The sequence below is a fragment of the Musa acuminata genome, chromosome BXJ2-6 (assembly GCF_036884655.1).
Source record: "Musa acuminata AAA Group cultivar baxijiao chromosome BXJ2-6, Cavendish_Baxijiao_AAA, whole genome shotgun sequence".
Taxonomy (NCBI): Eukaryota; Viridiplantae; Streptophyta; class Magnoliopsida; order Zingiberales; family Musaceae; genus Musa; species Musa acuminata.
In genome coordinates, this window is record NC_088343.1 from 15,923,768 (window position 1) to 15,994,967 (window position 71,200).

Genomic DNA, 71,200 nt, shown 5'->3' on the forward strand with positions numbered 1-71,200 from the left:
TATCAAATACTACTGATACAACCGATGTTATTATGGAGGATCGATTATTCTAATATATAATTAGTTTATTCTCCGACATTGTAGTTGTATCGTATCGTTACATTATGGATCCTGATGTGAAAAAGTGGCACATATTAATTATCAACTATATTTTATATTAATTATTTATTATATAAATAAAGTTTTATTTATATATTTTTACAATTGAGTGGTGACTACAATTTGGAGGGGACACACCAAATTTAAAGAAGGTTGTCATTTGTATACATTCACAAACGACAACATCTAGTGGTTGTGAATGTAATTGGTCAACATTCGTATTAATTCCACGAAGGTCTACAATAGTTTATCTATAAATGGTTGGAGAAACTGGTATATGTCTACTATAACATGCGATTAAGATTGCGATGTGTCGAGCCAAACAAGGAGCTAAAGGAACCAAAGATTGATCTCATTGACCTCCATTTCTATAATGAAAATTCAAAGTCGATGTTAGAGTAGGTCGAAGCGATGGAGAACTAAGAGAATCCTCTACTTCATGAGGAGAAAGATCCTTAATATCCTTTGCATTTTATCACTAAGGTAATAGAAGAATAGGAAGCACATCTCCAGCAAGAGAAAATTTTCCTTCGGTTAGAAGGTGATAGAAGGAGCCATATAAGATCAAGTCAAACTACTCTAGGAACTAAAGACACCCAACCATCATAGTCATCTGCCCAGCATACAAAGATAAAAGCAAAAGGGAAAGTAGTAGCATCAATTATATTATTGGAAAGAATTGAGTCGGACGACGAGATTATTAGGAAATCTAGGGGTAACATCACATGTGCAATAGAAGAACAGAAAATAAAAACCCAAAATTTTCCAAAAAAATATTCATCGTTGTGCGAAGATTGGTACGCTAAAACCCATAAAACTTAAATCCACATGTAAGATTGTATTTTTACTTGGGAAGATCGTATTGCTAGTCATAGGTGCCCAACAAGCCAATCACGTGAGTGATGGCACGTGTGACTTGATACAGAATCTTTTTGCTTATTATATTTTGGCGTATATCACTTTATAACTATTGCATAAATGCATATATATATTGTGATGTCCTTGGATTTGTGCAATGGGAATCGGATCGTGATGAGATCACGATAATGAGATCGATTCACCTTTAAACACATATCCTAAATAATCCCGGTCATAGGTTACTCGAGAGGGACATCGTGATAACCGGATAGACTGGTGTGCTGTATACCCGTCCATATGATGGATGCAGCTGGTCTCATAGCTGCTCGTGTAGGGACACTAGGGATACAGTACAGGTGCTCATTGGAGAATGAGTTCACTGATTGATCCGCTTACGGAATGCTGGATGGTTGATGATGCCTTATTGTCAGACAGCGATTCCGTAGTCCTAGTGGTGTATCTGGTCCTTAGACTTGAGACACCAAGGATGTCCTGTATGAGTGCTCCACTCTTTGATACCAGACTTATAGGTTTGGCTGTTCCCAGATCTAGTACAGCTGGTCATTGGGAGTGGTAGTCGACCTTACGAGGACTATTGAGTGTCGACAGAGGATCATCCACTCTCGGCGTCATGAGAGGAATATCCTATGTGTTCTTCCTCAAACAAATCATTGGCCAGGGTCATTCGGGTTGAGAGAGAAAGAGTTCTCCGGGAGAATCCGATTAGAGCGAGACTCGAGTAGAAATCGTATGGGTCTGATAGCACTATGCTCGATATACGGTCTCTGGGATATTAGATGGATGAGGGACTATAGGTACATGGTAACTAAGGACAGACAGGTCCAATGGATTGGATTCCCCTGTATCGTCTAGGGACTACGGCGTAGTGGCCTAGTACGTCCGTAGTCGATGAGTCGAGTGAATTATTACAGAGATAATAATTCACTGAGTTAGAAGGAGTTCTGATAGGTATGACTCACGGCCAGCTCGATATTGGGCCTAGAGGGTCACACACGTATGGTAGGCATTGCGATGAGTAGAGGTTCGGATATGAGATATCCGACGGAGCCCTTGTCTTATTGGATGCAGATCCAATACCCACTAGGGAAGGACCCATTAGGGTTTGACACGGGATCTCTATAAATAGGAGGGATTCACAGCCTCATAGGCTAGAGTCTTTGCTTGCCTTTCCTATTCTCCTCTCCCTCTCCACCTCAGAGTAGGCCTGGAGTTTTGAGGAGCGTCGTCGCAACCCTGCTGTGTGGATCACCGCTAGAGAGGAGGACACTTGACCTCCTTCACCCTCTCCTAAGGATCTGCAAGGAAACAGGGATATACGATCTCCCTAGGTAACACAATCTCTATACGCAGTTTTGTGTTTTGCGGATTTTTGCGCACCAATCTTCGCACGACGACGAACATCTTTTTGGGAATCGGGGATTTTGTTTTCTTGTTCTTCCGCTGCGCATATGATGTCGCCCCCAATGATTTCCCAATAGTGGTATCAGAGCCAGGTTGTTCGTGCGAATGATTGGTTTTGAACTGGGAAATCATGGGGGGGGGCATCATATGCGCAGCGGAAGAACAAGAAAACAAAAATCCCTGATTCCCAAAAAGATGTTCATCGTCGTGCGAAGATTGGTGCGCAAAATCCGCAAAAACACAAAACTGCGGATAGAGATTGTGTTACCTAGGGAGATCGTATATCCCTGTTTCCTTGCAGATCCTTAGGAGAGGGTGAAGGAGGTCAAGCGTCCTCCTCTCTAGCGGTGATCCACACAGCAGGGTTGCGACGACGCTCCTCAAAACTCCAGGCCTACTCTGAGGTGGAGAGGGAGAGGAGAATAGGAAGGGCAAGCAAAGACTCTAGCCTATGAGGCTGTGAATCCCTCCTATTTATAGAGATCCCGTGTCAAAACCCTAATGGGTCCTTTCCCTAGTGGGTATTGGATCTGCATCCAATAAGACAAGGGCTCCGTCGGATATCTCATATCCGAACCTCTACTCATCGCAATGCCTACCATATGTGTGTGACCCTCTAGGCCCAATATCGAGCTGGCCGTGAGTCATACCTGTCAGAACTCCTTCTAACTCAGTGAATTATTATCTCTGTAATAATTCACTCGACTCATCGACTACGGAAGTACTAGGCCACTACGCCGTAGTCCCCAGACGATACAGGGGAATCCAATCCATTGGACCTGTCTGTCCTCAGTTACCATGTACCTATAGTCCCTCATCAATCTAATATCCCAGAGACCGTATATCGAGCATGGTGCTGTCAGACCCATACGGTTTCTACTCGAGTCTCGCTCTAATCGGATTCTCCCGGAGAACTCTTTCTCTCTCAACCCGAATGACCCTGGCCAGGGATTTGTCTGAGCAAGAACACATGGGATATTCCTCTCATGATACCGAGAGTGGATGATCCTCTATCGACACTCAATAGCCCTCGTAAGGTCGACTACCACTCCCAATGACCAGCTGTACTAGATCTGGGAATAGCCAAACCTATAAGTCTGGTATCAAAGAGTGGAGCACTCATACAGGACATCCTTGGTGTCTCAAGTCTAAGAACCAGATACACCACTAGGACTACGGAATCGTTGTCTGACAATAAGGCATCATCAACCATCCAGCATTCCGTAAGCGGATCAATCAGTGAACTCATTCTCCAATGAGCACCTGTACTGTATCCCTAGTGTCCCTACACGAGCAGCTATGAGACCAGCTGCATCCATCATATGGACGGGTATACAGCACACCAGTCTATCCGGTTATCACGATGTCCCTCTCGAGTAACCTATGACCGGGATTATTTAGGATATGTGTTTAAAGGTGAATCGATCTCATTATCGTGATCTCATCACGATCCGATTCCCATTGCACAAATCCAAGGACATCACAATATATATGCATTTATGCAATAGTTATAAAGTGATATACGCCAAAATATAATAAGCAAAAAGATTCTGTATCAAGTCACACGTGCCATCACTCACGTGATTGGCTTGCTGGGCACTTATGACTAGTAATCTCCCACTTGACCTAAAGCCAATCACCTATGTGTCTGATCCCCATCAGACCCCTGTGACGCTCAAAGACAATCTGAGACAATGGCTTTGTTAGTGGATCTGCAATGTTATCTTCGGATGGAACTCTTTCCACTGCTACATCTCCTCGGGTCACGATCTCTCTGATAAGGTGGAACCTCCTCAGAACATGCTTAGATTTCTGATGAGACCTAGGTTCCATCGCTTGAGCAATTGCCCCGTTGTTGTCGCAATATAGGGAAATCGGCTCCTCACTATCCGGCACGACTCCCAAATCTGTGATGAACTTCTTCAACCAGACTCCCTCCTTTGCTGCATCCGATGCAACAATGTACTTCGCCTCTGTGGTCGAGTCAGCAGTGGTATCTTGCTTGGAACTCTTCCAGCACACTGCTCCTCCATTCAAGGTGTACACATACCCTGAATTCGACTTGCTATCATTGACATCAGACTGAAAACTTGAGTCAGTGAAGCCTTCAACCTTAAGGCTATTACCTCCATATACTAGTAAAAGATCCTTAGTCCTTCTCAAGTACTTAAGGATACACTTTACTGCTTTCCAGTGCTCCAAGCCTGGATCCGCCTGATACCTGCATAAGGTATCATATTCATGTTTGCCCTTTGAAATTTTTCATGCCAAACCTTTTGACAATAGTTTCTATGTACCTGGACTGGGACAAGCCAAGCATCCTTTTGGATCTATCTCTATAGATTCTAATCCCCAAGATATAGGATGCTTCCCCTAAGTCCTTTATGGAGAAGTGTCTAGATAACCAAGTCTTTACTATTGATAGCATTCCTATGTCATTCCCAATGATGAGGATGTCATCCACATATAACACCAAAAAGCTAATAGCGCTCCCACTTACCTTTCTGTATACACAAGGCTCATCTTCGTTCTTAACGAAGTCATAAGATCTGATTGCCTCATCAAATCTTATGTTCCAACTTCGGGAAGCTTGCTTTAGTCCATAAATGGATCTAAGCAACCTACACACCTTATCTGGGCAGTTCTTGGACACGAATCCCTCAGGTTGCATCATATACACCTCCTCCTCCAGGTTCCCGTTGAGGAATGCGATTTTCACATCCATCTGCCAGATCTCATAATCATAGTGTGCTGCAATAGCCAATAGAATTCTGATGGATTTTAGCATTGCTACGGGTGAGAAAGTTTCGTCGTAGTCAACACCTTGCCTTTGACGATACCCCTTAGCCACTAGCCTTGCTTTATAGGTCTCTACCTTTCCATCTACTCCGATCTTTTTCTTAAAGATCCACTTGCAACCGATGGGTACAATACCTTCGGGTGCATCAACTAGGTTCCAAACCTTATTGGAGTACATAGAATCCATCTCAGAATTCATGGCTTCTTTCCACTTCCCGGAGTCTATACTCATAATAGCCTCCTCGTAGGTCTGAGGATCAATATCATCTACATCCTCTGCTCTAATATGTCCCACATATCTCTCAGGAGGATGGGATACTCTATCAGACCTGCGTAAAGTTGAAACTTGTGTATTAGATACCTGAACAGACTCGGGCTGTAGAGTGGTGCTTGAGCTTGGTTCTCCAACCTCGCTCAACTCTATCATTCTCCCACTGTCTCCGCCAAGAATGTGTTCCTTCTCAAGGAACACTGCTCTCTTAGCTACAAAGACCTTTTGGTCCTCGAGATGATAGAAATAATACCCACTAGTTTCCTTGGGGTATCCCACAAATTTGCATCGCTCTATCCTTGATTCTAACTTATCGGGGTTGTGTCTTTTAATGTGGGTAGGGCAGCCTCAAATCTTAACAACCTTAAGATCAGGCTTCTTCCCTTTCCATATCTCATATGGTGTAGACACTACCGACTTAGTTAGAACTCTGTTCAGAAGGTAAGCTGCGGTTTCTAGGTCATATCCCTAGAATAAGATGGGTAGGTCAGCGAAACTCATCATGGACCGTACCATATCTAATAATGTACGATTTCTCCTTTCAGAGACACCATTGAGCTGAGGTGTATAAGGAGGTGTCCATTGGGATAATATCCCATGGTCCTTGAGGAAGTGAGTAAACTCTGTACTTAAGTACTCACCTCCTCGATCTGATCGAAGAGTTTTAATACTCTTTCCAGTCTGGTTCTCCACCTTATTCTTATACTCTCTGAATTTCTCAAAGGCCTCGGACTTGTACTTCATTAAGTACACATATCCATACCTTGAGAAATCATCAGTAAATGTAATGAAGTAGGAGTAACCTCCAATGGCATGAGTTGACATGGGTCCATATACATCACTATGTATGAGTTCCAACAACTCAGTGGCTCTCTCTCCAGTTCCACTAAATGGAGAGTTGGTCAGTTTTCCACGAATGCAAGGCTCACAAGTTGCATATGACACATAGTCGAATGGATCTAGATATCCATCATTTAGCAACTTTTGAATCCTTCTTTCATGGATGTGACCTAGCCTACAATGCCACAGGTATGCACTGTTCAACTCATCTCGTTTCCTTTTGGACACATTTATATTCATGATATGTGGAGTGGTGTCTAACATAAATAAACCATTATGCAATGTTCCTTTCGTGATGATCTTATCATTTAATAATATCGAACAACCATTGTTCTCAAAAACAAATTTATATCCACTAACTGTTAAACATGAAATGGAGATAATGTTTTTGATAATAGAAGGAACAAAATAACATGCATCTAATGCAATACAAGCTCCACTAGGCAGATGTAAGGCGACCTCGCTAACAGCTAATACAGCAACTTTTGCTCCATTACCCATCTTGAGGTCCATCTCGCCTCTCTCTAGTCTCCTAGGCCTTGCCAGAACCTGCAACGAATTACATATATGATAAGCACTACCGGTATCTAATACCCATGTGTTATCATAAGAGTCTGACAAATGGAGACTGATCATGAATGTACCTGAAGCTTCATCAAGCTTTTGTTTCGCCCTTTCTGCAAGGTACTCTTTGCAGTTTCTCTTCCAGTGCCCATCTTTACCACAGTGGAAGCACTGGCCTTTGTCCTTTGTTGGGTCTTTCTTAGCAACCTTTGCTTTACCTTGTTTGCCCTTGCCCTTTCCCTTCTTAAGGGACCTTTCTGCTTTCCTTTTCTTTCTGGTCTCACCAGTGTAGAGAACTGGCTTCTCTTTCTTAATAGTACTCTCTGCCTCCCTCAACATATTGAGGAGCTCTGGGAGAGTCACCTCAAGCTTGTTCATATTAAAATTCATTATGAACTGTGAAAAGGAATCTGGTAGGGATTGAAGCACAATGTCCACACACAAGTTATCCTCTAGGACCATTCCTAGGCCTGTGAGTTTCTCTATCCACTCAATCATCTTTAGGACATGGTTCTGAACCGGTGTCCCCTCAGTCATCCTAGCGCGAAAAAGGCTCTTGGATATCTCATATCGTTGAGTCCTTCCCTGTTCCTCAAACAATTTACGGACATGTAGGAGAATGGATCTGGCATCCATCTTTTCATGTTGTCTCTGTAACTCTGGAGTCATAGAGCCCAACATATAGCACTGAGCAAGAGTGGAGTCATCAATGTACTTCACGTAGCGAGCGATCTCATCCTCGCTTGCCCCTTCTTCGGGCGTAGGCATCACTGTATCAAGGACGTACACGATTTTCTCCGCTGTGAGAACAATTCTCAAGTTACGGAGCCAATCCGTATAATTTGGACCAGTGAGGCGGTTGACATCAAGTATGCCACGTAAGGGATTTGAAAGCGACATTTTCTGAAAATAAAGATGTAGCAAAAATGAATAACATGCAGATTTTGCAAGAAATAAACTATCAAGATATGGACTTCTATCTTAATATGCTCCCACTATTTTACTAACGAGTCACGCGACACCCTCAGCACGTGAAACGGAAGTCTCCGGCAGACTTCTAGTGGGGATCAGGATCCAATCAGCGTCTTAGTGTAACCTCGAGGGACTCGACCAATCACACTAAGCCTAAAAGGTAGACAACTCTTGCCGATCACAACTCCTTGTGATTCCCGTCCTGTTCGGCCTCCGAATCACCATGGCCTCGAGGGACTCGACCAACCATGATGCTCGGTTAAGTCAACACCTTCGTTACAAGATGAGTCTGATTTGATGATATACCCTCGAGGGACTCGACCAAGCATATCATGCCCTCAGGTCACCGGTGACATCTCTATGTCGTAAGCAAGATAGCGAATCGCGATATAGGTGAGTCTCGAGGGACTCGACCAACTCAACCTACACCGGGATTCGGTTCCTACTCATAACGATGGAAGGCCACGTGGGTCAATCTAATTGCCTCACGTTTACCGACTTAATATTATCGAGAGATGTTTCTATGATTTGGTCTCCTAATATGACATGTCACACATATACATATTTAATATATATCTACATCGCATGCAAATATATATACATATCTAGTATGTGTATAAGCAATCACACCAGATGATCATGGACCACAACCTAATATGATTAGGCCCGAGCCAGTAGGCCTAATCACTCACATCAAGATCTATGTGTGCAACGGTGCATCTCCATGCCTTGTGATCGTCCATCTCGTCCTCGTCGGTTCCGTCGACATCTTGATGCATCTCCATGCATCACGATCGTCCGTCTCGTGGGTCCCGCTATGGCTTCCACGCTCCCGCTGCGCCTCCTCATGTGATTACAACTTAATCATAGGCACGCAGGCCCGACAATAAACGAGAAATATAATGAAGGTTCGCAGACCTCAATAATTATAATCACAAGTACACACATCACACGGTCCATGATCATCCGTCCACTCATCATACATCACATGTATAAATAATCATCATCATTTAGGACTACTAGATAATAATAAAAATAATAATCAACTAAACCTTTTAATTAATTAATATTTTCTGAAATCAGGGATATATAGGGAATTTCTCAATTCCTAAGGGTATTTTCGTAATTTGGACAAAAGACAGAAACTGGAATTTATCAAATTCATAGGGGTAAAACTGTCTTTTTGCCCAAAACCCTAATTCCCCCTCTGCCGCTGCCGCCGCCGCCACCCTGCCGGCGGCGCCTGTGCGGCGGGGCGAGGGCACTGCCCTCGCCTGCAGGCGGCACGCCCGCTGGCGGCGACGCCGCTGCGGGTGGGCGCCCCCTTCGGGCGCCGCTGCCTCCGCAGGCGGTGCTGTCCCGCCAGGCGGCCGCCCCTGTGAGGGGGGTTTCGCCCGCGGGAGTAGCGGCGGCAGGCGTCGCTGCAGGTGGGCTCCCCCTTCGGGCGTCGCTGCCTCCGCAGGCGGTGCTGTCCCGCCGGGCGGCCGCCCCTGTGGGGGGGGGTTTCGCCCGCGGGAGTAGCGGCGGCAGGCGTCGCTCGTCGCTGCCCTGCGGCGGCAGGCGCCGCTTCCTTTCGGCGGCAGGCGCCGCTGCCCTGCGGCGCCTCTGCCCGTGGGTTGCCAGCCCCGCCGGCAGCAAGCCTGCTGCAAGCAGGCCGCCGGCCGGCTGCTGCAGGCACAGCGCTTGCGCATGCGCCGGCGCTGTGCTGCCTGGCTGCGGCTGCGGCTGCCGCTGCAGGTGGCTGCAGGCATGCAGATCGAGGGCAGCAACTGTTGTTGCCCTTCCTTGCTTTTGCGTCAACGATTTTGACGTCAAAATTCTTCCTAAACACAATACATGCAGTTCAAAACCAATCATTCGCACGAACAACCTGGCTCTGATACCACTGTTGGGAAATCATGGGGGGGGGCATCATATGCGCAGCGGAAGAACAAGAAAACAAAAATCCCTGATTCCCAAAAAGATGTTCATCGTCGTGCGAAGATTGGTGCGCAAAATCCGCAAAAACACAAAACTGCGTATAGAGATTGTGTTACCTAGGGAGATCGTATATCCCTGTTTCCTTGCAGATCCTTAGGAGAGGGTGAAGGAGGTCAAGCGTCCTCCTCTCTAGCGGTGATCCACACAGCAGGGTTGCGACGACGCTCCTCAAAACTCCAGGCCTACTCTGAGGTGGAGAGGGAGAGGAGAATAGGAAGGGCAAGCAAAGACTCTAGCCTATGAGGCTGTGAATCCCTCCTATTTATAGAGATCCCGTGTCAAAACCCTAATGGGTCCTTTCCCTAGTGGGTATTGGATCTGCATCCAATAAGACAAGGGCTCCGTCGGATATCTCATATCCGAACCTCTACTCATCGCAATGCCTACCATATGTGTGTGACCCTCTAGGCCCAATATCGAGCTGGCCGTGAGTCATACCTGTCAGAACTCCTTCTAACTCAGTGAATTATTATCTCTGTAATAATTCACTCGACTCATCGACTACGGAAGTACTAGGCCACTACGCCGTAGTCCCCAGACGATACAGGGGAATCCAATCCATTGGACCTGTCTGTCCTCAGTTACCATGTACCTATAGTCCCTCATCCATCTAATATCCCAGAGACCGTATATCGAGCATGGTGCTGTCAGACCCATACGGTTTCTACTCGAGTCTCGCTCTAATCGGATTCTCCCGGAGAACTCTTTCTCTCTCAACCCGAATGACCCTGGCCAGGGATTTGTCTGAGCAAGAACACATGGGATATTCCTCTCATGATACCGAGAGTGGATGATCCTCTATCGACACTCAATAGCCCTCGTAAGGTCGACTACCACTCCCAATGACCAGCTGTACTAGATCTGGGAACAGCCAAACCTATAAGTCTGGTATCAAAGAGTGGAGCACTCATACAGGACATCCTTGGTGTCTCAAGTCTAAGAACCAGATACACCACTAGGACTACGGAATCGTTGTCTGACAATAAGGCATCATCAACCATCCAGCATTCCGTAAGCGGATCAATCAGTGAACTCATTCTCCAATGAGCACCTGTACTGTATCCCTAGTGTCCCTACACGAGCAGCTATGAGACCAGCTGCATCCATCATATGGACGGGTATACAGCACACCAGTCTATCCGGTTATCACGATGTCCCTCTCGAGTAACCTATGACCGGGATTATTTAGGATATGTGTTTAAAGGTGAATCGATCTCATTATCGTGATCTCATCACGATCCGATTCCCATTGCACAAATCCAAGGACATCACAATATATATGCATTTATGCAATAGTTATAAAGTGATATACGCCAAAATATAATAAGCAAAAAGATTCTGTATCAAGTCACACGTGCCATCACTCACGTGATTGGCTTGCTGGGCACTTATGACTAGCACCTTATGCCTCAGTAATAGGGTCTATCATGTATGTCATGCTATGTACTAGGCCTGATATAGCGCATGCTCTGAGTGTCACGAGCAGGTATCAGGCGGATCCAGGCTTGGAGCACTGGAAAACAGTAAAGTGTATCCTTAAGTACTTGAGAAGGACTAAGGATCTTTTACTAGTATATGGAGGTAATAACCTTAAGGTTGAAGGCTTCACTGACTCAAGTTTTCAGTCTGATGTCGATGATAGCAAGTCGAATTCAGGGTATGTATACACCTTGAATGGAGGAGCAGTGTGCTGGAAGAGTTCCAAACAAAATACCACTGTTGACTCGACCACAGAGGCGGAGTACATTGCTGCATTAGATGCAGCAAAGGAGGGAGTTTGGGTGAAGAAGTTCATCACAGATTTGGGAGTCGATACAGATAGCGACAAGCCGACTTCCTTATATTGCGACAACTATGGGGTGATTACTCAAATAAGGGAACCTGGGTCTCATTAGAAGTGTTCTGAGGAGGTTCCAGCTTATAAGAGAGATCGTAACCCGAGGAGATGTAGTAGTGGAAAGAGTTCCATCCGAAGATAACATTGCAGATCCACTGACAAAGCCGTTGTCTCAGATTGTCTTTGAGCGTCACAGGAGTCTGATGGGGATCAGACACATAGGTGATTGGCTTTAGGTCAAGTGGGAGATTGCTAGTCATAGGTGCCCAACAAGCCAATCACGTGAGTGATGGCACGTGTGACTTGATACAGAATCTTTTTGCTTATTATATTTTGGCGTATATCACTTTATAACTATTGCATAAATGCATATATATATTGTGATGTCCTTGGATTTGTGCAATGGGAATCGGATCGTGATGAGATCACGATAATGAGATCGATTCACCTTTAAACACATATCCTAAATAATCCCGGTCATAGGTTACTCGAGAGGGACATCGTGATAACCGGATAGACTGGTGTGCTGTATACCCGTCCATATGATGGATGCAGCTGGTCTCATAGCTGCTCGTGTAGGGACACTAGGGATACAGTACAGGTGCTCATTGGAGAATGAGTTCACTGATTGATCCGCTTACGGAATGCTGGATGGTTGATGATGCCTTATTGTCAGACAGCGATTCCGTAGTCCTAGTGGTGTATCTGGTCCTTAGACTTGAGACACCAAGGATGTCCTGTATGAGTGCTCCACTCTTTGATACCAGACTTACAGGTTTGGCTGTTCCCAGATCTAGTACAGCTGGTCATTGGGAGTGGTAGTCGACCTTACGAGGGCTATTGAGTGTCGACAGAGGATCATCCACTCTCGGCGTCATGAGAGGAATATCCTATGTGTTCTTGCTCAGACAAATCCCTGGCCAGGGTGGGTCATTCGGGTTGAGAGAGAAAGAGTTCTCCGGGAGAATCCGATTAGAGCGAGACTCGAGTAGAAATCGTATGGGTCTGATAGCACCATGCTCGATATACGGTCTCTGGGATATTAGATGGATGAGGGACTATAGGTACATGGTAACTAAGGACAGACAGGTCCAATGGATTGGATTCCCCTGTATCGTCTGGGGACTACGGCGTAGTGGCTTAGTACGTCCGTAGTCGATGAGTCGAGTGAATTATTACAGAGATAATAATTCACTGAGTTAGAAGGAGTTCTGACAGGTATGACTCACGGCCAGCTCGATATTGGGCCTAGAGGGTCACACACGTATGGTAGGCATTGCGATGAGTAGAGGTTCAGATATGAGATATCCGACGGAGCCCTTGTCTTATTGGATGCAGATCCAATACCCACTAGGGAAGGACCCATTAGGGTTTGACACGGGATCTCTATAAATAGGAGGGATTCACAGCCTCATAGGCTAGAGTCTTTGCTTGCCTTTCCTATTCTCCTCTCCCTCTCCACCTCAGAGTAGGCCTGGAGTTTTGAGGAGCGTCGTCGCAACCCTGCTGTGTGGATCACCGCTAGAGAGGAGGACGCTTGACCTCCTTCACCCTCTCCTAAGGATCTGTAAGGAAACAGGGATATACGATCTCCCTAGGTAACACAATCTTTATACGCAGTTTTGTGTTTTGCGGATTTTTGCGCACCAATCTTCGCACGACGACGAACATCTTTTTGGGAATCGGGGATTTTGTTTTCTTGTTCTTCCGCTGCGCATATGATGTCGCCCCCAATGATTTCCCAACACGTATATCCCTGAATTTTTGTAGATCTATGATATTGAATGAAGGAGTTCAGGTGCCCTCCTCTCTAACGGTGATCCACATAGCAGAGCTACAATGATGCTCCTCAAATCATGTCATAAATCTCTACACCTACTATTTGAGGAAGAGGAAGAGAGAGGAGAATAGGAGGTGGTAACCAAGAAGCCCCGACCTATGGGCCTTTGGTTTTCTCCTATTTATAAAGGCCCCCTAGTTAACTTAACCCCAATGGATTCTACCATATTGGGTGTTGGATCTTTTTTCAATTACCAAAGTCTTTTATATTAGTGGGTCTCTACCCAATAATCTCTTATTAGCTCTTATTGGATCTCATCCATAGGATCTGATAATTCATTAGCTTATTGGATATCCAATAAGATAGGGGCTCCGACAGAGATCTCATATCACAGCCTCTACTCGTCGCAACGCCTACCATATGTATATGACCCTCTAAGCCTAATATATAATTGGTCATGAGTCATACCTATCAAAACTTCTTTTGACTTAGTGAATTATTATCTCCATAATAATTTACTCGACTCGTCAATTACGAATGTACTAAGCCACTATGCCACAATCCCCAAACGATACAGGGAAATCAAATCCTTTTGACCTATATGTCCTCAGCTATCATATATCTATAGTCCCTCATCCATTTAATATCCCAAAGATTGTATACCGGGCATGGTGCTATCAAGCTCATACAGTTTCTCCTTGAGTCTCGCTCTAATCGGATTCTCTTGGAGAACTCTTTCTCTCTTAATCTAAATGACCTTGGCCAAGGATTTGTCTGAGCAAGAATACACATGATATTTCTGTCATGATATTAAGAGCGGATGATCCTCTATCGACACTCAATATCCCTCGTAAGATTGGCTGTCATGCCCAATGACTAGCTGTACTAGATTTGGAACTTTCAAACATATAAGTCTGGTATCAAAGAGTGGAGTACTCATACAAAATATCATTTATATTTTAAGTCTAAGGACCATGTATACTATTGGGATGATGGAATCACTGTCTAACAATGAGGTATCATCAACTATCCAATATTCCGTAAGTGGATCAATCAATAAACTAATTCTCAAATGAGCACCTGCACTATAACCTTTGTGTCCTCACATGAGACCAGCCGCCTCCATCATATGGACAAGTATATGATATACAAGTCTATCCAATTATCTTGATGTCTCTCTTGAGTAACATATGATTATGATTATTTAGTATCTATGTTTAAAGGTGAATCGGTCTCATTATCGTGATCTCATCATTATTCGATTCATATTACATATATACATGGACATCATAATATATATGTAACAAATAATATAAAGTGAGAGAATATTATAATAATAAGCAAAACGATTACGTATCATGTCACACGTGCTATCACTCACATATTTGGTTTGTAGAGCACCTATGACTAGCAGAGACACCTTTACAATCACATTCAGTAACTTGCTCGATTCAAAGACATAGTAGCGATGTGGACAGTAGTGCCTCGATCAATGATGGTGGTGATGCTGAGGAGTCGTTAGTCCTGTCTATACAATATAAGGGTGGTGCATGAATTAAGGAGTAATATTTTATATATACCACCCAAGATTCAGATCATAGAGCTCAATGAGGTATTAGTCAAGTTTATGCATGGAAGAGGAAGGGGAAGCCAATAGATGATTTTCAACAGATACGACAGAGCCTATATAACATAGACACAGAACAAAGCTTATCATATTCATAGTCATCGTATTATGGAGAATCTTACGATCAATAATAGTACAGTGATGGTTATACTTCTTCGAGCAACAATATTATATTGAGTAGTAGATCAATAACAAAAGCAGAAGTTCTGACATTCACCAATACATACCTTATGAGCCACCTTTGATACATATGATTCATGAAGATCAACCTATAACTACCACCATATTGATACACAAATGGCATATGATGTATGAATATACTATATCGTCAGATCAATTTCAAGATTAGGTTCGACAAATATATCATATTGATATACATATACATAAGAATGAAGACCCCAATCTATCACCCACAGAGGCTCGTCATTTATTTTAGTGGTAAAATCAAGTATATTTACACATGTGATTACTTAATTTATTTAAATCTTAAAGTTTACATTATATATAAAATAATCTAATAATTTAAATATTTTTTTATAAATAATTCAATATTAACGTAAGGACTATCTAGAACAGATCAAAATTACGTACCTTATACAAGGCTACTCCTTAAAGCTCGAAAAAATATCTGATACTATTCTTACCTAATTTATATTAGTTTTACTATATATATATATATATATATATATTTCTAAATTAAAAACCTATTTATTTTAAGTATTTTTAGAAAATTTTATGCCTATTTTAAGTGTACCATAAGTACACCTCGATACATATCGTATTTAGTATGTCGATATGGACTACAATTATGAATCTTTTATATAATAAGAAATATTTTAAAAAATATTCTCCTCTCCAACTCATACTAATTGGGTTTGCATGTTGAGTTTTTATTGCTCCCAAATATTGGTTATATTATTTATCCTTTTGTTGTGCTTCAAGAAGACTTGTTCTTGTCAAGTGTAATATATGTTTTGGGAACTCAACAATTATAGATTGCATTAGAAATTGATCAAGAGTGTCTCAAGAGCTTTTGTTTCGAGAACTATAAGGGCCATGTTAGGCACATTATTAGTTGTGTTCATCAAGGACACGTTGAGGGTGGAGAAATGTTTTAAAGCGTCGGAGCAAGTTGACATGGCTTATCTCATTAGGGAGCATAGGAAGCAAGAGATGTGTGATGGCATCTGGATATGTCTACTAGGCATTAGGCCATATAGACTTGAAATATATAAGAGACATTAGAGATAAACATATGAGAGTATCACGGCATGTCGAGGTGAACCGCTAGCATAAGGGGCATTGGATGCAAGAATTGTGCAAGTGCATCAAATAATCTAACCCTTGACACATTTTTAAAGTAATATTGACAAATCATTAATGTCATAATTGTTTACTGATCCAAAGTTATATGGAGTCCTAAAATTGATTGCATCTTGAGAATAAGATATTCACATAGATACTCCTTCGAGATCACTTCCCTCGAGACTAGTTCTACTCATTGTACAAGTCTTCGATAAAATAACCATTGGGACTATGCCCCATGGGGCTACGAGATTTTATGTAAGGGTGAAAACAATAATATTCAATTCTTGAAACACACTTGAGATGCTTCTATTTATAGAGTAGATAGAATATTCATGAAATAAGAAATATTTTAAAGAATATTCTTCTCTTCAACATATGGTAATGCGGTTGGTTTGGTTGATTGGGCTTTGCTTGTCAGACTCAATTGATCCAAAATATTAGTCTTACTATTTGCTGCCGGAAGACTTGTTTGTATTGAAGTGTAATGTATATTTTAAGAAATCAAGAGATATGGCTTGCATTAAAATTTGATTGAACAGCATATTAAGAGCTTTTTCTTTAAGCGGATGCATTAGAGGCTGGAGATGCTTCGTTATAATGGTCACATTAGGTAAGTTCCTTGATTTATCCTTTTATAATACATCAAAAGGAAGAGAACACCAGAGTATGCCCATATGGTTTTCCTAGTTATGGAGCATGGGAAATAAGAGATGTGTGAGGATGTTGGGACACATAAGGTACATCATACATAGGAGATTTGTACGAATGTCGAGGTATCTCAACTTGAACTAGTGACATAAAAGCGTCAAACATAGGAGATGTAAGTAGGTATCAGGGCCCACTAATTTAAACCATTCATATATGGGGCATTGAACACAGGAGACGTGCATGGGTATCGAGGAGTGCTAACTTAAATTGTCATGTAGGTGGCATCAAACGCAAAAGATATGTAAAGATATCGAGACATACTGACTTGAACTACTTAAGTAGTAGGTGTCAAACATAAGAGACACACAAGAATATTGGGGTATACTGACTTTAATTACTTGCTTAGGGGAGATCAGATGTAGAAGACATGTGATGACATTCGGACACATCAATCTCAACCTCTCATATAGGGAGCATCAAGAGTAGGAAATCGACATGAGTATTGGGACATGGTGACTTGAATTGCTAGCGGAGATGACATTGAACATGTAGTGAGAGTATTGAGCCATGGTAACTTGATCCATTGTGCAAGCGACATTAGATGCAAGAAACACTTGAGGGCATCGAGACTTATAGACTTGTATAGCCTAATAAATGTGTCAAACAATTAAAACATGTTAGAGCGTCATGGCATATTGATTTGAACTGCTTATATAAGAGGTTATCGGATGCACAAAGATGAAATGAGGGTGACGTTAAATTCAAGAGACATGCATGGGGTGTTATGACATGTAGACTTGAATCACTTGCATCGGGAGCAATAGACATAGGAGTGCAAAGGCATCAAACATGTTGACTTGATTCCCTCACACAAGAGAGGTGTGAGAGAATCAAGATGCCTCAACTTAAATTACCCAAGTAGAGAGTGACATATGTCTAAGAGATATTAATGTATGCCGACTTGAAACACTCACATAAAAAGTGTCAAATGCATAAGATGTATTAGGAAATTAGGGCATGTTGACTTTAAACACTTACATAAAAGGCATTAGAAATAGGATATGTATAAGAATATTAGCTTAAACTACTCAAATAAAGATGTCAAAAGTAGAAAACACCCTAAGGCATTAGAATATGTCAACTTCAATATTTCACACATAAGTGAGCCTCCTATACGATCAATTAAACTTAATGTACCTTAATTTTATTCAAATATTTAGAAAGGTGTTAAGATATCTCCACTAAACATCTACTTGTATGTGTCATATATATGATGCCTCTTAGATAGGTAGTTTAAATCGAGACCCTCAAAATATTTAAGTTTTCAAATTAATATTTATACATAATTAAATTTTTAATTTTTATTAACGCGGGGACTAACATAAGATATTACACCTAAAGTTTAACATCCATTTGGTTGTATCCAATGGTCCAAAAACATCCATCACCATCATGCGCAGCTCTTTCCTCCACCTCACTCTTTCACGCCGACAAGGTGGAGGAAAGGACTCATCGTCGGACAAATGAATGCTCCACCATTCCCAAAGACGACTCTCGTGCTCACCGTGCATCCTGTTCTCATCAAAAGCGATGGCACTTCATAAAGGGTAAAGGAAAAGGAAAAGAAAGCTAGTTAATGTGCTTGCTTGCTTGACGAATCCGGTTCTTCTCTTCACGTTGGAAGTGGCATCGCATGTCTATTTGAAGCCAATAAGCCACATGTTTGCCCTCTCACAAAGCTAACACATAAAGTCACTTCTTTTATATTTTCTTTTTCTTGAACTGCAGCAGGAGTTATGTTGATGATAAAAGAGCTACCTACAGCGAACTGAGATGCCAATCCCTGTTGGTCACAGTTGGATTGGAGTTGATTGCACATTTATTGAAAGATGCTCGTACCATAAATTGGGGTACTCGGAACCTTTAAATTGATAGAATAAATTTTATTGAGGAATCATAGGTTTGGACAATATCGAGGAATGTAGTGTTAGGACTCTACGAGAATCCTAATTGAGAGGAGCATTCATATTAATCTACCTAGTCGATCCCTATTAAAGAGATGAAGAGATCGACTAGGGATATAAGGTTATTTTTTAAAGAAACATTAGGAGTTGTAAAAGAATATGAGTCGTGAGTATGAGTCATATTATGAGTTATTCTTAAAGAAGAATTAGGAGTTGTAAAGGAATAGGAGTCTTGAGTATGAGTCCTATTAAGAGTTAGGGTTTAGAAGTCCTATAAATAGTCATGTATTTGTTGAATCTCGTATTTTGATGATGAAACCACTTGATATATGTTTATGATTTAATTTATATTTTGAGTGACGCAAGATGCTTCGATCAGGATGAGATAATTAAAGTAGAAAAAATTATGTTGGGTCGAAGGAACATGTCAGAAGATTGGACGTCGGGCCGATGGATCGATCGACGTATTGACAGAAGGCTTCGGGCCGTGGACTCGGGCATCGGGCCAAGAAAAGCGGGTATTGTGCCAAGGATATCGGAGTTGCATAGTCAACTGACCGATTGGGCAATAGACCGCAGGAGAGGACGATGCGCCGAAGAATCGGACGAAGCGTCGAGGGACCAATGACATGCCGGACAACTTGGTTAATTGCTTAGGATTAATTGTCTCGATCGAAGTTTTATTTTACATGTGCAGGATTAACTACGATGGAAGTAAGATATACAGCAGGAGTTACGTTGGAGTCAAGACTATGATCACATTGGGGGTTCGAGAGTTCGATGGAAGTCCGGATGATCGTCGGAGGTTCTACGAGAACAAATCTGAGAAGTCCAAGAGATTGTCGAAGAAGCTCATCAAAACTCGCCAAGTGGATCATAGCAAGTCCAGGAGTTTACCGGAAGTCCACCGGAGCATCGCCGAAGGTTCGTCGGATGTTTGTCAGAAGCTTGCTGGAAGAAGCGATTGACGCACCGAAGCAAGTTGCAGTAAATGTCTTAAGAAATATCATAGTTAGCATGTATATTAAGTTAGGAATGGGAGGTGATCCCATTAACTTAATCTAGGGGCAATTAAGCCCTTGATAGACCCAAATTGGGTTGAATGGATCAACCTATTCGGACTATAATTCCTGCTAAGCGGTGGCACCGCCAGGGTCGACGGTGGCACCGCCCAGGAGATGGTCTCCCAGGAAAGCTGGGCGGTGCAACCGCCCAGGTCAGGTGGTGGCACCGCTTGGGCTCAGTCTCCGAGCGAGATTGGGCGGTGCAACCACCCCTGTCAGGCAGTGGCACCGCCAGAGCTTGGTCTCCGAGCTCTGTCAGGCGGTGGCACCGCCAGAGCTTGGTCTCCGAGCTCTGTCAAGCGATTGTATCGCCCCAGTCAGGAGGTAGTACGGCCAGGACCCTGAAAATCCGGGAAAAGATATTTTTGAGCTCCAAATTCAAACCAGTTTGGGGCCTATATATACCCCACCCTTTCCTGAAAGGGTACCGAAAATCCAATCTTACTTTGTGATTTTTAGAGCTCAAAAGTGTTGTAAAGGCTAGAAGTTCTCCTCCCTCTTTTCTTCTAAGTTTTGATCTTTCAAGAGAGGAGAGAAAAGTTTGTAAGAGTTGTCTCCTAAGCCCGTCAAAAGGAGTGAAACTGTAAAAGGGTGATTGGCCTTCGTCTATTGAAAGAAGGCCTCTAGTGGACGTCGGTGACCTCATCGGAGGAGGACGCCAAAAGTGGATGTAGGTCAAGATTGACCGAACCACTCTAAATCTCGGTTTGCATTTACTTTCTATTCTCTATCTTAACTGCAAACTACCTCCATAGCTTTACTTTAACTACACTTCGCCTAATCTAAGTTAAAGCAACTTCCGAATCGGCTTTTATACTGAAATCGCTTTTATCATACGAACGTTGTATTTCGGTTTGTAATTACATTATGTTCTCTATCTTAACTGCAAACTGCCTCTATATCTTTATTTTAATTGCATCTCGCTTGATCACAAGTTAAAGTGATTTCTGAATCGGCTTTCTTACCGAAATCGTTTTTATAGTATGAACGTCGTTTTAAATCATCGAAAGTTTTTCGCTGCACTAATTCACCCCCCCCCCCTTCTTAGTGCTCTTGATCCTAACAGTATTCATCATCTTTTCTTAAATAATAGATAAATTTTTTTTGTAGCCTTTGAGCAGTAATTTGGAGGAAGGAACCCTTGTAGAGTTAGTTCGAAGGAGGCTGATCCCCTAAAGAGATCAACCTCAGGCTTAGAATCTACAAGAGTTTTATCATATAGGTAAATAAAGATTTAGGTATATTAAAAGAGCGAATATCAAAATTACTTAATTGATAAAAAAAGAAAAAAAATTTATTTTTTATAATTTTTAATAAATATTTCATAAATTACTTAGATCTAAAGGTAATCATATATTTCCATGTTACCAATGTATAAAAATAAGAGTGAAATCTAAAATTATTTAAATTATATAATAATTAAGATTATGGGTGAAACTTGGAAAAGAATGATTGAAATTTGAATAAGATGTGAAAAAAAAAAACTTGACAATTAATTTAGTTTTATCTCTAAAGATCAACGATCAAAGATATTTATTTATTAAGACATTTCATAGATGAGTAGAAAGAGAAGAAGAAAGATCCCTATGTATGTGGTGGTTTTTATTGATTTTGGTAAGATTTATGATAAAGTTTCCAATAATTATATTGATGTAATAAAGGATATATATATATATATATATATATATATATATATATATAATTGTCTAATTACTAACATGTTAAAACTACTCGAAATTGAAATGTATCTAATGAGATTCCTATTAATATTGGCCTATATAAGGATCGATAATATTTGAATCTAAATCGAACAATCGATATAAAACTAGATATGTCAAAATTCAACTCATCATTTATTTATAAAATGATAATATTTTGAAAGCCTATGAATTATTCCTTGTTTGAATTCAAATATGACTATATGAAAATCTGTATCAGACTCAGGCTTTTTATTTATTTTTTTCTAATTATATTAATTTAACGTTTAATTTTAAGGAGCCGCTCTCATTCCAAATCTGTCGAAGCTTCGCACTTTGCCTCTACTACTACTATATTCACGTTTCCACGAGTCCCAAAATCTGAAGAACAACACATTAAAATCACAAGTGTTCGATTGGAGGTGTACATTTCACAGCCAATTCGTGGCCGGTTTGGGCTAACTTCGGTGAAGCTTCCAACTCCGTCATTTTCCATGTCGCATGGAATTTGTTTGAATGTGAAAACCAACTGACGTTACGCGGATCCAGTTCTGATTCGTAGCACTGTTCTTGATGGACGGATACGTCCACGTGATCCAACGGGAGGAAGCAGAACGGCGACGACCCCAATCCTATCAGCGTGATCCCCATGGGCTTCGAGCGAGCCAACGGTCGTGACCCGCCGCCGTGGACCCACCACCGTCACCTTCTGTTCTTTCCTGGTCCTTTTCCTTTTTCTTTCCTTCCCTCCGCCCTCTTCTCCTCCTCTCTTCCTCCACCCTCCTCCTCCTCCTCCTCCTCGGCCCTCCTCTTATAGCCCATCCGAGGCCTCCAAGCAAAGAATTTTTTTGTCACTTCTCTGTCCCCTTCATCGTCACAACCGCAATGTCTTCGTCTCCTCCCCTTCTCTTGCTCTCCCTTTCGTTCCTCCTCCTCCTCCTCCTCCCATTCTCTGCCATCTCTGCTCCCGTTACCCTCCAACTCAGCCGACATCCCCTGCCGTCCCACGCCGACCCCCTGCACCGCCTCGCCTCACTCGCTTCCGCCTCCGCCCTCCGCGCATCCCTCCTCAAGAACCGCCACCGCCACGCCTCTCCGCGTCCTTCTCGCTCCCCTCTCTTCCCCCACTCCTACGGCGGCTACTCACTCACCCTCGCCTTCGGCACCCCGCCGCAGCAAATTCCTCTCCTCCTCGACACCGGGAGCCACCTCACCTGGGTCCCTTGCACCTCCTCCTATCAGTGCCGTCGCTGCTCCTCCCCCTCCGCCACCCCCATCACCCCCTTCCTTCCCAAGTCTTCTGCCTCCACCCGCCTCGTCGGCTGCCGCAACCCCCGCTGTCTGTGGATCCACTCACCCGACCTCCTCCTTTCCCGTTGTCCTGCCTGCAACTCCACCTCAGCCGACGGCTGCCCGGCTACCGCTTGCCCGCCTTATGCCATCATCTATGGTTCTGGCTCCACCGCTGGGCTCCTCATGCTGGAGACACTCGCCTTGCCCGGCCGCACCGTCCCCGACGTCACCGTCGGCTGCTCCGTCTTTTCCGAACGCCAGCCAGCTGGCGTCGCCGGATTCGGCCGCGGCGCCCCCTCCCTCCCCTCCCAGCTCGGGTTGAAGCGCTTCTCTTACTGCCTAATTTCTCGGCGCTACGACGACGATGCCGCCGAGAGCGGCTCCGTCGTCCTCGACCCCGCCAAGGAGGATTCCTCCGACGGCCTTAGATTCATGACCTTCCTCAACAATCCCGCGGCCGGTGCCGACGAAGGGTCGCCCTTCTCCGTGTACTATTACATCGGGCTGCGCGAGATCGCCGTCGGCGGAAAGAAGGTCAGAGTCCCCCGCTCCGCCCTCGTCCCCAGCCCCAGCGGCGACGGCGGCGCCATCGTCGACTCCGGCACCACGTTCACGTACATGGCCCCGCCGGTGTTCGAGCCTGTGCTTGCCGCATTCGTGGACCGCGTGGCGCACCGGTACAACCGGTCCGCAGACATGGAGGCCCGAACAGGGTTGCGCCCGTGCTTCGCTCTGCCGCCGGATGCGACGGAGGTGGACCTGCCGGAGCTAACCTTCCGCTTCAAGGGCGGCGCCGAGATGCGGCTACCGCTGGAGAATTACTTCGTGTTCGCAGGGGCGGACAGGGCCGCGGTGTGCCTCACCATCGTCTCCGACGGCGATGGCGCCGCCTCCTCGGATGTGGCCGGAGGGCCAGCGATCATACTGGGCAACTTCCAGCAGCAGGACTACTACATGGTCTACGACTTGGAGAAGGGGCGGTTGGGGTTCCGGCGGCAGTCGTGCCTCGGGTCGTAACCAACGGTGTGAACCAATTAGTTTTCATTAACCGCCAAAACGTTTCTTAATCAAATAATTATCGTGTGCTTTTTTGCACGGGAAAAAGGTGGTAATTGACTTGATAAAGTTTAATAAAGCTGCCGTAGCTTTAAACTCAACTCACCGTGAGATCACAACCGTTGGACGCCAATCGCACGGCTGTGATGGGGTAAATCGGCCTTTGGTGTTACTTCGATGCCGCTCTTGTTCAAAAAGAAGGTGGCCTTTTGGAACGGCAATCAGATTCCAGCTCATGAAGAGTAAAGGCGATCGATTCAACTTAATGCTGCAGCTACCACGAGGTTCTCATCCTTTTTCATTCCTTTTTATCTTTCCCCGGTTTTGGTGCTATCTTTCTGATCATGGAGTCATGAGGGGGAAGGATCGCAGAGATGGGGTCTTGTTTGTCATCTTGTTCCGTCCATGTCGGTGTGCTTATCTCATGCCAAGCACAGACTTTTGTCTCGAGGTTGATGACAACTCAATAACGCAGTAGAGAGCAAAATACATCCGTTAGGGCATGTGCGTTCCGCGTAGTCGTGTGCCATTTTGTGGTGCCGGTGTTCTGGTGGGTTGTGCATCACAATTGCTTGTGGTTGTGTGTCAATGCTTGCATTGGCGCAAGAGATGAGAAGAAGCCACCATGGGAACGGTGTAAAGGTACAGCTGCACCTACAAGGACTTGTGGTCGCTGCCGTTGCAGTTGGGTCGACAACGGGACCATCTTACATTTAACTACGATTCTTTTGCTCGATCCATAACAAAAGAGTCTGCAGGCCATAGATTCTTTCGCAGCACTTTGAGAAAAGGAGGCTTGATGAAGGGGTTTTCTTTTTTTGCTCATCCCACTTTGAGAGATTCATATGTGATAGCAGATAAGATTTTTTAATTGCAAAATCTTAGTATCAGAGCCTCTTGCTTAGAGTAAGCTCCCTTCTCGTTGGCCGACGACAGTAATCGCTCCTCGCCGAGCTCTGCCACCTCCCGAGAAAGAACCTGCGTGACATCTTCATCTCCTCACTACGACATCATCGGCTGCTCGCTGTTCTTCCTCAATAGAGCTTCCTTAGCCACATCTCGTCGGGCTGTTCCTGTACCTCTCCGGTCACGCCCGTCGTTGCTCTACGACCTTTTATCTTCGTCACTCGTGCCAACCTGGTCAACGAGACGCCCGTCAACAACTCCCGTGCAATCGAGAGCTAAGCTGATCTATACATCACAACTTCCTCATCTCACCTACTGCTATTATTGTTGCTGCAGCAATGACAATGCAGCTTCCTTGTTGATTTACAACAATAGTCGTCGTTGAAGCAGCAACATCACCACCACCTCACATTGTTGTGGATGCTTTTGATGACTGATTTGCTCTCGATCTGATCCCGTGCTTGTGCTTGCACCGAAAACGAAGATCGTCTTTTCTACTCGACGAACAGCAAATACTCTTGGCAACGATCTTCTGATCAAATCCAAATTGTGCTCGGCGACTGCTTCTCCCTCTCTCTCTTTTGGGAACTCGAGCAGCCCAACGATGGTGTATCTGAACTCCTTCTCCGCCTCGTCCAGCAGTATCCGTAATAGCGGGTCAACTGGTTAACGCACTTAGTGCTAACCCTCCTCACTGACTCCCTGAAGCCGCAGCCACAATACTCTCCTCACTGCAAGAACTGCAGATTTCTCACAGATCTATGACAAGAATTGTATATCTCTGACAGATCTATAGCAAGAACTGCAGATCTCTCACAAATCTGTGGCAAGGACTACAGATCTGCGGTAAAAACTACAGGACTGCGGCCAAACACTTCCACTGTCAAAGGATCCTCTCCACTTCCCCTCAGTGGAACATTCCTCTTGGGCCCTATCTGCACGGCAACAATGCCCCAAGCGTGGCCTTTGGCGAAGTTGCACCGAGGCGAATGTAGCTTTGAAGAATGAAATTATAAGGATAAAACAAAAGGCACACTTCAAGTAGTATCATGTGAAGTCTATTTATACATAGTGAAAGAAGATATTTCTTTAACTGATAACAGAGAGATTTCCTCATGCAGTTGAGGAAATCTCATCTGCTATGCAGTTGAGAATATCTCTCTCTTATCAGAGAAAATCTCTCTGTTATCATGCCCCCGCAAGATCGAGCTCCTATCAAGGATACCGATCTTGGATCGATGAAACAAAAATAGTTTGCGTGCTAGAGGCTTCGTGAGTGAGTCTGCAAGTTGATCAGCCGTATGGACATGAGAGACACGAAGTTGATGTCTGACAACTTGATCTCGCACGAAGTGAAAGTCGATGGCGATGTGTTTCATGCGCGAGTGGAACACTAGATTGACACATAAGTAGGTAGCTCCAACATTATCACAATATATTGTGGGAGTATGAGTAAAGCTGACTTTGAGTTCCTTGAGGAGATTTGTGATCCAGTTGAGTTCAGCAGCAGTGGTAGCAATAGCACGATATTCAGCTTCAGTTGTAGACCGGGCCACTGTCTTTTGCTTCTTAGAACTCCAGCTGATTGGATTAGACCCAAGAAAGATGACATATCCTGACGTGGAGGTTCTATCATCAAAGTTTCCCGCCCAATCAGCATCAGCAAAGGCATGGAGATGAAGTTGAGTGGTTTTGCGGAGAAAGAGACCATGATCAAGGGTCCCTTTAAGATATCGCAAAATTCGTTTAACCGCAGACCAATGTATAGCAGAAGGTTGGTGCATATATTGAGATAATTTATTGACTGCAAATAAGATATCTGGACGGGTGAGAGCCAAGTATTGTAAGGAGCCAAGTACTTGCCGGTATTGAGTTGAGTCCGTGGTAGGGCTGCCATCACATAATTTGAGTGATTCACCAGTAGAGAGAGGAGTAGCAACTACTTTCGCATCCTGCATATTTGTCTTTGATAATAAGTCTTGAATATACTTTCTTTGAGAGAGAAAGAGACTGGAGGATGTAAATGTTGCTTCCATTCCTAGAAAGTAGCTCAATGGTCCTAAGTCTTTGAGGGAGAATCGATCAGCCAATTGATTTAAAAATGTCTAAACCTCCAAGGGATCATTGCCTGTAACAATAATATCATCTACATAAACTAGAAGATATATTGTATTGCCATGATGTTGTCGGAGGAATAAAGAGGTGTCAGACTTGGAGTTGATGAAGCCAATTGATATCAGAAACGATCCAAGTTCAGTATACCAAGCTCTGGGAGCTTGACGAAGACCATAAATGGCTTTTTGTAATTTGCAAACATGTCTCGGATACTGGTGATGAACAAAGCCAGGGGGTTGCTGCATAAAGACATCTTCAGTTAGAGTCCCCTGTAAAAAGGCATTGTTAACGTCCAGTTGTCGTAAGTTCCAACCTCTGGAGATGGCCAAACTTAGAATAAGCCGAATTGTTGTGGGTTTAACTACAGGACTAAAAGTCTTTGTAAAATCAACTCCAGGTCGTTGATGAAACCCTTTGGCTACTAATCGTGCTTTATATCGAGCAACGGACCCGTCGGGGTTTCGCTTAATTCGGAATACCCATTTACACCCGATGATATTTTGTGTAGGATGAGAGGGTACAAGAGTCCATGTGGAGTTATGTAGAAGAGCATCATATTCTTCACACATAGCTTGACGCCAATGTGAAGATTTTTGTGCTTGAGTAATTGTGGTGGGTTCACTGGTCTCAAGAGAAGAATTGGTGATAGTATGGAGGTCGAGAACCTGACGTGGTTTAAAGATACCACTTTTTGAGCGTGTTGTCATTGGATGGCTAGGAACTGCAGGTTGTGTTATTGGTAAGAGTGGTGGAGAGGCATCGACAGGATGCAAGAGAGGTTGAGATACATCGATGGCACTAGGTAAAGAAAGTTGTTGTGTTTCTGAGGATACGACTTCAGTGGTAGGGGATACTTGTGAAGAAGGGAGGGGAGAAGGAATGGGGGGAGTGGAGAGTTGTTGAACCGGGAGAACAAAAGAGTGTGGATCTTCAACAATAGGACTGGATGGTGTGGGAGGAGGTTCGTTTGAGAGGATCGAATGTATACTCCAGGAATTAATATTTGTCGGAGTGGTATGAATGATAGGAGATTCATGGTTTTGAAATGGAAAGGCAGATTCAACAAAAACAACATGCCGTGAAATAAAGACTTTTTGAGATTGTGGTTCGTAGCACCGAAAGGCATTATGCTCAAGAGAATATCCTATGAAGATGCAAGCTTTAGATCTTGGCGCTAACTTGTGTGGGGCATAGGGACGTAGCCACGGATAACATAAACAACCAAATATTCTGAGTTTTTGAATGTTTGGGGATTTGGAAAATAGTTTTTCAAATGGAGACTGGTATTGAAGAACTGGAGTGAGCAAATGATTAATAAGGTAGACAGCAGTTTGAAAGGCGGCAGACTAAAAAGTTGGTGGCATGGAGGCTTGATGTAGAAGTGTGAGACCAGTTTCTACGATATGTTGATGTTTACGTTCAGCAGAGCCAACTAGTTGAGGAGTGTGTGGGGGTGACTTAAGGTGTTGGATGCCACAAGTTGAGAGGTAGGATGTGAGGGCTTGAAATTCACCTCCACCATCAGAGTAGATTGTTTTAATTGTAGACTGAAAGAAGTTTTCAACCAGCTTTTTAAAGTTGGTAAAGACTTTTGAAACTTCTGATTTATGACGAAGAGGATATAGCCATGTGTATTTAGTAAAATAGTCGACAAAAATAACATAAAAGCTAAACTTGTCAAAAGAAGTGACAGGAGCAGGGCCCCAAACATCAGTATAAATAATTTCAAATGGTTTAGAACATGATATAGAGGAAACACTGAAAGGAAGTCTATGACTTTTATTATGAAGACAAGCATCACAATAAGTGACAACCCTATTATTTGTAAGAGTAGGAAGAGAATAACGAGAAAGTAATTTATTTTGGATAGGGAGAGAGGGATGACCGAGACGACGATGCCACACATCGATTGAAGCTGCAACGGAGGAGTAAGCAGTGGGCTGTTTTATTTGTGGAAGTGACGGCCATTCATAAACATTGTCCTTACTCTGGCCTTGGACCAATGATGCCCCCGTGCTCAAATCCTTAACAAGAAAAGAGTTAGGAAAGAATTCAATGGAGGTATTATTTTGTTTGCAAAATTGAGAAACGGAAATGAGATTTCGTTTAATGTAAGGTGCACATAAAACATCATCGAGTGTAAAGGTTGTGGTAGGTGAATTAAGCAGTGTAGAACCCGTATGAGTAATAGGAATTCCTTTACTGTCACCGACGATGATGTCCTCAGTGCCACCATAGTTGTTGTGGATGGACAAGTTCTGGAGATCTGAGGTGATGTGGTGGGATGCGCCAGAGTCCACAATCCAATTATGATCACTGATCGTTGGAGTAGTCGTGAGATTTGCTTGAGGCCAATGTGATTGAGCAGGAAGTCTGGGTCGAGATCGACAGACCTTTGCAGAGTGACCGACTTTATCACATAGTTGGCAAACAATTCTTTGTTGGTTTGTGTAGTGAGGGCGCCAGGACTGCGGATGATTGAAGAAGCCACCTTGGTTGTTGTGATTGGAATGTTGAGGATGAGGAGGAGGAATAGTTGGTTTGGAGCTCATAGGTTCAGAAGGTGTCTTGGTCAAACCTTTGTTGACAATCTTGTTATACGAATTGCCCCTCCTTTTTTGAGTTACTTGAGCTGTGATGGATGGTCCTGGCGGTTTGTCCTCGCGCTTGAGATATATCTCAAAGTCAATCAGCTTGTCGAAAAGTTCTTCGAATGTGATTGGTGAATCACGCGCCCGTATTGCTGCTGCCAATTCCTTGTACTCGTCTCCGAGGCCATTGAGGATATGAACAGTAACTTCTTCATCACTGAGGGAATGACCTACCAAGGCCAAGTTATCGATGATAACCTTTATGTTATGTAGATAATCAGCAATATTACTTCCCTCTTGTTTTATCTTCATGAGGCTGGATAGAAGACTAAGCATGCGAGTGCGAGAACGATTGGCCAAGGTGGTTTGCAACTTGCACCAAGCTTCGGCAGCAGTGTCACATGAAGAAATGAGTGGGGCAAGGGATCCAGCGACCGAGGCTTGAATTGCTTGAAGAATGAGGCGATCCTGGCGTAACCATAGTTTGTGATCCGGATTTGGTACTGGATCGGATGCGCCTGGGATGTTGAGCATCGCCGGTGGACAACGAAGAGAGCCATTGACATAGCCTAGAAGATCATAGCCAAATAGTATATTAGAGAATTGAGCACGCCATGATGCGTAGTTACCACCGTTGGATAATTTGAAGGGGATGAGGGTTGCTGCATTTATGGAGATAAGGTTTGTATGTGGGAAGATACTATGGTTCCCTGCGGGAACAGTAATGGGAGCATCAGAGGTAGATGATGATGACATATGGAAGATATGATCAGGGAGAAAGAAGTGTTAGTATAGATCAATGTCACCTAAGGTGGTGGCAAATAAGATCTGTGAAAGAATAAGGTCTTCGTTGAAGGAAAAGACCTATGCAAGATGGTGTAAAGCTGTAGATTTCTATGCAGTAGTTCTATAGGAGGGACTCTGGGCAGTGATGCAGCCAGTGGCGTGATCAGCTTTGTGCAAGACAACTGCAGATCTGTGTGCAATAGATCAGCAGTGAGGAATCTTGGCAATGAGGCAGCAGCGTGGAAAGTTACCGAAGGCTGCTTGTCTCTGCGAAGGCAGAGCAGGATGCTGGCTGCTGGGAGGCCTGCACCTAGAAGGTCCTCTCGGAAGCAGTGAGGATAATGTTGCCGGAGTCGAGGACAGCGGTGGCGGAGGCGTTGGAGGGAGAAGGCCAGGAGCTGGTCGATGGACCAGCACGCGGAAGCAGAGCAGATCTGATAGATCTGGAGCAGAGGGTCAGTGACGAGGCGCTGGCGGCGATGAAAGGTGGGAAGATGATGATGCAGCAGCAGCTTCCATGGCCTGACGTGAAGTTGATGGGTGAGGTTGAAAGACTCAAAGAGGAGAACGATGCTCTGATACCATGATAGAATGAGAGAATGAAGAATGAAATTATAAGGATAAAGCAAAAGGCACACTTCAAGTAGTATCATGTGAAGTCTATTTATACATAGTGAAAGAAGATATTTCTTTAACTGATAACAGAGAGATTTCCTCATGCAGTTGAGGAAATCTCATCTGCTATGCAGTTGAGAATATCTCTCTCTTATCAGAGAAAATCTCTCTGTTATCAGCACCCTTTGGAAGAGATTGAGTAGTCAGGTGGGCGGTGTCCTCGAACTCCTTCTCTGCCTCGCCCGCCCCACCCCCCCGAACTGACTGCCACATCTTTCCTCGTCGCCTGTTCTGCACCAAGTGGCTGGCTCTCCTCCTCCTGCGATCATTCCGTACTACAGCGGAGTAGTAGCGGTTCCCTAACCGGCCTTGCGGCGGAGACTCTTCACAAGCACGTGTTGGGCTGGCAGCCCATAGATTCAGTATGGGCTTGAACAGCCCACAGCTCACCTCTTTACTTTATTTAATCTTAATTCATATTAAGGAGATATGAGAATATGAATGATTGTGTTTTAAAGATAGAAAGAGGTATAAATAGGGCAGAAATGAGGGCAGCAGTCTAGATCCTTACAGTAGCAAAAATGACGAGAAAAAGGATAGAAATCCAAGGAGAAAGAAAGGAAAGAAAACAAGAACAATGCATTCTCAATCATCCAGCAATGTTCTCATCTCAGGTTAGATCAAATCTACAGTAATTCTTACTATGATTACTTAGGAAGAATTAGGGAGGATTTAGATATTAAGCACAGTGACGTGATTCTTGTATCTCAGTTATTCTCTTGTGATTGTTACTAAGGTTTTGGGCAAGAGATTGAGATTTGTATATTTATTATTCTTACAGTGGATTATCTCTAGTTTGTCCCGTGATTTTTACCCTTCACATTGAAGGGGTTTTCTATGTATATCTCGGTGTTCTATTTGATTGTGGTTCCATTTAATTCCACTATGTGTTATGACCTGCTAGTATTTATTCATATACAAAAGTTATTTCTCTTTATATCCCATCATACTACTCGCAACAAAAGCCACCCTCCAGGATGCACCTTCATCCCCTCGCAAGAAGGCTTCACTACAACCAGCAACATGATACACACAGAAGGCTTCACTTCTTTCTTTCATTTCTTCAGTCGCCAACAGAACAAACCTACTCCTCCAGGTCACATGCTCAACAGAATAGATCTGCTTGCCCAAACACCCTCTTGAGATCGTGACCTATATGGCGGCTTCAATAATAGCATCAAAACCTACAGCAACAAACTTCCTTCAACTTCTTCCTTCGTCAGCAGAACTGCTTCTCCATGCCTCCCATTCAAGACCTGCTCCTTTGATAAAGATCTCGACTCTAAGGATTTGAGATCTCCTAAAGGGGCAAAGACGAAGATACCTCGTCCGACAGCGATGACACCTGCTACAGCCACCTCGTCGCATGCAGTGACCACCCACACCAAAGCACATTAAGGTGTCACAACTCCAAGAGAGAGCTACTTCGACCTCATGCGACGTTGATCTACGTCGATGCCTTCTTTCGCCCTGATCGCTATAGTAATTGTGCCCAAGAAGAAGCACGGTCCATTGCATCTCGTCGTAGCCATATCTTCTGACTCTCTTTTCTACAACTGATGACTCTCGTGCTCCCGTAGATATATATCCTCTAAATGTCTTCAATGTCTACCTCTGATGCTCTAGTTATTGTTTTCATAGGACATTATAATATTTTTCAATATACAAACCTTATCACTATCAATGTAGTAGCACTCATCCCCTTCTGATTATTCAAAAGTGATAACTATGCATCTTGACGTGTATAATTTTCTAATCTCTTATTTGGCTATGATTTACTAAGCTACATCGATGACTCTCGCAATTGTCTACTAGCAATGAACAACATCTCAGGAGACCTTAGTCCGATACCAAATCCAGCCTGCAAACTATGGTTACGCTAAGATCATCTCATACTCCAAGCTATTCAAGCCTCTATCGTTGAGTCCATCGCCCCATTGTTATCTTCGTATACGACTACTACAGAAGCTTGGCACAAGTTGTAAATTACCTTAACAAATCACTAACATACTCGTATGCTCGGTCTTCTATCCAATCTAATGAAAATGAAATAAGAGAAAAGTACTGTTGCTAATTATCTATAACATATTAAAGTTATCATCAATGACTTGGCTTTGATATGTCATTCGCTTAGTGATGAAGAAGTCCTAGTTCATATTCTAAATGGTCTAGGAGACAAGTACAAGGAACTGACAACAATAATTCGGGCACATAACTCACTAATATTATTTGAAGAACTCTATGACAAGTTGACTAACTATGAGATATATTTAAAGCGCGAGGATAAGTTGCCCGGACCAACCATCACAGCTCAAGTCAGTCAAAAATATAAGAGGAAGAGCAACCAATATAATAAGAATGCCAACAAAGATCTAGTTAAATTGTCTCCTGACCCTATGGGTCTCCAACATACCCACCCTCATCCATGTCATTAATATTTCAACTATGAAAGTGGCAATTTCAACTATCATCACACCTAGCATCCTGACCTCACAAGCCAACAAATACTCATTTGCCAACTACGTGATAAAGTTGGACACTTCGTAAAAGTCTATCGGTCTCAACCTTGACTCTCTGTGCCATCCCGGTAGCCTCAAGTGAATCTCATGACTATTACGACTACTAGCCAACCAAATTGGATTGTGGACTTTGACGCCTCTCATCCAATTACCTTCGATCTTCAAAACTTATCTTTCCATAATAATTATAGTGGAAATAAAGATATCATCATCGGTGACGATAAAAGAATTCTCATTATTCATACTGGTTCCACAATGCTTAATTCACTTACCACAACCTTTACACTCGATGATGTTTTATGTGCATCTCACATTAAACGAAATCTCATTTTTATTTTTCAAATAACCTAGCCTACTGTTCACTCTTGTATCTCCAATTGATGTGTGACATCAATGTCTTAGTCACCCATCGTACTTTATCAAACAAAAATTATTTTTCGTTATTCTCTTCCTATATTTAATATTTTGAAATTATTTTCACTAAGTTCTTATGTTATATCATCTCTACTATTGTTACAATTCGAACTTATCAATATGCACTGTGATGTCTATATTTGTTCTCTTTCCTCATAGAGTCATTAGTGTTAATGTTAGTCAACCGTCGGCACAAGGCTGATAAGATAGGCAATTCTTAGGAGTCACGTATATGTATGTATTGTAAAGGAAATTGCAATACCGGTGTTCAATATATGTTGAAACTTACGAGAGATTTTCAAGCGAAAATATTTTTTGCGCTTTTGCTGATTGAGATTTTTTTTTTCTTTTTGTCTACCATATGTTTCCTTGTCATTCAAAGATGACAGTAAAATATCAATTGATCTTGGTAACCATAACATCAAAACTATAGACTTCCAATTAGTATATAAATCTTTACCATTATTGGAATTTGTAAAAATTCATATCGTTAGCTAAAGAATATGTAGAATGACAAATTTCCTCCAAAACCCCTTTATTTTGAGTTTTTTTTGCACAGTATTTTTTATTAAAAAAATAGAAATAACTCTAAAAAGTGTAGGGCACTTTCCTTTCTCCTATTCCTCCAATTGAGCCACTTCAATCAACCCATCAATTTCATTGAAGGAAAAAAAAAAAGGAAAAGTGCCCCTTTCTTTTTTGTTTCTAAGAGAGTGCTCTGCATGAAAATTTCAAAATGGAGGTTCTTTTGGAGAAAAAAATTAGAAATGGAGTGGTTTATAGGGAATTCATGCAATTTAGATCTTTATTTATATTTTTTATTAAAATTCTAATCCCCTCACATTATTAATAATGATTATTTTTTTAATATAATATTTTTTACTAATATATATAATATTAAATAATTATTATGACAAGTGATTCAACATATGGGTAACCCGACAACATGTCACATTTACTCAAATATATTGTTAACTCAATGCATATGATGAGTAATCGATATAATGATACTAATTACAATGCTCGATGATGACGATTTTAAAAAACTCCTCATATTCGAGTAATGCTCAAATATCGTAAAAATCATATATTATCGGTCTTTTTAGTTACTAACTTAAGCACTATAGGTATATTATCGAGTAATATATTTTTATATAATTTTTTATTAAACTCACTTATCTTTTGACAATAAATGTATTATAACATAGACTTAAAGTAAGGTTGATTTTAAAGTCTCAACATCTTAAACAATTAGGATATGCTTTAACAATTTACAAATGAAAGGATTTTTAAATATATTTGTTATTAACTCAACATATTCATCACAATATTTTTATTTTAATAATATATTATATATATTACTTATTCTTTATACAATACTCAAATATTATAAAGTATTACTGATTTAAGAAGTATTTTATATAAATTTTCTTTTAGTCTGAAAGAAGATATAGGATGATCACACAGTTGAATGCTGCTTATTGTTTTAACTACCTCACTTTTATTATATAAATAATATTTTTATCAATCTTTTCAGCTTATTAAATAATTAATTATCAGTTATTTTACATAAATTAGATGTTTTAACTAATAATTAATTCGCAATTGCAACGTTAATATCTATATGTATAAAACGTCAAATGTGCGATCCCGAACCATTGTAAGAATTCAACGGTGAAGTTGGAGACACGAAGCAACATTTAACGGTGAATGATGAGCCAACTCAGAAGGACGTTTTAGGATGCCAAATTCCTCATACTCACGACTCTCTCTCGCACACACACACGTGCAACTCATCAGTATATTATATATATAGAGTTCGTAGGATTAAATCCCTAAGTGGACCCGTCTTCCCTCCGCGCTTGCCGATATGATTTCGTGCCCCCTTCCGACCTCGCTGGAAACCCTAGCGCCCACGGCCGCAGCCATGGAGAATCCACTGGCTGTCGCAAGCAACGTCAGGCACCTCCCCCGTCATAAGCTCTTTATGTCATTTGCAGCCCATTCCAAGAGATCCGGCAAGGTCCGATTTCCTTTCGCCTTTCCCGTATCCATTAAAATATGCAAGGATCCTGTGTTTTCCCGTTCGCATGCTATTTTGGGATCCGATTATGTGTTTTTCGGGGTTTCTTGTGCATCTTGTTGGTTCTTTGCGTAGGTCGTATTCCTTTTTCATTCTCTAGAAGTGAGGATAAGCCGTTTTAAGCGCTTTATGTTGATGTTTGTCCGATAGTGGGATTGATAGTGCTGACAATTTTTGTGAAGATTGTATTTTGGTTCTGTTGATCCAGAAGTTGATATGTTGAAGTTCATCTCCCTTTCCGGTATAATTAGGTGCAGTGCCACTCTGACTGTTGTATAACCATTTGAAGGATTGGTATCAGCTGAATTTTCCAAGTTGCTTGTGGATGCCACCTTTCACAGGCCTTTATTAGGACGCATGCAAATCTGGATTCCATCACATTAGCTATACGTCACTCCTGGCATTTTTGTTTGATATGATTCAATGCACCTAAATTTCATTTACCGTTTACCTTTTGACTGTTTAATCAAACTACCGCCCTGGCCAAGTAACTCTTGAGATGTTTAAAAGAAGCATGTGACAGCCGTATATGATACCTGCTATAATGTTCTTTAATGTTCTACATTTTAATTTCCTCTGGTATTTTTTCTCTCGCCTATTCCTTCCGTTGTTATTCTCATGTTGAATCCATGTTGCCCCTAGAGCCCCTTGTTTCCCAATAGATCGCATCTATTTTTTTGTAGATTCTCTCCAAAATCCTACCCATCATTGGTTCTGATCTGCTGTGGGAGGTGTCGTTGGTGACATATATATGATATTTTCATCTTTCTTCAGTTAAAGATGGCATCTTGATCATCCCATTTCCTTGTTTTGGTTTGTTGGATGTGCAAGAGGGTCAGTCTTGGCATGATGGTAATGTTGCCGTACAACTTAGATTGTTGGGGATAAGCTCATGGATATACCCTCTCTACTTACAGGGTTACGGTTGTTTAATCCCTGCACTGATGGGAGCCTCACGCACTAGGTCACCCATTTTTTTCCCTTTGTTGCCTAGCGCCATTCATGTCTTTCGCTGTTGCAATCACTTATGTTTTACTTTGGTTTTTCACTTCTATGCTAGGGTTTTTACTTGGTTTAGATGCACTAAGTTTTGACTTCATGTTAAGTTTATCACTTAGTTTAGATCCACTTGTCTGTGTTTATATAGTTCTCTATTACAGAAAGTGAAAATTTAGAGGTTTTGTCTTTGGGTTTTAATTCGTTTTGCTTCAAAAATGATAAATATTGCTTTCTTATTTTTGTCAGCTACAAGTTGTTAGTGTCCATCAAAGGGTGAAGGCAGCTAGCTCGCTGTATTCAGATTGTGATGTAGATGGTAAGTAGTGTTTTATCAATGTAGTTGTTGCCATTGATGGTTTAGCAGCCTAAAGCTTTTCATCGATGGAAATTAAAATAGGAATTGAGTCTCTCTGCATACCTTTTCTTGGATGCTAGTTAGAGAGAAGATGTGTTAAATTAGTTAACATGTTTGTATCCAAAAAGTTTGGTGATATGGATTTGTAGGAAATGACTTCTTGTAAAGGAGATCTTACTATCTATCAGAGCTGGCAGAATATTAACATTGATATTAATGAAGCCAAATAGATAAAGGCCATTTGCTGATCTTGGCAGAATATGATGATACCTATGTTGCCCATCTTATGATTGTGGATCTAATTTTTGAAGAAAATTGTGTGAAATTGATTGTCTGGAACCGGATCTTCAGAACAAATACAAAAACCTGTTATAAATGTCATAAATGGACAACATCCAGAACTCTGAAGATCCAGTTACTTTCTAATGCATATAATGGACAACACCCACAACTTTCACGACTTGTTATGAAGGTTGTAGATATCAGTCCTCTCTTTTAATTTAATTTCATTGATATTTTCTGTTATTGTGATGGTTGTTTTAGTTGGATACAATGGAAAATAATACAGGATAGCGACCGTTTTTTACTAAGTAATTTTGCAACAATAAAATAGTAATATCATGAATAGTACGGATGCTGTAATGATTAGAAATTCGAAAGGTATCATTCTATTGTATGAGTTATGATGAAATTCAATAATTTTGATGTTCCTCGTTTATAGCAATCTTCATAATTATAATGGCTTAATGACCATTATTATCCAATTTTTGAAATACCTTGCTATGTCATTGTGCTGACAGTCTTATTTGTGTAATTTTCTTGTATTAAATTTTTAATCTCGGTGGTCCATTTTGACGTAGTATGGTGCATTTCTGGTACTTCTGTTGTGAAATCCAATCCAGTACGTTGCAAGTTCTTGCATATACTTTTCCTTACTTATAATTGACTGATTTTCTACATTTAAGCTTTTTCTACTTTTTAGAAGTTTTTGTGCTCAAATGGTCCAGCTTATAAATCTTTTGCTACCTCAAATTTGTTTGATGATTAGTTGTGAAAGTATTTTGCTTGTTACCTTTGATAGGAATTCAAGAGACCCAAATAATTGATAGATGAGATACTAAGGTCACTATCTTTTATTGATGGATGTGGAGCCATTATTATTCTTTAACATATTCACATATATGATGTAGCAATCTTTAATTGAGGGAAGTGGTTCCGTTATTATTCTTTAACATAATCACACATATGATGTCAAACTTGGTCTTTTTCTATGTTTGGACAGATGGAAATGATTGTAAATTGCATTAAGTTTTTTCTTGGCTTCCCCACATTATTTGTTAGGTAGTGTTCAAAGATCTTGCTAGACAAAGTTATTGGTTTTTGTTCAGGGAGCAATTAGGTTTGTGAGCTTAAGAAATATCTCGCAGTTCAATCAATGAGATGTTTTCTAATTCAGCTACCCAACACATTCAGTCTGAAAAATAATTCCATCATTTTTGCATGCTTGACTTATTTTCAAGTGACCTAATAATTTTCAGTTATTGACATACTATACAGTACAAAAACCATGGAAGACAGCTGATGCTAGGCTTGTGCTTGAAGATGGCTCTATATGGAAAGCTAAGTCTTTTGGCGCTTCCGGAACACAAGTTGGCGAAGTCGTGTTCAATACATCTTTAACAGGGTAACTATGTTTCTTCCTTCTGCTGTATTTATGCAATGGTTGCAGTCTTATATCCAATTATAGAACTAGAAGATACCTGCTTTAATGGGTTCTTTTTTGCAGTTTCTTTTTTCATTTGTTTTTTTAATCTTCTTGACCATGACGCTCTCAAATTAATGTCACATGCTGTAAAGCAGTAATATTTAATTAAACAAAAAGTGGTGTGTGCCATTTTGTTTGACCTTTTGATGCTGAGCCCTGCTTGGAGCCAATTTCATGCACATGGCTCGCACATGAAACTTAACAACTTTCGACCAGAACTGGTTGGATTTTGACCAGTTTGATCTTTGGCTGAAACTGGTGGACCACTAATGATAGGTTACCAGTATGTACCACTTGGTACGGTTGAAACACCCACAACAAGAAAAAAAAATTATTTGAATTTTCTGGTTCAAAATTATAGCATATGTACAATGTATTGGGTTGAAAAAATACCACAACAAAGAAATCCATGGGATTATCTGGATCAAATTATGACAAATATCCAGCATATTTGAGTTGGAAAACATCACAACAAGAAAATCTATCAGACTATCAAGAATTATGACAAATATGCAACATAACTGAGTTGTTAACGAGATTAAGATCCAAGTTATTCACAGATCTGGACTTGACTATCATATGGTTCACATTAGTTGCATTTCCTTAGTAATAAAAATGGCAGTCTTGAGGCAGATTCAATGTGTTAACTATGTGGCAGTATGTGAGAAGGATATATTTTGAAATATTTTTTCAAATTATAGAAATAGTAGAAACTATAATTGATGTCTGGTGTATAAGTTAATGAAATGCAACTTGAGAATTATTTTTGAGTTCTCTGGTTAAGGTTATTTGATAGGTTACTGTATGATATACTTTGCAATTTCTATATATGCACTTATCTAGATGGACATTTTTTAATGAACGTGAAGGTTGAAACCTTTTTTTCCTCTAAAGCATGCGTAGCTGGATTACTCTGTAGTCTGTTCATGATTTGCTTGTATATTATGAGCAAATAAGATTAAAGGATAAGATTTTGGTATAATGGTAAGTTTGCTTGTTGTTTTTTATTCTAGATGACTCGGGGTCAAGTCATGGAAACTGCCTCTCTTCTTGTAGTTCATAAGTGTGTACATTAGTGAAGGCCTTATGCATTGGATTATCAACTTTTGTGATAAGCAAATAAGATAATACAAGATCTTGATCTTTTTTACTGAAGGTGGTCACCATTAATACAAGAACATGATGAGTTAAGAAGGCTATTTGTATCATTTGAAATTTTATCAGGGTTCATCCTTCCTGAGGATTCTCTAATATGAGGAAGATAAGACCTCTAAAAAGTTAATCCATGGAGTACTTTACTGCTCGAACAATAAAGAAAATAACCGAGTATCCTTAAGAAGCCTACAATGTCATTCTTACAGGCTAGTAATTCTCATTTTGTAGCTGAAACAGTCTATTAAAAAAATAGATTCTGCCCTTTCTGTTATTGTTTTTGCCGAGTATCTTGATTAGGATATATAGACTTCACTGAGGCTTCAAACCAAAGGAGGGAGTTGGGACTCCTTTCCAGTTCTTATCAGAGGTCATGAACGGTCGTGAGAACCCTGACTGACAAAGGGCTTCCAAGTCCTGGCTGAATAGGAAGTGGTCTGATTGATCTTGCTGCCAGTATTGTCCAGCTGAACTAGTTGTGGCATTGTCAGTTGAACTAATGGGTTTTTTAACTAGCGAAGGTGGGTGCTCAGAGCAGGTGGATTAGTCTCATGAGAAACTTCAGTACCAAATTAGTTAGAACTCTGATTTATGGTAATTTCAGCTGAAATAATTTCAGGCATTTGCGTGATTCAAGGTGAATTCGTACATAAATTAGCTCAGCTCTTAACTCAGTTTTACAATTCCGGAGTAAATATTTCAGATGTTCACATGGTTTTCATCTATGGAAGTTTGCTTGTAAATGTTCATTTGCTGGGAAAGACAGGATATAGTGAAGTACTTCTTGGATTTTTTTACTTTTATTTGCTTGGGAATGCTCTATGTTTCCTAGTTGCTTGTTTTGGTCATTTCAATTTGGAACCTGATACTTTTAGAACCTAAAATGCTTCTTACCTTTGCAAAGTTCCAGTGTTTTTAACTCATCAAGTATCATACTTGTGATGTAAACAAAAAAAGTTACCTGGACACAGGATGAACCTTGTTTTCTGCTGCATATATTGTTGTTCAAGTGATTTGACATTTTTAGCTACTCTGATGCTTTCGTAGTACAAGAATTTTTTACATTTCAAATTTTGAATAGGTATCAGGAGATTCTAACAGATCCCAGCTATGCTGGACAGTTTGTTTTGATGACAAATCCTCATATCGGGAATACTGGTGTTAATCCTGGTGAGTGAACCGATGTTCTAACAGTGTTGTCCCAGTTTTAGCAGATATTTCATGTGAAATTTTTCTAAAATTTAAATTGGTTGATCTATCATCCTACAGATGATGAGGAATCGAGTCAATGCTTCCTTGCTGGTCTGGTGATCAGAAGTTTAAGCATCTGGTACAATCCACTATAATCAATTTGTACGTATGAATGATAATATAAGAATTTTTTTTCTGTTACCTAACTACATACTCCTATGTGCCTCCATTAGCACTTCAAATTGGCGTTGCACGGAATCTCTTGGTGATTACTTAGCAAAGAGGAACATCATGGGCATATGTGAGACATGCCCTACAATTACTTCTTTATTTTAATTTAGTCTTAGTTCAATTCATATGTCTTTCTCATTTTCTTGTGGGGTCATGGTGCAGATGATGTGGACACTCGTGCAATAACACGAAGATTGAGACAAGATGGAAGCCTTATTGGTGTCTTAAGTACTGAAGAATCTCAAACAGATGAAGACTTGCTTGAAATTGCTCATAAATGGAAAATTGTTGGTAGGATTTAGGTTCATAAACTATAATTTCTTCTACTTTGTAAAATTCTTTTTCGTATCTGAAACTGGTGTTAAACTAATCCAGTAAAGGCTTTTTTTTTTACAATAGTTTTTGTATTAGCCCTAGTGCTTTTTTTTCTTATGAATCGTGATTTTTCAATAACCTGGTAATATAGTGATAGCTTAAGTTGGAGCCTCTATTTGCTTTGATCTCATTTATGCAGTTTTTGTATCCGAAATGCTGTTTGTAGTATGATAGTAATAGGAAAAATGATCTTGTTGAATCCTTACTACCATATAGAGAATCGACAACGAGGACCTTAGCTTTCTGATTGGCAACTCTCCCAAGCTATGGTTTTTCACTAATCTTGATTTATGTTGGGACACATTGAAATTCTGCAGGCTTTTTAAGATCTTTCCAACTGAAGACTCATCTAATTGCAATATTGGTTTGATCGTCAGAGTATTACTATGATCCATCATATTGCTGTGGTCTGCTAAACTTGATACTTGATTTAAATCAAACTACTTATAACTTGCCTTCAACTGCTAACTTGATGTGTATATTGCAGTATATATTTTGGAAACAAAGTGGGGCTTCAATTACAGAAAGCAAACATTCGGTTTCTTAGAATCTAGAAAAGTACAACCAACACCAGAGCAACTTTGATGATTTCCCTTAACCCATAAGGTTAACTAGAAGATAATGTTAATACAGGAAACTAAGAAGCATGGAGTTATGTGTAAACACCAACCTCTGTCTTGTAATTATTTTTTTCACTTATTGATTTGATCAGTTGCGATGTTAGCTGATTGCAGTAAGAACAATGTTCTGGGGTTACTTTTTGTTCATATATGATGGTTGGTTACTTGATAAAAATCACATGAGATTGGTTAGTTCTATAATTTGGTATCATGATGAGAAAACATATTCTTTTCTTTTGCAGGTGTTGATTTGATCAGTGGTGTTTCATGTAAAGCCCCATTTGTTTGGTCTCAGAAAACACATTCAGAATGGGAATTCCACAAAGATCAGAACCAAGTTGAGAATTTTCATGTTAGTATAACTATATCCATGACAAGCTACTGGTTTAGATGTGTTATTCTGAAAATTCATTTTCTTTTTTTCATTTCGTGTTGGTGGTAGGTTGTTGCATATGACTTTGGCATCAAGCATAACATTTTGAGGCGCCTGGCATCCTATGGATGCAAAGTCACAGTTGTGCCTTCAACTTGGCCTGCCACAGAGACATTAAAAATGAAACCTGATGGTGTTCTGTTTAGCAATGGTCCTGGAGACCCAGCTGCAGTTCCTTATGCAGTGGAAACAGTAAAGGAAATAATTGGTAAGGTTCCAGTTTTTGGAATTTGCATGGGCCACCAGTTGCTTGGCCAGGCTTTGGGTGGCAAGACGTTCAAGATGAAGTTTGGTCATCACGGTGGTAACCATCCAGTTGGCAACCTGCGGAATGGACGTGTTGAGATAAGTGCTCAGGTTTGTGTATTATCTTATTTAGTTAAGGTTAATACTGTTTCTTTGCTATTTCCTCTTGGTTTCCACCACTCTGATTTGAATGATTAGCTATCATATTTCCAAATCATCAATCTGCCTGATGATCTTAAGGCCAGAAAGCCACTCCTTGGATCTAGCTTCTAGATAATTAATAATTTTTCTTGGGAGAAACTTATCTGAGAGAGCCAAAGTAGAGCACAACTTTTAACATCAAATATTATGTGATGCCTCTACTTTAGAACTTTTTTTATATAATAAACCCCATCAATAATTTTATTCCTTTCATGCTTTCAAGTCGTTTGGTTTTTCAAAAATTTAGATTCTTTAATTTGTCGACCTGCAAGTTCTTTTCCGGGTTTCCCCCCCTTTTCTGATATCTATTGTATTGTTCTGGCAGAACCATAATTATGCAGTTGACCCTGCATCCCTTCCTGCTGGGGTTGAAGTAACACATATAAATTTGAATGATAAAAGTTGTGCTGGCCTTGCTTGTGCGGAGTTAAACCTCATGTCCCTCCAGTACCATCCAGAGTCCTCTCCTGGGCCCCATGACTCTGATCCTGGTAAGAATTATTTATTGTCTGTTATCATTTTCTTTAGTCGATAGAAATATCAGTTGAATGATTCTTTGGTGTGTATATCTGACACAAAATTGAGATTATAATTGAATCAACAAAACTCTATTAACCATCAAACTATACAAAAAAACCATATTTTATTCACATTTGTTAAGTAATTAGGTCAAGTGAAGGGTCCAGCTTGATTGTTGAAGCGCAAAATCACAGGGAATCCATGTGATTATATGCCAATTAGCACATAGTGTATAAAAATATTAGCATATTCAGCATACTCTGTTGGAACTTAGGACCATCTATGGTAGAGAGCTACGTGGCCCGTACTTGACAGTTATAGTCTTGGGTTTAAGCTGAAATTTGGCTGAACATTAAGGTGGATGTGTTTGAGCTAGTTAAACCCATTTAACTTGGGTCTTCTTGTTGGGTTAGAGAAGCATAAGGCTAGATGAATACTTCTATTGTCACTATTAGGTCACTTTTTGGACACGCTTAACTTAGGAAGGTTGTGCCTGCCAATAGTTTTCACATGTAAGGTTCTTGAGGTCTAGTTCTGCAAAAGACTGGATGATTTTGTTACAATTGGATTCGTGGTATGGTTGCAATAAGCAAAGTGGACTCATCTCATAGGTATGAACACCATGAATCATGGCATTATTATCCTATCAAGTTTTCAGTACAAGTTCTAATTGCACATGTGGTTGTAACATCAGCTTCATTATGTGGTACATATGGGTAGACTTGGCAACCACTAAATTGATATGAGCTGAAAGAGTTCTTTTAAGTTGGCCTTTGACAAAACTTTCGAATATTGGTGCAGAAAATTTTGTTTGTAGCTATATGCTCGGACATTGGTGTTGGGTTCTTATTGTATCATATGGCCTGGATCCAGAGTTTTAAATGGCCGTAAACAATCTTGGTCACATCCTCGGGTTGGGTTTGAATAGGATAGCAACATGTGTTCTATGCTATGGAAGATATAAAACATGATGCAAGATCCCAGTACATTTAGTTTTATATCAAGCTTTAACTAATTTCTCTTGTAGTTTCACAAGGCATTGAAATGCCCACTTTGACATTTAATTATTAGGAATAAAGATAAGATTCAGTACCTTTGATGTTTAAAGGTAGTGGTGGATTCTATACAGCTAGGACATTCTAAAATCTTGAAGATAATATGTATGATATTTGCTGAATCAACATTCCAATCATGATGTTCGACTTAAGCGTAATTAGGTCAAGTGGAATTTGATCACTCTTTGTGCGATCATCATGTTCTTGTGTTGCAGCTTTTAGGGAATTCATGGAGTTGATGAAGGCAAGCAAGAAATGACGATGGTTCTTGTAAAGTCGAGTCCTGGATTGGGGCATCTTGCAAGGAAAACACCTCTGAATTAGAAAGCAGACAAGAGGTGACTTAAGCTGATGCAGTCAGTATAGTCTCTTTGCGAGTGTGTTAGTCTTGCAGCTAAAAAATGCCTCTGGATTATCTTCGCTGCTGCAAGCTATTAATTATGTCGGAAAAGCCAGCAAGTTGTTTGTGTCAGCTTCATATTCTGATGGTGAGTGTCTTTTTTTACCGAAATGCTATTTTTCCTTCTGCAGAATTATGTTTACTGAATTCGCCACATGCTTTAATATATTGTGGTAACCATTGGGGATTTAGTGTTTGTGTCATGCTGCAAGTGTTCTGGTTTCTACCTAGTTGATCAGTGATTGGTAATTTCTCAAGTTAACAAGATTGAATGGCCATGTGTATCTTGCTTTTCTTCCTAGAACTAGTTTTGACCAAAACCATCCTTAGTTTCTTGTCACCCACACAGTTCAGAAATTATGAATCTGATATAAATAATTTATATGCAAAACCTAAATTTTTGTAGGCATATATATGCATGCAATGCCTCATATGTTGTATATCGAATCTATGAAAGGATAGATATGCAAAACCTCTTACCCTTTTTACAGAATGTTCATTATAATTATAATTATAATTATACATATATATATGAATTATATATTTATATAAAAATATTGTTTCAAAAGATGTCATCTAACGTAGCTGATTAAACTTTTTACCCTTTAATAATAAGGTTTAAGGATTTAAATTATAAGCTTGCATGTTATTAATGTGATTGCGCACAAATACTGAATGGACTGACATTAAACACCATTCCAATTTCTAACAAAAACCTTAACCTTAAAATATCTTGACATGTTTTTTTTATGAAGATATATGTTCCGATACACCAAAATTTTTTCTTATAATAGGATCTGATTCCGATACACCAAAATTTTTTCTTATAATAGGATCTGACGAACTCTCGACTAACCTTTCCCTTCTTCTAAACCACTTCTTCTATCCTACACTTTAACCATGAACCGTGATCACAATAAATAAATCGTATGCCGTTTCACGACTCGCATTGATCACAATCATAGAAGACCAACAAGGAGGTGCCCGAATTATGGCATTTATACTTCCCTTTTCTTGTAAATTTCCCAACCTGAATCACACACACACACACATATATATATATATATAACAATTATTAAAAACGCAATTACTGTTTCTTTATTTCTGCGTCAAAAGATTATATATTACCTATTTAATACTATACTATATACCATACCAGGAAGAGAAGTAAGAAAGAAAACAGACCAGCCACGGTCACTAAAACGTCGTCAAAACGGAAACGTGAAAGAAGACGACGGAGGTAGAAGCACGTCACCGTCACCGCCACAGTCGATGGTCGTCACGGTCGTCAATGGCCTCGTCACACAACGACGCTGCAGGCGGTGTTCTGCTGGAAGCGGACGATTGGCGCCGGGGCGTCGCTTTGTGACTTGCCGCTGTCGACGATGAGGAAAGCAGGGCAGTTGGCCTGGAGGCGGTAGTGGCCGGAGATCCAGGTGCCGACCTTCCACCGGAGGCGGCCGTCGACGCGGACGTAGAGGAGGAGGTAACCGGCGCTCTCGTCTTGGGAGATGGAGTCGGCGAGGTAAGGGGCGAGGGGTACGGCGGTGCCGTAGAGGTAAGGGGACCAGATGGCGACGTCGTTGTGGCCGAGGTAGCCGGGCGGGAGGAAAGTGGCGGCGGTGAACTGCTGGCCTTTGTAGGCGGCGTAGGCGTCAAGGCGGTCGTAGTAGATGCCGATGCGACCGTTGGGGTTGCGGGAGGAGAGGGTGACCTGGAGGACGGAGGTGAGGAGGGCGGCGTCGCCGTGCGTGAAGTTGAACTGGAGGAGGGAGAAGTCCTGGAGATAGAACATGGGCTTGGTGGGGCGGAGGACGAGCCAGACGATGAGGACGGCGAGGAGAAGGACGACCACCAGCGACAGGAAGGCCGCCAACAGCCGGAGAAACAGCTTGTGCCGCTTGTGCTTACCGTGGATGCCGCAGTCCTTCGCCATGATCGATCCAACAGAGAGAGAGAGAGAGAGAGAGAGTGGTTGAAGGAGCGGAGTAGCGAGTGTGACTTATAAACGCACAGGTGCGGCTTGTTGTCACAGTCGAAGCTTACAAGTTTTCTCCCTAAAAACATAATAATGAGACCTGCAGTATATATTTACTTTGTTTCCTCTTATCTTCTCTTTTTTCTTGTGTGTTTTCTCAAACATTTCTTCTTCCTTAATCATAATTAAATTCTAAAAACTAACTAAAGAGTAATCTTGATTTTATTTTTGGTTACTAAACTTGTGAGCCGATGAAGATCTCAAAATCATAATTAGGCGTATTTATAAAATTATATTTTAACTTAATTAAATAATGGATAATTCCTTTGTAGTAATGATAACTCGGAAAATAGTAAGTACATAAGTACTAATGCCGCTAGTTTGATCTAATTTCGATGGACATCTCATGCCATCTCATGAACCGTATATAAAAGAAAATGCTGTTCTACGACCAATAATAAAACCAATTACCAAAAGCATAAATATGATATCTCTTCTTTTAACACGTTAGAATAAAGTTTGAGATCCTAATTATATATATATATATATATATATATATATATATATATATATATATATATATATATATATATATATATATATATATATATATATATATATATATATATATATATATATATATCTCAAGGAGACAACCACAGCTAACATATATATCAGAGAACCTTTCAAGTTATTCAGCAAAAGATGTAGGGGAACATGAGAACATCATGCACCAACGGTTAGCGGCCCACGAATGATTCCAATGGGCTTGGATGGCTAAATGTCACGAGCCGCCTGATAGGCTTAATTGCTCTTCAATTTTGTTGATCCAAATAGTTAATAATAATATAATTATTAAATTTTTATAAGTCAATCTTAGTCTTATCAATTTTCAACGTGAAACTAATCAGGATGTTACAATTTTAAGCTTGATGTCCTTGTCAAGATCCAACATAACTTAGATCAAATCTGGGTACGATGCACGTGAGGTGTAGCCCAATGGTAGCTCAACGTTGTGACTCTTTGACTCCATCTATAAATAGATCTTTCATATTAGTCATAATACCAAATATCATAACTCGAGTTTAATGGGCTAATTAACTTGTCAACTTCATTTGACTTAAACCATTAGTCATAATATTTAAGCTAAAGTTGATAGTAGTATGATATTTGAAAGTCAATCTTAATCTTGTTACTTTCGATATGAAACTAATCAAGATATTAAATTTTTTTTTACTCAAGGGTTTGACATTCTTGTGAAGGCCCAGCATAGCTTGGATCACTCTAGTATGATGCATGTAAGGTATAGCTGAATGATAGCTTCACGTCATAATGAGTCCTCTAACTCTATCTACGGACAGACAGTGCTTTTCTACTTAAACCTCCTCCTTTGTTTGACCTAAATTATTAATTAAAATACTTAAAATTAATTATAGTATACTTATTATATTATTATAAATCAATATTAGACTTGCTCGCTTGCAAATGATTTAGGTAGCTAATGAACTTTGTTTTTAACTCGATTGTTCCATGTTCATCAACAATTTATGGTCACTGAACAAAGTATAGTATGCACCGCTACTCCAAATAAAGCCCGATTGTTTAAACACCGTCTTAGTTTATGGTCACAGAATCCTCATTAGGGAATAATTCTGCCATGACAAGTCTAAAGTAATAACGAGGAATCCAGTAGCAGTCACATATGATGAGATCAGATCTTCAATGCATTTTAAATATTCTATCCTATAGACTTGAGCATGGCAAGTAAAGAAGCTTTTCAAAAACAGCATTTTTCCCAATATAAATCATAAGACTTTTTTTTATTCTAGCCTTGCTTTCAGTTCAATCCTCGTAAAAATTTTATCCTCCGGCCTCTTCCAAATTCTATTCAAAAGTGGAGAAAAGCTACTGCCACCCTTTGTTAAGATACGAATAGACTAGATGATTGTTCCAGTATGAGTAAGACAGAGTCCTCACACAGAGTAGAGTATAATATACCATGTATCATCTTTTTCCAGCTCTTGCATTTGACTAAATATCTTGTATACAAAGCAACTAAACAGGACAGCATTAAATGGAAATGTGGATACTACAGAAACATCGAAGCTGATTTCGAGTGTAGGTTCTGCTCACTTGTATACATTAAGATAAATAAAGAACCAATAAAATACGATATAACACTTGCCACAACATGCATCTATGGTTTCTTGCTACTAGGCATTCTAATGAAAGAAGAAAACAAAGGGCCTATCTATCAGTTTCACATGTCAACTATATACACCATCTCAACCACGAATATGGAGAAAAATTTGGCGAAGAATAAGGGTAAACATGGGAGTTACGTACCTCTTTAGCTAAGACAGAAAATGATAGAATCCTCATGCTGCATGGCTGGCGTCATCACTCATCATTCCCTTGAAGCTCTTCACTAACCATATTGCAGTTTCTCGTGGGGAAACCTTATCCTTCCCAAAGGGCTTTAGAACTACCGCAAGTTCTTCCAGCCTGTTGTGCTGCAGAAGACCTGCCGAAAGTTCTAACAACCCTTCGAGGGCTTCTGCCCTCTGTCTAAAAGAGTTCACATCCAAAGTTTCTTTAGCTGGAGTTTCCTCTTCCTTCGACACAATGGTTTGTTCTGATGAAGCTGATCTAGTCTCTGTGGAACTTGATCTCACTGTTTCTGAGCTATCTGGCTTATCATTAACGCTGCTTTCTGAGGCATTCGTCTTGAGGGTCACCGTTTCAACAAATCCAGTGGGCTTTAGAACATTTGATATGCTTCTCATTTCAACCTCATCTTGCACCACGTTCAATAACTTCCCCAAACCAATGTTTTGAACGCTTTCCTCCTTGTTATCTGAGATAGGCTGTTCAACACCAACCCGAAAGCTGCTGTGCCTTATGACATGTATGACATCATCAAAAACAGGGTTTAAATGTGATGCTGCTGGCTTTTCCAGGGTCTGATTCGTAGCTGGTAGACTTCCCAGGGAAGCGTTCTTAGGAGCTGATGAAACAAAACTCCCAATATCTGTCATGGAAGAGAGGAGCTCTCTGACAGTGAACTTGTCAACTCCAGTCCGCATGACAATTGGATTATGTTCGAGCTTGTTCAAAGAAACATCATCTTTGTAAACAACATCTTTTTCAGAGATAGAAAAGTTTCGCTCTAGAAGTGAACTCGAACTCATATCGTTACTTGAGGTACTATTCTGCAAGTCCACTGTGCTGACCTCCAAATTCAGAGTAGGTCTGCCTCCATTCTCATGACTCTCTGCTGATGAATAATCAAGTCGTGGATATGTACATGATGATAATGAAGACATTGGCAGATATGATTCAGAAATTTCAGGGAGCAAACCCTCCTCAGCAGAATTAGCTGCAGTGTTTGAGGAAAACTGTTTTTGCATCTTGACAACTATTTTTGGAGATTCTTGAGTTGAAACAGATGGAACATTTTGATTACCTGCGTCAGTCTTCATTCCTCTTGAAGGATCTAGAGGAACCTCCTCTGGCAGGCCATTGACTTCCAATGGGTGACAACAATCTTTGCTTAGACCAATATCAGGCTCCTGAGTTAATTTGGCTGGAACACATTTGATCCCATTTTCAACTGGAGAATGATCAACTCCAGAAAGTTTCTTGGAAGGTACAGTCTGCTTCCTAGACATACTGGATGGTGGAGTCCTTTGCCTTGTCTTTAGAGGCATATAATCTTCTGTGATTTGTTTGACAGGAGCTGGTGGTGAAACACCATCGTATCTGGCTTTAGTTTTTGGAGAAGTCTCAGATACTGGTAACTGCAACATATATCAATGAGACGTAGATTGGAAGTATAAAAAAATGCATAAATGATTTTGGTGAGCTCATCTTACCAGTTGCTTATTTCTCTGTGATGCCTGTACTTGTTTTTCAGAATCACTATTAGTCTTGGCAGGTTCATCATGTTGCCCTTCTGCATTAGACTTTGAAATTAAAATGGCACTAATAGGCTCGGACGCCCTATGTGATGCATGTGTGCCAGATTTATGGCTGGAATCACCTTTTGCAGGATCATTATTTGTCTTGGCAGGTTCATCAGCCTGGCCTTCTGAATTAGACTTCAAAGTTGAACTGGTGCCAATAGGTTTGGACAACTTAGGTATTGGTTCCGGGCTAGTCTTGTGGTTGGAGCCAGTGACAACTTTTACACGGGTTGCTCTCACCAGAGAACTGCTTCCTCTGATTATTCCTTCCTCTTTCATGGCCACCGTCATTTTATTTATAGCTTTTGACTGATTAGATTCAACTTTTGGCTGCTGATCAATGTGTATGAACTTTGTTGAACCTGTTCTCTCCATAGCAGCTTTGGAGATGCCAGTACCATGTGTGCCATCTTCTGTAGGAGTATACTTGTTAGAAGACACTCCATCATCAGTTAAAGGACTGTCTCTTCCAAGTGCCTTTTGATGGCAGTCGACCACTGAACCAGAAGTGTTACAGTCACCTGACTGTAAACTATCCTTATCACTGCTGGAAATGCTGTCATTTTGACTTTCAGACATGTTATTTTGATTGCTTTGTGAGGTGGAGATGGGCTTCTCTGGTGGCTGGTTTATAATTCGATCAGGGCATGAGCGGTGTTCATTGACAAACGGTTGCAAATAAGGGTGTTGTAGGATTTCAGATGCCTGTTTGGGTTTAATCATAGAACTTTTAGATGAGGTCATGGAGCAAAAAAGGTGCAAGTAATCAGGTGCACGTGCACATAAATGGAGAAGATAAATTAAAGGGCTTACACTCGGCCGATTTTCTGGATTCTTCCTTAACATGCTTTTGGTGATTGCTTTCCTGCATGAAAAATGTGTATTAGCTCATCAAATTAGCAAACTGAAAGCAAATATTTAGTAAAGAATACAATTCCTGGTCTGTCCAAGTAAAACTTGTTAGCAACAATGAGTCATTTATGGTAGAAAATATTCAGGAGAAACATATTGAGGAATGAGTGTCATTAGAAATAAGATTGTTCAATGGTCTGAAAAACTGTTCTCTGTTATTGCATAAAAAAGTATCCAAGATCTGGGCTTAAAATGATCCACGTTTATGATATTGCCACCTTACAAATTCTGACCAAAAAAGACACCTAGAAATCTACAATTACAGTTTCTAATTAGTAACAATTTTCAAACTTTCAGACACAAACAGACTTAAAACACTCTAAGAACTCCTTAAAATAACTTTTAGAATTAATTGTGAAAATCATTCCAAAAAATAACAAAAAATAAAAGAAATATTATTCCAATCCCTAGGAGTCCTCATTGAATTTGAAAATCATTTCCAAAGCTTTCCAAAATATTCCAGCTGCAGTCCTTGACAATATGGGACCCTGAATGCATATCTCAAGTTCAAAAGTACAAACTGGGTTCCATGTTTTTAAGTTGGCTAGACAATGACTCAGTTGACCCTACCAGAGTTCATACCAGATCCAAACTGCTCAACACTTCTTAAAGTTGCATTGATATTGCTGAACATAGGAGTGGGATGAACTTAAGAGATGGCCATCAACATCATTATTTCAATAGTTGGTATTTGCCACTAAGTCCAAGCAACAACAAAGACTGTTACATTGCCAAAAGACAAGGATAAAATAAAACACCTCTAGAACAAAACAAAATGCCAAGCTTTGAATATACAAGGACATCTCTGAACTAAATTATATGTTTCAGCTACAATATCATGGTGAAAGACAAATAAAACAATGGCCAATGACATAAAATGAGATCATTCTGCCATAATCCAGCATTAAGAACTAGAAATACAAATAATGCAGGCCCTGCTGGAATTAATTGTAACTTTCTCGACTGGATGCACATGGTGATGAATCACAACTTCAGCAAAAGAAATTTGAAAAAAATTAAAGGCTCATCAAATACTCACAGGGAAGAAGAATAACAAGCCGGCAGCGGACCCATAGAGGACTTGTTAATTTTGCTTATTAAACCACCCATATCCTGAAATTAGTTTCTGACGCATCAACTAATTGCAACCCATGCTACAATAATTAAGTGACCATAAACAGCAACAAGAAAACTTGTAAAACTTGAACAATACCAGTATGCCAAAACAAATATTGCTTTATTCCTGTTCTTAAACTGATTTGTTACTTAAAACTGATGGACACTGTACACTGATAAATGGACAAAGAAAATATCAATATTTTTGGTTGGAAAAGATCCCTGTAGATGACCCCAAATAGTTGGCCCATTATGGTTTCTTATTGTTGTTGTTTAACAATTAGAGAAAATGGAGCACCTAAAGAAACATAGATGGAAGTGGACAAGGCCCAGCAGCTCAATTTTAGGTCTATGTTTCTAACCTTGGGTTTAGTGTAAAAATACCAATGTTGAAAACTTGTGATTGAAGGAGGAAAAGGCAAATGCTATACTGAATTTCCACAAAGTGTGACATGGTCATATATGTTGTAGTGGCCACCAAAACCTATATTTGTGCCCCATTTACATGACTCTTGGCAAACCCCAAACCACACTTTTTAAGTTCCAAAACATAAGTTTACAGATCAGTTTAGTTGTCGGTTTCACTGGTTTTAAAGAGACAATGCAGATAGCCAAGCTTCTGACATTAAATTGGAGATGCAATTATCACATTAAAAAACACACAAATATTACTTGTTTGCAACAAATTTTACCAGAAATTTGCCAAAATGCACTTGTCGTTAATTTTTTAAAATCCTTCAATTGAAGTACGAACTAGCACAGAGATTGAATAATATTGATGAGCATTCTCAAATTCAGACTGATGGGAAATGGAGACTATTACTATATTTGTTACCAGGTTTTTACAAATTTACAAATGCATTATAGGAAAGGGATGGCTTAGATTTAAGGAAGCACATATATATGAATATAATCAAATTTTAATAGCTCAAGCCATTGACTACAATTTCCAATAACAGATTGCAGCAGGAACAATGTCACAGAGAAAGAGGTTAGTTTGAACAGTGATCAACCAATAGTACAAACAGTGTTATTCTAGCCCATTGATTGAAAATTGTGAAGAAAAGCAAGAAATATAATGATCTCCTTTTTCCAGCTCTGAATCTTAATAATAAGAGTCCAGTTCTGTGATGGATAGGTAGATTTAGAGACATGCCAGCACATGGTTTCAAAATACCATGCTTTAGATACGCTTTCTTCCCTATCCAGTTTTAGATACATTTAGCTTGGGTAAGACTACTTGTCAACAACAAGTAATTGTGACTTCAAAAACATTGCACATAGATTAGACGACAGTATCTGTAACACCATGATAAGTTTACATAGCACAAGAAGAGTAAATCATAGCAAAATAAAAAGGGGAGAAAAATGTGAATGAAATGAAATGAAATGAGTACAAAGAAGTTGGTTGAGAAGACAATCCCCACCCCTGCATCATCCTCTGCTATCACTTTGGATTTTTCTTCTTTCATAGGGAAACATTTTGATCCTCAAGTTGCTTTCTCAACATGACAAACTATAGGGCTTTCTATGTCTTCACTTTTGGAAAAACTATCTTAAGTTTTTAACAGCCTATGTGAGTGATGAAATATGCTAGTCTAATTAAACCTCAATCACTTCAGGACTTGAGAATGAATCTAATTGAAGGATCAGGACTTAAGGAAAATAGTTTATAACTAACAAAGATGATTAAAATAGTTTTGATAATTGATAAATAACCACAGGATTCATTACACTGCTACAAAAAGGGAAGCCTGCCCTAAGGTATTTATTTCTTTGCTTTTGCATCAATATTCAAATGATGTAATTAACTGAATATGCAAGAAACTTACAAAAGCTTTAAAGGCAGGTCGATGCGCAGCCATTTCATACACACAGCAACCTGATCAACCAATTCAACATTAGTCATGATCTAGACTACTCACAGCAAAGGCACCTTACCTAGCACATTCAATTTGCAACCATACCTAAAGACCAGATATCTGACTTGAATCCATAAGGAATGTCAGCAAGGAGCTCTGGACACATATAATTGGGAGTTCCAACAACCTATACAAGGAGGTTATACTCATCAAAATTCCAGACACATTGGGCAGCACTAAACTGCCCAAACTGCTGCAAAATTATTGGAATTATGGTACATCTGATTTAACTCAGAATTAGCAGACTATTGGAACAGGTGTTAATTTTAATGTACTTCAAATTTTACTATTTGACTTTTACAAGTCAGTAATAAAAACATGCATATAAAATTCAAATATCTAAAGAGCTACTTGAAAGACCATAATTTTCTCCTTGTTCAGTTCTACGGAGCTGTGAATTCAATCAGATACCAAGACATAAGATATTGAAGACCTAACAGAAATAACTAAAGATTTACTTGATACAATTGCCCTGATTATAAATGATCTTTCTTACAGCAAAATTTGCCTGACAAACCATAGGACAATATTATATAGAATGGTAAGGACTGACACTTGATTAGCAATTCCACATGTTTTGTGATGTTATCAACTGTTGTAAGTTTCAGTTGTACATGAAACAAACATCTCTGCAATCATGAAGATGTTGCTCAACAGTGAAATATTTGGGAGACACTCTTGTCTGTTTGTGTTGTAATATAAATTTCCAAAAGTTGTCAACTAGTGACAATATAATTTACAGTGCAAAGACCAACTCAAATGACAACAAAAAGCTGACACAAAAACTCTGGTCAGGATGACACTACCAGTATTAATCCTGATACAGAAACATAAGAAGTCAAGGACCAAAGAAAACACAGCAATACAGTTACCCATCATAAAGAAGCTACTATTGATGATAAATATGAGCTATGAAAGCAAATTTACTAGCCCATTTTAAGAAAAAAATTGAAATACTGAATACAAACTCTGGAAAAGTGAATATATCAAATACAAAATTGTGTTGGGAGCCATGTACATCAAGGTTCGTGGTCCTTTGGATCAGTGAAATGGCAACTCAAACTTTTCCTTGATATTAAGTATATCATTCTGGTAATATTGATGTACTCACACCAAATGGCATTACCTATATCATCACATACTGTATTCATAGAATAGAAATAACTAAATTAATCATGCACAACCAATATATCATTAGATTAAATGCATTGTTTCCAAACAAATCCAGAAAAAAAATCAGAGGGTGATGTACTCCAGAAGAATTTATCATAAGGATCTCTATCACATATCACATACAGAAGAAGCCAGATCATCTGCTTTTAAGGTTTTAGCAAGCCCAAAATCCCCTGTGAAACAAAACAAAAGAGAAGTTAAAGTTATGCAACAAATGAACAAGTATTCAACTTTTTGGTTAGACATCACATGTCACTAACCAAGGCGAACTTCATGATCCTTGGTAAGAAATATATTTGAGCACTGCCACAAAGGTGAAAAAACACAATGGAAGAGATCAGACAACAGCATAAGCTGCAGATATAAGCAGCTGTTGCCAAACTTGTCACCAACCTTGAGGTCTCGATGCAAAACAAAGTTGGAATGCAAGTACTCAACAGCTAATAACAGTTGGACAAACCATTTCAGCAATTTCTGGCAGGAAGAAACACATCAGAATGCCAACATTATATAATCCTCAAGCACGTAAACAAACAATCAGAAAAATCAATTTTACCTCCTCTGGAAAATATGTTCCATTTGACCTCTTCATCAACTCACCCCTTTCAGGTGAAATAGATTTAAATTTAAGCAATCCAGAATCTTGACACTGAAGAAAAACTATGAAAGAAATAGCACTGAAACACTTACATGTCTCCTCCCTCACAGTATCCAGTGACAATACAAACATAGCAGCCCTGCATTCAGAAGCACTGATTAGACATTGGCTCAACGGATAATTTATACACATCTATGCATGATTTACTATTCCTAGACCTTCTCCACCCAGGCTTCCTTGAACTCCACAATATAAGGGTGCTGAAGCCGTGCAATAAGAGCCATCTACGCAAACCATAGTTTAGAATACTTAGAAAATTTGACACGTATAAAATTAAAAAAAACAGTATCCATCTATATGACAGACCTCTTGATGAGCAGATCGCCGGCACCGCTCAGTCTGCCTTGCAAGCCGGATTTTCTTCAGAACATACCTGAAATCCAAAAGATAGCAAGCAACGGACCAACGAAACTCCAAAAGGGGCAAAATACTACCAAGAGAATTTATTGAACTTACTTCTTCTTTTCTTGCTTATGATTCACGAGAATCGCAGCACCGAAGGCTCCACGGCCAATTTGCTCCATTATCTCATACCTGTCCATTCTCGATTCCATAGATCCAATCCAACGAAATTATTAAGAAATCCTTCTGAGGATTCAATAAGAAGATTCAAGAAGAAATGCTCGAGCGAGACGAATCTCTGTATCCTTCAAAACAAATCCACGCCACTTCTCTCAATGCCAGCTCGAGATGCCTTGCTCCATGGATCAGCTAATAAGATCTCCTCTACCTCTTCAAGTCACATCGAGTCAGAGAAGTATAATTTCCATTTCAGCGCACTGAAATCCAGCACTGATACTGAAAGGGGAGAAATAACAAAGAAATCGATCCAAACTTCAAATCGAGTGCGATTCGAAATCACCAGACGAAATTGATCTCAATCATCATCTTCTAACACGCGATGCTACTCCTCGCCATCGACAATCCGATCTCCCGCTCCTCTGTCTCAATCTACTCCGCGTCCGCTGGCCGTCCACGGGCGGCGATCTCTCTCTCCAACAAGCTCACCGGAGCGGGAACCCGACGACGGCGAAGGATCCAATCGCCTATATCCCGAAGCCCTCTCAATCTTGAGACGAAAAGAGATCGAGCACACCAATGCAGCTGGGATTACGCCTCCTCTCTGCTTCTTGCGCGCGTCGGAGTGCGGTGGTAGGTTGCTTTGGGTTATTATCCCCCTTTTTATTTTACTCTCTCACACTCAACTCTCAGTCTCGCCGTGGCACGGGTTTTAAAGTGGAGGGAGGGATAATTTATAGGTGGACGAGTGAGCTGAGGAGGAGGGAAGGAGGGCAGTTAGCTAACCATGGGTTGGGTTGGGTTGGGTTGGTCGAGTCAAGATGAAGGGAGCCACGTAACGCCGTGATGCACGGAGATGTCTGCGGTGGCCACAAATGGTGATAAATGTGAAGCCCAGCTCTAAATGACACAGGTGCGAATCATAAAGCTGCCAATCAGATGTTTCGTGCCTCTTAAAGCCTGGGTGTTGTGGGTCCCGGATCAAGTGGCATGCAGATTTGGATTTTGTTGGAATTTGATGAGCCTATTTGGGAACGGAACGCAACCCCGCTGGAAGTATGGTTGGAACGGCTGATCCGTCCCGAACATTTATCTCGGTTCGTCCACGCACGAATTCTGAAGCATGAGCTGATGTCTTTATGCACGACAGAAACCGTCATCATGTCGTCACATGATCAAGTTTGCTTCACATGCACGTAGCTCGGTCGGTGACAAAGGAAACACCAGAATGGGTAGGGATGATGGTCGGTCCCTGACTCAGACAGGGTTCAGGGTTTTCCACTCCAGATAAGTCATGGGACCCACCCTCCAGGTTGTGAACCATACACGGAGAAAACCCTGAACCCTTGCTGGCCGTGAGGACGAGAGGTGGCAAGAGCCAAGGGGCGTTTAGCTGTCAGTGAGGTCAAACGTCAGGCGGGTCAACGCCGCTGATCGCACGGCTTAACTACCGGACACCATACTCTGATGCGACGGCAGACCTTGTCACCTTTTTTGCTCGCTGCTCTTTATATGGCTAATTCATGCAGTAAATACTGGAATGAGTCAAATTAGAGTAGGGTCCACAAGAGGGCCCCATCTCCAACTGGATTCCAACCTTTGATCACACGCAGGGATCTTGACCTTTACATATGTAGATATAAACGGCTACACTAAATCCACATCGCTTTGAGCTACTGAAGGAAGGAATGGCTTTGAGGCCGTGATCAGTGCATAGCGATGCAGTTGTTGCCGCTGGTCCAAAAAGGTGCAGTTACATCGGAACGAAGTTAATATTACTTTGGTGTAAACAACTTTAAGCCTTGTACCCGGGGCCGTGGCGACTTAGTTCGGGTTCGGATGATAGGAGATTTTCCTGGGACGTTTCCCGGGATCACTGAGGCGACCGATTGCGTTGGTCCGATCGGGACGGGGTCATCGTTTCCACCGGGAGAGAACCCACGCTTATGCCTTTGGTGGACGACCTCCGCCTTCGCACCTGCACAAAGGTCGGGTCGGGGAGCTCGACCCGACCCCTCCGACGATCAAGTTAGTAAATAGTCGTAGGGGATTTCTTTGGCTAAGTTCTCTGTGTCTCCCCTCCTTCCTTTTCCTCAGAGCGCGAGGGTTTTTATAGTGAGAATTACCATTGCCTGATGTGTTGGCCCGCAAGAAGTAAGACTGTACTTCTGGTAGCGTCTGACGTTACCGTTGGCGTGACATGAGGGATCGAACCTGAACAGGGCGTTAATGCGCCTTGGTAGGCATTCCGGTCCACGTTGACCAGGTGCCTCATCAGGTCAACAGAGGCGTGACGTGTCACCTGGGGTAGCCGATGTCACGCGAGTCTTATCGCAATTATTACCCTCATCAAATAGCGAAGCAACTTAATTATCTGAAAACCCGAACTTATGTGATATCAAAGTATAAGATTCACCACCACCACAACAACAATAATACTATCAGATCACTGCCATTAATATCGATATCAGAAATTACAATGGAGTCATCCCAACCCGTGGAGAGATACATGTCACAACGAGTGAGGAACTCATCCACCAAGGAAGAAAAGCTTTTACATGGATAATGCACCAGTGTCTTCTTCAAGTGAAATTTCATCTAAATCCCTTTCACACAATTGACAGCAGCTATCTTCATCCTACTAATCTTCTGACTTTGTCTACCACAAATATGGATCCTGACACAAAGAAGAGAAAATTTAAGTAAGATGATTCAGTTTCCTTGTTTGGAAAGTAACGAAACTACAATTTCTGAGTCTTATCAACATCAAAAATTGTCTTACTAACTCAAATGGTAATGAACTTGCAATCTATGCTAAGAAAGTTGAACATAGCCTGTGCCAGCTCCTAAGTTCCCTTAACCTGAGTTTTGAAGTTCTCAACAGTATAGAATTAGACTAATTTGATGCCTATGTAATAGAATAATAAGACAAAAAATTAGGACTATCTGCTGCGGTCATTCGATCCTGTTGATTGGGCCGTATGAAGGTCGGTGTTCTTAATGTTATAACCAGTTAAACTACTTCGCCTTAGTTCCACCAAGTTCCATGGGTCACAACCAATTTTTCCCTTCTTTCAAATAAGTGCCCATTACCACATGTTATAATTTTAGGATTGACCATATTAAATCAGATAAACAATTTGGGCCATGTTTGATAACTTCAACAGACTTGAAACGACACTAAGCTAAAATTCTCAGATCATTTTACTTCGCTACAATCTCAGCAAAATAGACTTCTGTTGCCAGCATTTTTACTTAGATGAGGACATGAAAATAATTACCTCCATAATATTAACCCAAAAAGGGTATACATTCTTTCCAGTACTGCTTGATAGAATCTACAACTTTGACAGTGAAGGCCTTGTCCTCAGGGTAATAAGCAATGGGGTCTGAAAGCAGCGGGGCTGGAAGATTGAGTACTCCTTCAAGAGTTGCATGGAGACAGTAAGCTGAGTATGTCACATGGTAACCTCCTTCCTGAACAACTAATATGCGTCCCTCAGAGTGCATGTCGGCCAGCTTGCGCACTACTTCGCCAATCTTCTTATAACCTGCCATTGTGAGGCATTGCCTTCCATTTGGATCAAACTGAAGCAGGACAGGAGTCATTACTAAGATAAAGAAGAATACAGATCAATCAAGAAGAAGCTACATGATTCGATATGGATTCTTCCCTGAAAAGCATCTTAATCTTCTCTCTAGCTGATTATACAATATATGATCTATTTTCACCTTATATAATCTATCTTGCCTGATAGCACTTCATTACTTTTGAGATATCACTTGGTAAGCAAGCAGAACCCACACACACATTAAAAGTCAAATTGACAAGATCAGAACAGGAAAATCAGCAGACCAGGATTCGTATAGAGGAACAAAAAAGTAATTCAACATCAATATCAACTCACCGCACTAGAGTCTTGCCCAACAACCAGAACAATAAGGCCTGGTTCAAACTTCTGAATTGCTGGAACAACCAGTTGATTCATAGCATAAGCATACCCCTCGTCCCCTGTCCCATTGGGTAAGGGTATATTAAGATTGTAGCCAAACCCACTGCCCTCGCCTACTTCGTCAATGGAACCATTCTGCGGATGTGATGGCCCCCAAGAGCCATGATTCATGTGAAGAGAGATTGTCAGAACATTATCTGAGCAATAAAACCCTTCAGCTGTACCATTTCCATGATGCACATCAATATCAATTACTGCAGCCTTTCTGCAGCCCGAATCTAGAGCAAGTTGTACTGCAAGTCCAGCATTGTTTAAGAAGCAATAACCATCAGCTCTACAAGGCTGTGCATGATGACCTGGTGGCCGCACTAGAGCATAAGCAAGCTTCCCATTTCCATCTAATATATATTTCATTGCTGATAGTGTGGTTCCCGCGGCTAAAAGGGCAGCACCCCAAGATCCAGGGTTCATAAAAGTGCCAGGACAGAGCTCTTTATGCCCAGCTACATTAGCTTGTACTAGTTCCTCCACATACTCTGAAGTATGAAAAGGAGAAATATAAAAGCTGATTCAACGGAGCAGATGGTAGATTTATGAAAATTACTTTGCTAGCATATAAAATAACCTCAACATGTCTATATCAGATAACCTTCTAATTAAGCAAAATTGCGGCCAACATAGAGTATTACATCTATCTGATAAATAAATTGTTTGCATCTTTAATTTTTCATCAAAATCATATGGGATGGCAGAACCTGATACTGATCTTCTTAATACCTCTCTTCTTATGTTCATGTACATCTAGCATCAACTTTCTCTTCTAAAAACTTATTAATATTCTTGATCTCTATGCATGATGTGCACATGATGCTTTCTAGGTATCACAGACTCCATCCCCATGTAGAGCATGCATTGACTAGTGTCAAAAATCCATCTCCTTACAGGTAGGACCCAAGTAATTATAAGAACAAAAAACTTGTTTCATGAACCAAATTGTTTCAATGCTCTATGTCAGTAACTGCGAATTTGACATATGGCCGTACCAGGGAAGAGAAGCTTATCCACTTGAACCATTAGAAATTACAAGTTCAGAATCCTTTTAAATAAAAGAAGTAGAATTATCATTTAAACAACCTGCTTCTTTCGTCACTAAAATAAGCTCCACATACTTTTCATTGTCAATTCAACATGAGGCAAAGCAAGAACCATAATTATAGGAAGGAATCTTGATCTGATACTCTAGTCATTTGCCTAGATACGGAAGGAAAAATATTGCATCTAGTCTGCCTAAACTATAACTAATCCGGTCTCTCTTCAAATCTGACATGGTAGGATGACAGAGAGAAAAGAAAACAATTAGTAACCATTAAGGTTTAGTTTGATTTAATGACAAGATCGATACAGGAACATACAGCTTGAAGATATCAAACAAAATTTGCTAATGCTCAGAGTTGTGCTCTTTATCTAATTCATCATAAATGTACCTCCAAGAGCATCTGACAAACACCCAACAGACTATCTCAATCTATTACAGAAATTCAGTAGACATTTGAATATGTAGAGAAAGAGATTGTGTTAGTTGAATTCCTTGTAGCAGATATGATGTCTAAAGACTTGGACAGAACTCATTGTCTGTAGCACAAAAGAAGGCAAGCATGAAAAATCCAGCAACCTATGCAGATGTCTGTCATTTATGATAAAAAAAAAAAGCAGCACTTAAAGGCACTAAAGAAGATATGATATTAACACTCTGTGACTGGATGAACAGGCACTAAAGAAGACATGATATTAACACTGTGATTGGGTGAACAACATGGCTCTACAGATTTGGATACCCAACAAGCCTACATGCGTATAATTGAGCTTGTTCTTACACGAACAAAAATAAGTTGCTTATATTATTATCTCAGAGATCAGAATTAAACCGAAATATTCCTAACAGATGATATTCTTAACCCATAAATTGGCTGCAACTGATTCACAATTTTTCACCATAAATCCTCAACTGGATCCCATAAAAGTTTCTTAATATCTGGTTCCCATTGAAGTTTCTCAATACTCCGCAATTGGATCCCATCAAAGTTTACTAGTAACACTTCTTGCTCCATCCAAAGACCATTTGTCACTACACGACTCCACATATGCCGCACACGAAGGTCCAAAACATGATCTTTTTGCACACAGGGGATAAATCCTCCAAGAGCAACACAAAAATTAGAATCAATTAACCTCATTAATACTAAAGTATAACATATCAATTAAGCTCATTAAGCAGCAGTAGCAGCGGAAGACGAGGCAGTACCGGCAGTGTGGAAAGAAAAGAGCTCGGAAAGGTGGGCAGGGCGGCCAGGGTGCCACGAGACGAAGGGAGCAAGGGGCCCCTTGCGGAGTATGGAGACCATGTTCCGCACCCGGTCCGCGTTCTCCGGGTGCTTATCGAGGACCTCGAGGAACCCTGGATCGAAGCCGGTGTCGAAGACTCCGGCGCCGGCGTCGTGGTCGAGCATACCCTCGTGCCAGAACACGTGGATCACATCGCAGGGGAGCGCCGCGGTGAGTGGCGGGGACGGCGGCTGCGGATCCATGCCGCAGATTCGTGCAGGGGACCGGAATCTGTGGTTTGCCGACTCGACCCGGTTCGCTCTCCTCCGTAACTAACCGGACATATATATATATATATATAAGAGAAAATATGGACATTTTCATCAAAAATTGTAAAATATATACTTCTTCCGAGCAAATATATTAATATATAACTAGATACTATTTTTTTGGTATAATGGACAAAAATTATATATTTTTATCTCAATATTTTATTATCAAAATATAATCAAGACCTTATTACATAATATTATTGCTGTAAGATGACATTATTTCAAGTTAATAAATTAGGATTTATTATTGCTTATGTAGTCATGTTTAGGTGGGAAAATAAGATATGAGGATCTACTTCTAGTTTCTCTCAAGTTTTAAGAGTAGGAGAAAAGGTATAAATTTTTTTCAGAATTTAAATGAGAAGATATATAAAAAAATTTATGCTTAAGTTTGATTAACTCAATGATGTTGGTAATTGATATCATATGATGAATAATTTAATTTTTTTATATAAAAAATTACATTAAACTAAATTAGTGTTTAATCATGATAATATTGTTTCGAATTTTTCTAATAATAATAATAATAATATTATTATTATTATTATTATTATTATTATTATTATTATTATTTATATTTTGATTTTAAGTAAATATATATGTAAATGAGAGGAGTTCATTGAAATTAATGGTATGAGACGGGATAGAAGAAGATATTAAAAAAATTAAAATGTTCATATAATCTTATATATAGTTCAAAAATGAAAAAAAATATACATAATTCTGAATAATTGAGACTAAGTTACTCTTGTTGGAAGATAACTGTCTTTTATGTGAATCACACAGATTATTGATGCCCTCTAGAGATCACAAATTACCCAAATCAAGAAATAAAGACATTACAATAAGGCAAGCCGGGCATCAATTCCTCCTCATATCAGTTCCCCATTTCAAGGAGTCAGTGATGGCTTAACTTAATGGTCTCATGGTGTGGTTCTCAAGGGATTTGCTTCGGATCATGTGCTATCCTCTCTTGGATCACATCCATAATCTTCTAGTTTTTTGTGTAAATTATGATCTCAATTTCTTGATCTACTGGAAGAGAACAACTTTGATTTTTCTATCTAGTTTTACGTTCATCAACCCAATAATTATTAACCAGATTTATAATGTAATAAATTAGAAGACACTCAGGTCAATGCTTGATGGTTTGGTCTAAGCAAGAAGCTTCAGTTGACTTTTGACATCTAGATTTTAGAGCTCGTTGTTTGACTTAAATGATCTTGATCCTTGATCTTAATTATACTTGAAAGGAGCAGATCACAAGGTGGTTGGTATGTCTATGAAACAATCTTGAACTATGAAGGGTGTTTGATGCTGTTGATGTCACAATCTGTAAAGGAGAGTCATGAATGATGTCATCGTCGATGTCTCTAAATTATTTACGCCATTTCACGTGATGGAGTTTACATGGAGAAAGGATTACGGAACATTGAGAGGAATCGAAGATGAAGAACAGGAGAAAGACAATGAAATGTGGTGGGCATTAGCACTAGTAGAAAGCCTCCAAGCTTGAGTAATCCAACAAGCTCCAATCATCAATGTTCGCACGATCTTGCTGATGATCCATGCTGCATGCCGTGGTCGTCTCAAACTCTTGGCAATCCAAGGATATGTTGCTCTGAACAGGTTCCACTGGCAGTGTTATGGAGCTGCTCAACTCTCTATATAGATTGTACTCTCCATTACCGAATGGCCGATCGTTGACCTGATTCAGTGGTGTAGTATCACCAACTGGCGAAAACATCTGACAGTGGCGTGAACTCGATCGGCTTGTCGTTTCAGTATCGAATGCTGCAATGGCGACGCCTGACTCCATCTCCGGAGACCGGTTCATGTACTTGGCATACAACGCCTCGAGATTGATGGCAATAGGAGCGGCTACCTCGTTCGTCAGGAGGTCCGGGCGGACAGGACTCTGCGAAGCACGGCCATTGGAGTTGGCATCTGGACCACCGGCGGCGACGGAGACGGCACTGGAGAGCCTCGCTGACGACCTTCCCCTGCGGCTCTTGCGGTAGCCACTGCCGATGGGCACGTTGCGGAGCGACCCGCCCTTGGTCCAGTACCGCCGGCAGGCCTTGCAGAAGTACCGCGGCTGGCTCAGGCTGTAGTTGTTATAGTAACAGAACTTGGTGTCGGAGGAGCCGCAGCGGGGGCAACTGTTCGCCAGCTCGACGTCGACGGGCTGCGGAGGAGTGCAAGGGAGCATGTCATGGTGGGACGAAAGCATGGGAAGGGAAGAAGGCAAGAAGAGCTGCGTATATGTCATGGAGAGGACAGAAGAGGGGGAAGAAGGGGTTATTTGTAGGCAAATGACGGTCATCATGTCTCAGCCGCTGCATGTGCACGATGGAGTAAATTAATGGGGAGTGGTGGGAGGAAGGAGGGGCGGCGCGGCGGTTGAAGCTGCTCCGTACGGGGCTGATGGAGGCCGTCGGCGTTGGCTTGCTTCATCGGGTTCTCCTCGGCATGGGCGAGGCAGGGTCTACAACGACGCCGGAATCACCGTCCACGCCGCTTGTTCTCCTCCTCACTGACCGACCACCGGAATTAGGAAGAACCGATTGAGTTAAATAGCATTAAGATACCCAATTATAATTTGTTAGTGTCAAATTTGGTTGCTAACCCAAATTAAAATCCCAACTATCTTAAGTGGATTGAGGTTCATCAAATCTTATATCTAAGTAGTATGATAAAATCTCTGTCAAAATACTATGTGAAAATAAGGTACTAAATTTAACATCCAAATTTAGTCTCAGTAGTTCAAACTTTTAATAGACTAATTATTTTGTTAGATCGAGACTAAGACTCATATGTATTTTGTTAGATCGTCTCTTTGCCATGAGATAATTCCTTTTGCCATGATTGGGTTGGATTCTTGTTGCCTCTAAGTCAAGGGCAGATGAGAGAGAGACTTCCTTCATCTTCCTACTTTCTGGGGAGACTTGTCTCTTAAGATAACTTATTACTCATACCTTCCTCGGATTCGCATGCAACGAGGAACCAAAGACTCGTTCATACCTCTACAACGAAACTTGTCTCCATAGCGGTCTTAGAATGTGTCTCCTCACTCATTTGTTTGGTAAGAAAAGATATCTAAATAGCATTAATGGGAAAAAGGCCAAAAGGTGGACCCCTTCCACGGTCTGACCACGTCTTGCCTAATGTTGACCATCCAATTGACCACATCCGCCTCCGAGAAGCTATCCAATGAACCCTAATCTCATCACTATACTCTTTTATCTTAACATCAACCATTGTTTTTGCTCTCGTGTCAATTTGCTATTGGCAGTCGACGTGGGACGTGACACCTGATGCGTGCAATTCCGTGGCTTTTACCCGATCCAACTCCGCCTCCTCCGGACGCAGCTTCCTCGTGAGCCCGTAATGGCGGCAGCTGCATGGTTTCTCTTTCTTCTCTCCTTCGTCCTTCTTTATCTGCTCTCAATTACTTCTGCTATTATATTTCGATTCGCTCCTTTACTTCATTGACTTGTTGTGCCTCTACCTTACCTCGATTAAGCTCTCAAACACATCCAGTTCTGCTCCCAACATGGATTCATCTGATCTCCCCATGGACGGGAAGTCGTCGAGGCCGCGGCTGGCTCCTCTCAAAGTTCGAAGGGACTCCTACGCGATAAAGAAACGTCCGGTTGTGCCGCCTGCGCCACCCCAGTACCGGCGGCCCATCATAATTTACGCCGTCTCGCCGAAGGTCGTCCACGCCACTCCTAGCGACTTCATGTCGGTGGTGCAACGCCTCACCGGTGCCGCCGCCGCCTCCGCCTCCTCTTCGTCTTCTTCTGATGCTTCAGTTTTGTCTGCATCTGCTCGTTTAGCCACACACGCATCGAGCAGTGAAATGTTGATGAAGGGCGAGCAAGATCTATCGGATGATCTACTAGGAGTCGATGGTGGCATGGTGTTTTCCCGATCATCCTTCGATGGACTCAGCCAAGATATTTCCGGCAACAAGGGCGTCATGGGGATCAGCAGCTTCTCGCCAAGTCCTAATCATTCTGCTGCTGCTGCTGCTGCTGCTTACTGGGAGTTTTGGCTGCTGCAACAACGTGATGGAGGTCGTATCTGATGAAAGGACGACTCCACGCGATCTCACATCACAGTGAGCTAAAGATTCTCATTCATTTGATGTAGATCTACTGGATTCGTTGTCCTGTATTTTTAGATCTGTCGTTTATTCAGCTTGAAAAAATGATTTAGTTTCTATTGAACTGTGTATGCTTCTTTCACGTTAGTTTTGTCTAATCATAATGAACATGAAATCAATCAGATAAATACCAAAAAAAAAAGAAGGAAAATAATCGGGGCATTCCGAGAATTGAACTCGGGACCTCTCGCACCCTAAGCGAGAATCATACCACTAGACCAAATGCCCGTTTGCGTTTTGATTTCATCCTAAATTTGAATAAATAATTAACATAACAGAGCGCAAACACCAAAATTGGAAATACATAAAGAAACAAGGCAGGTGGGAACCTTGGAACAATATGCAAAGATTAACTCCTAAAGAAAGGAAAATATATATATATTTTTTGCAAATTATAATCAATTGAATCGAGATATGATCTTAATATTCACCACCCAAGTTAGTATGCATTTTTTTTGTTGGATGATATTTTGCCTACTGAATCAAGAATAAATAAGCCAAGTAGAAATAGAGTTTTGATTGAGCAAGTTTGTGAGATGAACTTTTAGAATATTTGATTTTAAGTCTAGTGAGTTAGTTATACCACCATTAATGAGTTACTATTTTAAGTAATAAAATTTATGAAAGAATGCCATGAACTCTCCAACTGACAAGTGAATTAGATGACTAGCATTTTAAATGTAAAAATATTATTGAATAAATTCTTGAACCATCAACCTAAGGTATAACAAGGACACCATTATCAGCATAGCATTGTATTTTAAATATAAAATTTATCAAATAAGATTTTGAGTCCTCAACTTAAAGATATGTAAGACATGTTCACCGTTGCCATCAAACATAATGTTAAACTACAAGAGTTGTTGAAGAAAGGTTTCCAATCCTAAAATTAGTAGTGTACATCAAATAAACAATTTAGATGTATAAAATAAGATTTTAAACTCGCAACATAATGTAGGTGAATTGGGTTTATGACTACGGTATTTATAAAAATTTGTCAATATATAACTCATATAAGTTTTGTATAAAAATCTATTACATTCTCAAACATATACAGTTAGAAGTCTATTATATACTCAAATTGATACATGATCATATATCAGTTTTATAATAAAAATATAAATACCAAAATAACATAGGAATAGAATATTGAAAAACAAAAAAAAATAATAATGAGACATGCTTACATATAAGAGATCATATCAACTTGAAGTAATGATATATTCAAATTACTTCGATAATAAAAAGTTCAATTCAAGATTCATATTCATATTAATTGGAGGGACAATTTTATGAAAATATGCAAAGCAATCATTAATTACATCATTAACAATAGAAGTTAAATTTATGATATATTTTGAGACCATAAGTCAAACGTTTTTGCTGTAAAATTTTCTTTTAGGACTTGGTATTATTAACTTAATTGTCAAAGTGTTAAAGATATTTTGTGATAACACAATAATAGTTTCTTTCTCTAAAAATGATAAATACTTTAGTGGTTCTAAGCATATTGAGTTAAAATACTTGGTGGTTAAAGAACGAGTTTAGAAATAACAAGTGTCAATTGAGAACTTACTAAAATCTACTTTGATAATTGCTAATCCATTTACTAAAATCTTATAATCTAAAGTATTTAAAAACTATGTTTGGACTTATAGTAAGTCATAAAAGATATGATATATATATATATATATATATATATATATATATAATATTTTTATTTAATTAAAATTAGTTATGTCTATAATCATATTTATATTTATACATATCATAGTTGAATATGATTATATAAATTATTATGGACTATTTTAGGAAAAACTAATATTACTTTGATATATAAAAAAGAGTATGACATTAATGATATGCAACTAGTATGACTCATATTAGTTAGTTAGTTGGACTTAATATAGTATTATTATACTTATTGGATTTATTGGTTTGTCTTAAAAATTCATGGTCATGTATAAAAATACTTTTCAAAAATTTTAAAATCCAATTAGGTAAAAAAATTTCAAATAATTTTTTATTTTATTTATTTTAATCTTAAATTTCTTTTATATCTTACCAATTAGTGAGCCAAGTAGGAAAATATTAGATTATGTAGTCATATTTAATTAAGTAAAATATATTATAGATCTAATTACATTCTGATTATGAGTATGGTTCGAAAGAAAGTTTAATTATGGTTAGATTTACTAAGAGATGATTTTAATAAGAGAGACTTTTCTAATTACAATCTTAGATTTCCGCTTTTGTCTATAAAAAAAATAGAATCTCCTATGGATGAACCACCAAAAATTAATATTATAGGTATATTCTTAATCTCGCTCGATCCCTATTTTATCACTTATAGTGGTCATATGAAGGATAGAAAGAGAGGAGAATACGAGTTTAATTCTCCTAGTAGATTGATATCGCTGCAGCTTTCAAATCCGAGGACGATGCGTTTACATAAAGGTTTTCTGAATG

The 71,200-nt window shown here is 40.3% G+C and overlaps 7 protein-coding genes and 1 non-coding gene across 10 annotated transcripts; 3 read left to right on the forward strand and 5 right to left on the reverse strand.

The window, feature by feature from the left end:
* The first annotated feature begins 22,438 nt into the window (after positions 1–22,438).
* LOC135615096 (probable aspartyl protease At4g16563) lies at positions 22,439–24,180 on the forward strand. The gene has a single exon (XM_065113154.1). It carries the CDS (start codon positions 22,616–22,618, stop codon positions 24,038–24,040), a length of 1,425 nt encoding a protein of 474 aa, XP_064969226.1. The 5' UTR covers positions 22,439–22,615; the 3' UTR covers positions 24,041–24,180.
* An 11,733-nt stretch (positions 24,181–35,913) lies between these two features.
* On the forward strand, positions 35,914–45,901 carry LOC135615097 (carbamoyl phosphate synthase small chain, chloroplastic-like). Its single transcript, XM_065113155.1, has 11 exons — positions 35,914–36,108; positions 37,414–37,483; positions 39,080–39,206; positions 41,521–41,609; positions 41,709–41,769; positions 41,864–41,931; positions 42,024–42,152; positions 43,099–43,208; positions 43,299–43,646; positions 44,062–44,227; positions 45,526–45,901. The coding sequence occupies exons 1-11, from the start codon at positions 35,956–35,958 to the stop codon at positions 45,567–45,569; spliced, it is 1,365 nt and encodes a 454-aa protein (XP_064969227.1). The 5' UTR covers positions 35,914–35,955; the 3' UTR covers positions 45,570–45,901.
* An 863-nt stretch (positions 45,902–46,764) lies between these two features.
* Positions 46,765–47,932, reverse strand: LOC135584473 (NDR1/HIN1-like protein 1). The gene has a single exon (XM_009407187.3). It carries the CDS (start codon positions 47,644–47,646, stop codon positions 47,011–47,013), a length of 636 nt encoding a protein of 211 aa, XP_009405462.1. The 5' UTR covers positions 47,647–47,932; the 3' UTR covers positions 46,765–47,010.
* Positions 47,933–49,836: 1,904 nt separating this feature from the next.
* LOC103988508 (serine/threonine-protein kinase Nek5) lies at positions 49,837–58,652 on the reverse strand. Of its 2 annotated transcripts, XM_009407043.3 has the most exons (14): positions 57,891–58,652; positions 57,741–57,807; positions 57,593–57,658; positions 57,467–57,513; positions 57,333–57,378; positions 57,170–57,250; positions 57,037–57,079; positions 56,900–56,949; positions 55,649–55,730; positions 55,514–55,563; positions 53,605–53,678; positions 52,467–52,518; positions 51,564–52,358; positions 49,837–51,488 (listed from the first exon to the last, which is right to left on the reverse strand). In XM_009407043.3, exons 1-14 carry the CDS (start codon positions 57,986–57,988, stop codon positions 50,067–50,069), a joined length of 2,973 nt encoding a protein of 990 aa, XP_009405318.2. In that variant the 5' UTR covers positions 57,989–58,652; the 3' UTR covers positions 49,837–50,066. The 2 variants fall into 2 exon arrangements, with proteins under 2 accessions (XP_009405318.2, XP_009405319.2); XM_009407044.3 differs by lacking the exon at positions 57,593–57,658 and having other exon boundaries at positions 57,891–58,645.
* Positions 58,653–60,389: 1,737 nt separating this feature from the next.
* LOC135615098 (histone deacetylase 8-like) lies at positions 60,390–64,552 on the reverse strand. 2 transcript variants are annotated; one of them, XM_065113156.1, is made up of 4 exons: positions 64,209–64,552; positions 61,862–62,442; positions 61,235–61,541; positions 60,390–60,630 (listed from the first exon to the last, which is right to left on the reverse strand). In XM_065113156.1, exons 1-3 carry the CDS (start codon positions 64,489–64,491, stop codon positions 61,245–61,247), a joined length of 1,161 nt encoding a protein of 386 aa, XP_064969228.1. In that variant the 5' UTR covers positions 64,492–64,552; the 3' UTR covers positions 60,390–60,630; positions 61,235–61,244. The 2 variants fall into 2 exon arrangements, with proteins under 2 accessions (XP_064969228.1, XP_064969229.1); XM_065113157.1 differs by lacking the exon at positions 60,390–60,630 and having other exon boundaries at positions 61,335–61,504.
* Positions 64,553–65,987: 1,435 nt separating this feature from the next.
* On the reverse strand, positions 65,988–67,063 carry LOC135613792 (dof zinc finger protein DOF4.7-like). The gene has a single exon (XM_065110828.1). It carries the CDS (start codon positions 66,887–66,889, stop codon positions 66,053–66,055), a length of 837 nt encoding a protein of 278 aa, XP_064966900.1. The 5' UTR covers positions 66,890–67,063; the 3' UTR covers positions 65,988–66,052.
* A 1,053-nt stretch (positions 67,064–68,116) lies between these two features.
* Positions 68,117–68,653, forward strand: LOC103988511 (uncharacterized). Its single transcript, XM_009407050.3, has one exon. The coding sequence runs from the start codon at positions 68,117–68,119 to the stop codon at positions 68,651–68,653; it is 537 nt and encodes a 178-aa protein (XP_009405325.2).
* Positions 68,654–68,887: 234 nt separating this feature from the next.
* Positions 68,888–68,959, reverse strand: TRNAP-AGG (transfer RNA proline (anticodon AGG)). The gene has a single exon. It is a non-coding gene; the product is annotated as a tRNA-Pro (tRNA).
* Between the last annotated feature and the right edge of the window lie 2,241 nt (positions 68,960–71,200).

What these genes read in the sequence shown, in the direction of transcription:
- LOC135615096 (XM_065113154.1), top strand. Translation starts at nt 22,616, where the DNA reads ATGTCTTCGTCTCCTCCCCTTCTCTTGCTCTCCCTTTCGTTCCTCCTC.
- LOC135615097 (XM_065113155.1), top strand. Translation starts at nt 35,956, where the DNA reads ATGATTTCGTGCCCCCTTCCGACCTCGCTGGAAACCCTAGCGCCCACG. An exon ending in ATCAGAAGTTTAAGCATCTG is followed by an intron (nt 41,770 to 41,863) that starts GTACAATCCACT and finishes TGCCTCCATTAG; the next exon opens with CACTTCAAATTGGCGTTGCA. An exon ending in GCCCCATGACTCTGATCCTG is followed by an intron (nt 44,228 to 45,525) that starts GTAAGAATTATT and finishes CTTGTGTTGCAG; the next exon opens with CTTTTAGGGAATTCATGGAG.
- LOC135584473 (XM_009407187.3), bottom strand. Translation starts at nt 47,646, where the DNA reads ATGGCGAAGGACTGCGGCATCCACGGTAAGCACAAGCGGCACAAGCTG.
- LOC103988508 (XM_009407043.3), bottom strand. Translation starts at nt 57,988, where the DNA reads ATGGAATCGAGAATGGACAGGTATGAGATAATGGAGCAAATTGGCCGT. An exon ending in GGCGATCTGCTCATCAAGAG is followed by an intron (nt 57,659 to 57,740) that starts GTCTGTCATATA and finishes TGGTTTGCGTAG; the next exon opens with ATGGCTCTTATTGCACGGCT. An exon ending in AGGAAGCCTGGGTGGAGAAG is followed by an intron (nt 57,514 to 57,592) that starts GTCTAGGAATAG and finishes TTCTGAATGCAG; the next exon opens with GGCTGCTATGTTTGTATTGT.
- LOC135615098 (XM_065113156.1), bottom strand. Translation starts at nt 64,491, where the DNA reads ATGGATCCGCAGCCGCCGTCCCCGCCACTCACCGCGGCGCTCCCCTGC. An exon ending in CTTTTCTTTCCACACTGCCG is followed by an intron (nt 62,443 to 64,208) that starts GTACTGCCTCGT and finishes TTCATACTTCAG; the next exon opens with AGTATGTGGAGGAACTAGTA. An exon ending in TTGGGCAAGACTCTAGTGCG is followed by an intron (nt 61,542 to 61,861) that starts GTGAGTTGATAT and finishes GTCCTGCTTCAG; the next exon opens with TTTGATCCAAATGGAAGGCA.
- LOC135613792 (XM_065110828.1), bottom strand. Translation starts at nt 66,889, where the DNA reads ATGATGACCGTCATTTGCCTACAAATAACCCCTTCTTCCCCCTCTTCT.
- LOC103988511 (XM_009407050.3), top strand. Translation starts at nt 68,117, where the DNA reads ATGGATTCATCTGATCTCCCCATGGACGGGAAGTCGTCGAGGCCGCGG.